The sequence below is a fragment of the Nicotiana tomentosiformis genome, chromosome 6 (assembly GCF_000390325.3).
Source record: "Nicotiana tomentosiformis chromosome 6, ASM39032v3, whole genome shotgun sequence".
Classification (NCBI taxonomy): domain Eukaryota; kingdom Viridiplantae; phylum Streptophyta; class Magnoliopsida; order Solanales; family Solanaceae; genus Nicotiana; species Nicotiana tomentosiformis.
Window position 1 is genome coordinate 6509310 of NC_090817.1, and position 72089 is coordinate 6581398.

The 72089-nt window shown below is 36.4% G+C and overlaps 6 protein-coding genes across 10 annotated transcripts; 2 read left to right on the forward strand and 4 right to left on the reverse strand.

The window, feature by feature from the left end:
• Positions 1–5440: 5440 nt before the first annotated feature.
• Positions 5441–6408, forward strand: LOC138893524 (uncharacterized). Its single transcript, XM_070178137.1, has 3 exons — positions 5441–5874; positions 6003–6188; positions 6240–6408. Exons 1-3 carry the CDS (start codon positions 5441–5443, stop codon positions 6406–6408), a joined length of 789 nt encoding a protein of 262 aa, XP_070034238.1.
• A 16071-nt stretch (positions 6409–22479) lies between these two features.
• LOC108942804 (pentatricopeptide repeat-containing protein At1g08070, chloroplastic) lies at positions 22480–25302 on the forward strand. The gene has a single exon (XM_070177075.1). It carries the CDS (start codon positions 22762–22764, stop codon positions 24973–24975), a length of 2214 nt encoding a protein of 737 aa, XP_070033176.1. The 5' UTR covers positions 22480–22761; the 3' UTR covers positions 24976–25302.
• A 19-nt stretch (positions 25303–25321) lies between these two features.
• LOC104120100 (early nodulin-93-like) lies at positions 25322–26784 on the reverse strand. The gene is made up of 3 exons (XM_009631797.4): positions 26631–26784; positions 26289–26350; positions 25322–25794 (listed from the first exon to the last, which is right to left on the reverse strand). Exons 1-3 carry the CDS (start codon positions 26695–26697, stop codon positions 25639–25641), a joined length of 285 nt encoding a protein of 94 aa, XP_009630092.1. The 5' UTR covers positions 26698–26784; the 3' UTR covers positions 25322–25638.
• Positions 26785–28887: 2103 nt separating this feature from the next.
• LOC104120099 (early nodulin-93-like) lies at positions 28888–30225 on the reverse strand. Its single transcript, XM_009631795.4, has 3 exons — positions 30066–30225; positions 29901–29962; positions 28888–29316 (listed from the first exon to the last, which is right to left on the reverse strand). The coding sequence occupies exons 1-3, from the start codon at positions 30130–30132 to the stop codon at positions 29155–29157; spliced, it is 291 nt and encodes a 96-aa protein (XP_009630090.1). The 5' UTR covers positions 30133–30225; the 3' UTR covers positions 28888–29154.
• Positions 30226–50296: 20071 nt separating this feature from the next.
• Positions 50297–52988, reverse strand: LOC104085903 (protein kinase PINOID 2). The gene is made up of 3 exons (XM_009590024.4): positions 52519–52988; positions 51920–52172; positions 50297–51328 (listed from the first exon to the last, which is right to left on the reverse strand). Exons 1-3 carry the CDS (start codon positions 52889–52891, stop codon positions 50485–50487), a joined length of 1470 nt encoding a protein of 489 aa, XP_009588319.1. The 5' UTR covers positions 52892–52988; the 3' UTR covers positions 50297–50484.
• Positions 52989–63672: 10684 nt separating this feature from the next.
• Positions 63673–68085, reverse strand: LOC104085904 (uncharacterized). Of its 5 annotated transcripts, XR_011408315.1 has the most exons (4): positions 67908–68085; positions 65771–66678; positions 64040–65135; positions 63673–63940 (listed from the first exon to the last, which is right to left on the reverse strand). XR_011408315.1 is itself a non-coding variant. In XM_070177076.1 (3 exons), exon 2 carries the CDS (start codon positions 65105–65107, stop codon positions 64094–64096), a length of 1014 nt encoding a protein of 337 aa, XP_070033177.1. In that variant the 5' UTR covers positions 65108–65135; positions 67908–68085; the 3' UTR covers positions 63673–63946; positions 64049–64093. The 5 variants fall into 5 exon arrangements, 1 of the variants encoding a protein (XP_070033177.1); XR_011408316.1 differs by lacking the exon at positions 65771–66678 and having other exon boundaries at positions 64044–65135; XR_011408313.1 differs by lacking the exon at positions 65771–66678.
• Positions 68086–72089: the final 4004 nt, after the last annotated feature.

The following is a 72089-nucleotide window of genomic DNA, read 5'->3' on the forward strand; positions in this document are numbered from 1 at the left end:
TTTATGGATTTGATGAATCGGGTGTTCAAGCCCTATTTGGATTCTTTTATGGTTGTATTCATTGATTATATCTTGATTTACTCCAGCAGTCTAGAGGAGCATGAGCAACATCTTCGGAGTGTGCTTGAGACTTTGAAGAATAATCAGTTATATGCCAAATTTTCAAAATGTGAATTTTCGTTAAACTTAGTTGCCTTTTTGGGGCATGTTGTATCGGCAGAAGGCATAAAAGTGGATCCTAAAAAGACTGAGGTTGTTCAGAATTGGCCTAGATCTACTTCAGTTACAGAGATCCGGAGTTTCTTGGGTTTGGCAGGTTATTATCGTCGGTTCGTGGAGGGGTTTTCATCTATAGCAAGCCCATTGACCAGACTGACCCAGAAAGGTGTTCCATTCGGATGGTCAGACGAGTGTGAGTTGAGCTTTCAGAAGCTCAAGACTGCTTTGACTATGGCGCTAGTGTTGGTATTACCCACATGTTCAGGATCTTATACGGTGTATTGTGATGCATCTCGCGTTGGGCTTGGTGCAGTATTGATGCAAGATGGCAGGGTGATTGCATATGTGTTGCAACAGTTGAAATTTCATGAGAAGAATTATCCTGTTCATGACTTAGAATTGGCAGCCATTGTTCATGCTTTGAAAATTTGGAGGCATTAACTTTACGGTGTCTCGTGTGAGGTATTTACTGATCATCATAGCCTACAGTATCTGTTCAGGCAAAAACATTTCAATTTGAGGCAGAGATGATGGTTGGATTTGTTGAAAGATTATGATATCACTATTTTGTATCACCCCGGAAAGGCCAATGTGGTGGCTGATGCTTTGAGTAGAAAGGTTGTGAGTATGGGTAGTCTTGCGTATATTCTGGTTGGTGAGAGACTGTTAGTTGCAGATGTTCAGACTTTGGCTAATCAATTCGTGAGGTTAGATGTTTCAGAACCCAGTCGGGTTCTAGCTTGCACAGTCGCTCGGTCTTTTTTATATGAGCGCATCAGAGAGCGGCAGTATATTGATCCTCATTTGCTTGTCCTTAAGGACACGGTGCGGCACGGTGATGCCAAATAGGTTGTTGTGGGGGAAGATGGAGTTATACTGATGCAGGGTCGTATTTGTGTGCCTAATGTGGATGGGCTTCGTGAATTAATTTTGGAAAAGGCCCACAGTTCTAGGTATTCTATTCATCCAGGTGCCACTAAAATGTATCAAGATTTGCGGCAACATTATTAGTAGAGGAGAATGAAGAGGGATATAGTTGCATATATAACTCGGTGTGTGAATTGTCAGCAAGTTAAGTACGAGCATCAGAGGCCTGGTGGTTTGCTTCAGAAGTTAGAAATTCCTGAGTGGAAGTGGGAGCATATCACTATGGATTTTGTTGTTGGGCTCCCACGAACTCAGAGAAATTTTGATGCAGTTTGGGTCATTGTGGATATGCTGACCAAGTCAGAACATTTCATTCCAGTGTCAGTTACCTATTCTTCAGAGCGGCTAGCTGAAATTTACATTCGTGAGATTGTAGGCCTTCACGCTGTGTCCGAGTCTATTATTTCAGATCGAGGTACTCAGTTTACCTTACACTTCTGGAGGGATGTACAACATGAGTTAGGCACGCGGGTTGAGTTGAGTACAATATTTCATCCACAGACAGAGGGACAGTCAGAGCGCACTATTCAGATATTGGAAGATATGCTTCGCGCTGGTGTTAGATACTTTGGAGGTTCTTGGGATCAGTTCTTTCCACTTGCGGAGTTTGCCTATAATAATAGCTACCAGTCGAGCATTCAGATGGCTCCATATGAAGCATTGTACGGGAGGCGATGTCGTTCGCCAGTTGGCTAGTTTGAACCAGGAGAGGCTCGGTTGTTGGGTACCGATTTGGTACAGAATGCCTTAGATAAGGTCAAAATTATTCACGATCGACTTCACCCAGCTTAATCTAGGCAAAAGAGTTATGCCGATCGCAAGGTTCATGATATTGCATTCATGGTTGGAGAAAGAGAATTGCTCCGGTGTGATGACCCAAAATATTATTTTTAAATTTAATAAGTAATTTTGTGTTCTAAAACCTCAAAAAGTACTATTTATCACTCCTCGACTTGCGTGCGCAGTCCGTACAATTTTCCAGAAAGTGTTTATGTGAAAAATGGATTAAAAGGTGAAATAGAGCTTTAAAACTCAACCAAGTTGACTTTGGTCAACATTTTGAGCAAACGGACTCGGATTAGTGTTTTGATAGTTCTGGTAGGTCCGAAACGTGATTTGGGACTTAGGCGTATGCCCGGAATCGAATTCCGAGGTCCCTAGCCCGAGATATGGAATTTTGATGAAAAACTAAAAGTTTGAAGCTTAATGATTTTTAAGAATTTACTAATGTTGGATCTATTGACACCAGGTTTGTATTTTGGTTTCGGAGCCCGGTATAGGTCCACTATAATATTTATGACTTTTTTACCGAATTTGGTGAGAATCATAGTTGATTTGACTTGATTCGGATGTCCGGTTGTAAAAATATAAGTTTTAAAGTTTTCTTGAAAACTTCCTTTGATTTGGTGTCCGATTCATAGTTCTAGGTGTTATTGTGGTGATTTGATCGCACGAGCAAGTTCGTATGATGTTTTAGGACTTGGGTACATGTTTGGTTTGGAACCCTGAGGGCTCGGGTTGGTTTCGGGTGGTTAACGGATCATTTTTGGACTTGAGGAAACTGCAAAAACCTACTTCTAGTTTCCTTCTTCGCGTTCGCGAGGGGAGTCTCGCGTTCGCGAAGAGCAAATTGGGGCTGGCACATTTTTTGCTTCGCGTTCACAACAGAGTGAATGCGTTCGCGAAAGCTTGAGGTATGAAGCTTCGCGTTCGCAATAGAAAACTCGCATTCGCAAAGAGAAAGGGGCTGGCCAGGAAAATTGCCTTCGCGTTCGGGAAGTAGCCCTCGTGTTCGCGAAGAGTAAAATTGGTCAGCAGGAATTTGTGCTTCACGAACGCGAGGCACTGACCGCGTTCGCGAAGGGTAAAAGTTCCAGAAACAGAACTTAAGTTCTAGAAAATGGGATTCGTCCCATTTTCAACCCTTTTCTATTATTGAGCTCGGGTAAGGCGATTTTTGGGCGATTTTCATGGGAAAACAGTAGGGTAAGTGTTACTTATCCTATATTGATTATATTTCATGATTCCATACTCATTTACATTATGAATCCGTGAATTTATGGAAGAAAAATCAGATTTTTATAAAACCTTCCAAAAACGAAAATTTAAGATTTGAAGGTCCATTTGACATCGGAATTGGATAAATTTTGTATGATTGAACTCGTATCGGAATGAGTGTTCAGATTTTATTAGTTGTTCCGAGATTTGAGGCGTGGGTCCCACTGTCGAATATTTAAATGAATTTTGGATTTTATCCGGAAAATTATTAAATTCATATGGAATTAATTCCTATGATTCGTATCGAATATACCAAATTGTTTGTGAATAGATTTGAAGCTTTTGGAGAAAAATTTAAAAGGAAAAGTTGTGGTCCAGTAATTGATTGGAATTTGCAAAGTGAGGTAAGTGTCGTGGTTAACCTTGACTTGAGGGAATAGAACCCTTAAATTATTTATTATGTGAACGACGTATAGGCGAGGTGACGAGTGTCTATACATCATCGAATTAATTGTTTGCATAATTATTTGAAAATCATAAATTATTTTAAATCATGAATAAATTATTATATTAATTGTTTCACTCATAATTCCTTGTCAAATATTAATTCTTGAATTCCTGTAATAATTGCTACATGCTTATTTGAATTATGTGCATTAATTGCTACTTGACATTTAGCATATTAAACATTAAACTGCCTATTTTCTCCCTGATGTCCATAATAAATTGTTATTTGTCATTGTTTGTTTCATAATTAAATCATAATTATTGTGTGCTTGTTGTCTTGTAATTTTATATTAATTGTTGCATTTATCGGGGTAATTTCTTCTAACATAATTGAATATGAATATATTGTGAGAGCGGGTTGCACGCTGCAACAGAATTGATGGAAATGATAATTAGTTATGACTGATGAGTTGGCTTCAATTATATTAAATGAGTTACCTGATTTATTTCTATTATTTGTTGTTGTTACTAATATTGCGTACAGGTTAATGTAAGTGACCCGCCTTAGCCTCGTCACTACTTCATCGAGGTTAGGCTCAGCACTTACCAGTACATGGGGTCGGTTGTACTGATACTACACTTTGCACTTCTTGTGCAGATTTCGGAGTTGGTCCCAGCAGCGCACCATAGACTTGCTCAGATTTCAGCTACCAGAGGAGACTTGAGGTATAACTGCACGCCGTCCGCAGTTCTGTAGTCCCCGTCTACTTTACTTTAGCTGTGTGTGTTTTTCCAGACAACTTTATTTTATTCAGACCTTTATTTGTATTATTTTAGAAGCTCATGCACTTGTGACACCAATTCTGGGATGGTATTTAGACACCGTTATTAGTATGGAATATTCACTACATTTGAGACCTTACTTCCACAATTGTTCTTTGTTATTTAAAAATTTAAAAATTATTTTAAAATGACTAATATTATTCTAACGTTGGTTTGCCTAAAAAGTGAAATGTTAGGCGCCATCACGGTCCGAAGGTGAGAATTTTGGGTCATGACAGCTGGCATCGGAGCACTAGGTTACATAGGTCCCAAGAGTCACGAGAAAGCTTAGTAGAGTCGGAAGGATTGGTACGGAGACGTCTGTACTTATCTCTCAGAGGCTATGAAGTTTAGGAACAATATCACTTCTTTCTTATTCTGTCGTGTGATTTTATTCTGTCATCGAAGATTGAAACATTCTACTCTTATTCTCTCGCAGATGGGGAGAACACGTAATACCTCTACCGATGGACAGGGACCAGAACCCCCGATAACAACTATGGCTAGGGGTAGAGGTCGAGGCTGAGGTCGTGCTAGAGGCCGAGGTAGACGTAGAGCTCAGTCCAGAGCTCGAGCAGCTACACCTGTTGTAGAACCTCAGGTGGATCTTCAGGAGGAATTTCCAGTTCATAATGTACCAGTTGGGCCAGTTCAGGTCCTGGAAGGATTCATAGCCACTCCAGTGCTTCAGGACGCTCTAGTCCAGTTGGTGAGTCTTATGAAGGGTGTCGCCCAGAATGGTACATTTCCAGTGGTGCCAGCCGCCTCACAAGCTGGGGGAGGAGCACAAACTCCCACTACTCCCGCTCCGGAGTAGATGGATCCCCAGAATCAGGATCCAGCAACCCCGCCAGTTGGGGTAGTTCAGCCAGTTGTTGCGGCACAAACCGGTGATAGGCCTGCCATGTCTTTTGAGGCCTTATTGAGACTAGATAAGTTTACCAAGCTCTTTCCAGTCCACTTTAGTGGTACACCTTCTGAGGACCCACATGAGTATCTAGAACGCTACCATGAGGTGCTGGGGAACATGGGTATAGTTGAGACCAATGGGGTTGATTTTGCTGTATTTCAGATGACAGGTTCCGCCAGGAGATGGTGGAGGGATTATATATTGGCTAGACCAGTTGGATCGCCTGCACTTACCTGGGAGCAGTTCTCTCAGCTATTTCTGGAGAAGTTCCTTCCTATCACACTGAGGGAGGATTACCGAAAGCAATTTGAGCGTCTACAGCAGGACAATATGACTGTTACTCAGTATGAGTCTTGTTTTGTGGATTTGGCCCGTCATGATCTCCTTTTACTATCTACCGGGGGAGAGAGAGTGAGGAGGTTTATTGAGGGACTCACTCACCCTACCAGGCTTCAGATGGCCAAGGAGACCGGAAGTGAAATTTCTTTTCAGGCGGCTGCTAATGTAACGAGGAAGGTCGAGATGGTTCTTACACAGGAGAGAGGGCAGAGGTCTGATAAGAGGCCTCGTCAGTTCGGTGGTTTTATTGGGGCCTCGCATGGAGGAAGGAGTAATTTTGGTAGGGGTCATCCTCCTATACCATTTCATTCAGCACTTCATGTATCTCTCGGTGCTTCAGGGAGTCACGGTCCTATATGCATTACTCTGAGCAGCCAGCATTTGGTGCATATTCAGCTCCTATCAGTGCACTGCCACTCCAGAGTTACTACAGCGGTTATCCGGCCTATTTGGGTCAGCTGCAGCATCAGCAGCCACGGCATCAGGATGGGTGTTGTGAGTGTGGGAACATTGGTCACATCAGGAGGTATAGCCCTAGATTGGGGAGTAACAGATCTCGGTAATATTCTCATGCCAGACCGGCACCGGTTGCTTCACTGCATGCTCAGCCAACTAGAGGTAGGGGTCAGGCAGCTAGATATGGAGGTCGGGCCATTAGAGGCGGAGGTCAGGCCATTAGAGGTGGAGGTCAGACCGTTAGAGGTGGAGGCCAGCCAGTTAGAAGTCGTCCCAGGGACACAGTTTAGAGTGGTGGGGCTCAGCCCCGATTTTATGCTTTTCCAGCTAGGCCTGAGGCCGAGTCATATGATGTTGTGATCACAGGTATTATTCCAGTTTCCATAGAGATGCTTCAGTTCTATTTTATCCAAGATCTACTTATTCCTATGTGTCCTCCTATTTTGCTTCATATTTGGTTGTGCCTTGTGATTCTCTGTGTGCTTTTGCGTTTGTATCTACACCGGTGGGAGACTCTTTTGTAGTAGATCATGTCTACGTTTGTGTGTGGTTACTATTGGTAGTCTTGAGACTAGTGTGGATCTTCTACTTCTTGATATGGTTGATTTTGATATCATCTTGGGTATGGATTGGATGTCCCCTTATCATGCTATATTGGATTGTCATGCCAAGACAGTGACCCTAGCCATGCCGGGGTTACCTTGGTTAGAATGGAAAGGAACTCCTGGTCATTCTGCCAGCAGGGTTATTTCTTATATGAAAGCTCGGTGTATGGTCGAGAAAGGGTGTCTAGCCTACTTGGCTTATATTCGCGATCCCAGTGCGGATGTTCCTTCTATGGACTCAGTACTAGTTGTTCGTGAATTTCTAGGAGTATTTCCTGCAAATTTTTCGGGGATGCCACCCGACAGAGATATTGACTTTTATATTTGGCTCCGCGCACTATGCCCATTTCTATTGCACCATACCGTATAGCCCCCCCGGAGTTGAAAGAATTGAAGGAACAGTTACAAGACTTGCTTGATCAAGGATTCATTAGACCTAGTGTCTCACCTTGGGGTGCACCAGTATTATTTGTAAGGAAGAAATATGGTTCTATGCATATGTGTATAGATTATTGGCAGTTGAACAAGGCCACTATCAAAAACAAATATCCGCTGCCAAGAATTGATGACTTATTTGATCAGCTTCAGGGTGCCAATGTATTTTCAAAGATTGATTTGAGGTTTGGTTACCATCAGTTGAATATTAGGGCATCTGATGTCCCTAAGACAGCTTTCCGGACTCGGTTTGGGCATTACGAATTCCTAGTGATGTCATTTGGGTTGACAAATGCCCCAGCAGCATTTATGGATTTGATGAATCAGGTGTTCAAGCCCTATTTGGATTCTTTTGTGGTTGTAGTCATTGATGATATCTTGATTTACTCCAGCTGTCAGGAGGAGCATGAGCAACATCTTCGGAGTGTGCTTCGTACTTTGAAAAATAATCAGTTATATGCCAAATTTTCAAAATTTGAGTTTTGGTTAGACTCAGTTGCCTTTTGGGGGCATGTTGTATCGGCAGAAGGCATAAAGGTGGATCCTAAGAAGATTGAGGCTGTTCAGAATTGGCCTAGACCTATTTCAGTTACAGAGATCCAGAGTTTCCTGGGTTTGGTAAGTTATTATCGCCGGTTCGTGGAAGGGTTTTCATCTATAGCAAGCCCATTGAACAGACTGACCCAGAAAGGTGTCCCATTCAGATGGTCAGACGAGTGTGGGTTGAGCTTTCAGAAGCTCAAGACTGCTTTGACTATGGCGCCAGTATTGGTATTACCCACAGGTTCAGGATCGTATACGGATTGTGATGCATCTTATATTGGGCTTGGTGCAGTATTAATGCAAGATGGTAGGGTGATTGCATATGCGTCGCGGCAGTTGAAAGTTCACAAGAAGAATTATCATGTTCATGACTTAGAATTGGCAGCCATTGTTCATGCGCTGAAGATTTGTAGGCATTACCTCTACGGTGTCTCGTGTGAGGTATTTACTGATCATCGTAGCCTACAGTATCTATTCAAACAAAAAGATCTTAATTTGAGGCAGAGAATATGGTTGGAGTTATTGAAAGACTATAATATTACCATTTTGTAGCACCCCAGAAAGGCCAATGTGGTGGTCGATGCTTTGAGTAGAAAGGATGTGAGTATGGGCAGTTTTGCGTATATTCCGATTGGTGAGAGGCCATTAGCTACAGATGTTCAGACTTTGGCTAATCAGTTCGTGAGGTTAGATGTTTCAGAACCCAGCCGGTCTCTAGCTTGCACAGTCGCTCGGTCTTCTTTATTTGAGCATATCAGAGAGAGGCAGTATGATGATCCTCATTTACTTGTCCTTAAGGACACAGTGCAGCACAGTGATGCCTAATAGGTTGTTGTGGGAGAAGATGGAGTTCTGCGAATGCAGGGTCGTATTTGTGTGCCTAATGTTGACGGGCTTCGTGAATTAATCCTGGAAGAGGCACATAGTTCCAGGTATTCTATTCATCCAGGTACCGCTAAAATGTTTCAAGATTTACGGCAACATTATTGGTGAAGGAGAATGAAGAAGGATATAGTTGCATATGTAGCTCAGTGTGTGAATTGTCAGCAAGTTAAATACGAGCATCAGAGACCTGGTGGTTTGCTTCAGAAGTTAGAAATTCCTGAGTGGAAGTGGGAGCATATCACTATGGATTTTGTTGTTGGGCTCCCACGGACTCATAGAAAATTTGACGCAGTTTGGGTCATTGTGGACAGGTTGACCAAGTCAGCACATTTCATTCCAGTGGCAGTTACCTATTCTTCAGAAAGGTTAGCTGAAATTTACATTCGTGAGATTATCCGCCTTCACGGTGTGCCCGTGTCTATTATTTCAGATCGAGGTATGCAGTTTACCTCACACTTCTGGAGGGTTGTACAGCGTGGATTAGGCACGCGGGTTGAGTTGATTTGAGTACAACATTTCATCCACAGATAGACGGATAGTTAGAGCGCACCATCCAGATATTGGAAGATATGCTTCGCACTTGTGTTATAGACTTTGGAGGTTCTTGGGATCAATTCTTGCCACTTGCGGAGTTTGCTTATAATAATAGCTACTAGTCAAGAATTCAGATGGTTCCATATAAGGCATTATACGGAAGGCGATGCCGATCACCAGTTGGTTGGTTTAAACAAGGAGAGACCCGGTTGTTGGGTACCAATTTGGTACAGGATGCCTTGGAAAAGGTCAAAGTTATTTAGGATCGACTTCGTACAGCTCAGTCTAGGCAAAAGAGTTATACCGACCGTAAAGTTCGTGATATTGCATTCATGGTTGGAGAAAGAATATTGCTCCGTGTTTCACCTATGAAAGGTGTAATGAGGTTCGAAAAGAAAGGCAAGTTGAGCCCTAGGTATATTGGACCTTTTGAAATTCTTGAAAGGGTGGGTGAAGTAGCCTACAGGCTTGCATTACCACCTAGTTTATTAGCGGTTCATCCTGTGTTCCATATGTCTATACTCCGAAAATATCATGGTGATCCGTCCCATGTGTTAGATTTCAGCTCAGTCCAATTGGATAAAGATTTGACTTACGAGGAGAAGCCGGTGGCTATTCTAGCCCGGCAGGTCCGGACGTTGAAGTCTAAGAGTTATCCTTCAGTTCGAGTGCAATGGAGAGGTCAGCCGGCAGAGGCATCTACGTGGGAGTCCGAGTCAGACATGCAGACTAAATATCCACACTTATTCACCAGCTCGGGTACTTTTTCTAACTTCGTTCGAGGACGAACGTTTGTTTTAGAGGTGAAGAATGTGATGACCCAAAATGTCATCTTTAAATTTAATAAGTAATTTAGTGTTCTAAGACCTCGAAAAGCACTATTTATCACTCCTCGACTTGCGTGCGCAGTCTGTACAATTTTTCGAAAATTTTTTATGTGAAAACTAGATTAAAAGGTTCCAAAATTGGACTTGAGGAAACTGCAGAAACCTACTTCTAGTTTCCTTCTTCGCGTTCGCGAGGGGAGCCTCGCGTTCGCGAAGAGCAAATTGGAGTTGGAACATTTTGTGCTTCGCGTTCCCAATAGAGTGAACGCTTTCGTGAAGGCTTGAGGTGCGAAGCTTCGCGTTCGCGAAAGAAGACACGCGTTCGCGAAGGGAAACGGGCTGGATAGGAAAAATGCCTTCGCATTCGCGAAGGGCATATCGTGTTCGCGAAGGCCAAGCCAGGCAAGATTCGCGTTCGCGAAGAGTAAAATTGGTCAGCGGGAATTTGTGCTTCGCGAGCGCGAGGCACTGACCGCGTTCGCGAAGGGTCAAAGATCCAGAAACAGAACTTAAGTTCTGGAAAATGGGATTCGTCCCATTTTCAACCCTTTTCCATTTTTGAGCTCAGGTTGGGCGATTTTTATGGGAAAATAGTGGGATAAGTGTTCCTTATCCTATATTGATTATATTTCATGATTCCATACTCATTTACATCATGAATCCGTGAATTTATGGAAGAAAAATCAGATTTTTATAAAATCTTCCAAAAAAGAAAATTTAAGATTTGAAGGTCCATTTGACATCGGAATTGGATAAATTTTGTATGGTTGAACTCGTATCAAAACGGGTGTTCGGATTTCATAAGTTGTTTTAAGATTTGAGACGTGGGTCCCACTGTCGAATATTTAAATAAATTTCGGATTTTATCCGAAAAATTATTAAATTCATATGGAATTAATTCCTATTATTCGTATTAAGTATATCGAATTGTTTGTGAATAAATTTGAAGCTTTTGGAGACAAATTTAAAAGAAAAATTTGTGGTCGAGTAATTGATTGGAATTTGTAAAGCGAGGTAAGTGTCATGGTTAACCTTGACTTGAGGGAATAGAACCCTTAAATTATTTGTTATGTGAATTGCATGTGAACGACGTATAGGCAAGGTGACGAGTGTCTATACGTCGTCGAATTAATTGTTTGCATAATTATTTGAAAATTATAAATCATTTTAAATCATGAATGAATTATTATATTAATTGTTTCACTCATAATTCCTTGTCAAATATTAATTCTTGAATTCCTGTAATAATTGATACATGCTTATTTGAATTGTGTGCATTAATTGCTACTTGACATTTAGCATATTAAACATTAAACTGCCTATTTTCTCCCTGATGTCCATAATAAATTGTTATTTGTCATTGTTTGTTTCATAATTAAATCATAATTATTGTGTGCTTGTTGTCTTGTAATTTTATATTAATTGTTGCATTTATCGGATAATTTCTTCTATGAGAATTGGTAAATGAATATATTGGAGGATCGGGTTGCACGTCGCAACAGACTTGATTAAAATGAATATATTGGAGGATCGGGTTGCACGCCGCAACAAACTTGATTAAAATGAATATATTGGAGGAGCGAGTTGTACGCCGCAACAGAATTGAATATGAATATATTGTGAGAGCGGGTTGCACGCTGCAACAGAATTGATGGAAATGATAATTGGTTATGGCTGCTGAGTTGGCTTCAATTATATTAAATGAGTTGCTTGATTTATTTCTATTATTTGTTGTTGTTACTAATATTGCGTACAGGTTAATGTAAGTGACCCGCCTTAGCCTCGTCACTACTTCGTCGAGGTTAGGCTCGGCACTTACTAGTACATGTGATCGGTTGTACTGATACTACACTCTGCACTTCTTGTGCAGATTTCGGAGTTGGTCCCAGCGGTGTACCATAGACTTGCTCGGATTTCAGCTACCAGAGGTGACTTGAGGTATAACTGCACGGCATCCGCAGTTTTGAAGTCCCTGTCTACTTTACTTTAGCTGTGTATTTATTTTCAGACAGCTTTATTTTATTCAGACTTTTATTTGTATTATTTTAGAAGCTCGTGCACTTGTGACACCAATTCTGGGATGGTATTTAGACACCGTTATTAGTATGGAATATTCACTATATTTCAGACCTTACTTCCGCAATTGTTCTTTGTTATTTATAAATTTAAAAATGACTAATATTATTCTAACATTGGCTTGCCTAGTAAGTGAAATGTTAGGCGCCATCACGGTCCGAAAGTACGAATTTTTGGTCGTGACATCCGGGTTTCATCTATGAAAGGTGTAATGAGGTTTGGGAAAAAGTGCAAGTTGAGCCCTAGGTATATAGGACCCTTCGTAATTCTTGAAAGGGTGGGCGAAGTAGCCTACAAGCTTGTATTACCACCTAGTTTATCAGCGATTCATCTAGTGTTCCATGTGTCTATGCTCCGAAAATATCATGGTGATACGTCCCATGTGTTAGATTTTATCTCAGTACATTTAGACAAGGATTTGACTTACGAAGATGAGTCGGTAGTTATTCTAGCCCGACAGGCCCGACAGTTAAGGTCTAAGAGTTATCCTTCAGTTAGGGTGCAATGGAGAGATCAGCCGGTAGAAGCATCTACCAGGGAGTCCAAGTCGTACATGCGAAGTAAATACCCACACCTTTTCACCAGTTCAGGTACTTTTCTAATTTCGTTCGAGGACGAAAGTTTGTTTTAGAGGTGGAGAATGGATGACCCAAAAGGTCATCTTTAAATTTAATAATTCATTCTGTGTTATAAGACCTCGAAAAGCACTATTTATCATTCCACGACTTGCATGCGCAGTCCGTAAAATTTTTCGAAAGGTATTTATGTGAAAAATGGATTAAAATGTGAAATAGAGCCTTAAAACTCAACTGAGTTGACTTTGGTCAACATTTTTAGCAAATGGACCTGGATCAGTATTTTGACAGTTCCGGTAGGTCCGTATTGTGATTTGGGACTTGGGCGTATACCCCAAAATTTAATTTGGAGGTCCCTGGCTCAAGTTATGATCATTTAACGAAAACTAGTAATTTAAAGGCTAAAAATTTTCATAGTTTGACCATGGATTTGACTTTATGATATCGGGGTCGGAATCCGATTCTAGAAATTGGAATAGCTCTGTTATGTCATTTATGACTTGTGTGCCAAATTTGAAGTCATTACGGATTCATTCAACATGTTTAGGCACAAGTTTTATAAATTGAAAAGTTTAAAACTCAAAATTCGAATCGAGGTGTAAATTATAATTTCAGCGCTGTTTGACATGATATGAGACCCCGAGTAAGTTCGTATTATATTATGGGACTTGTTAGTATATTCGAACGGGGTCCCAAGTACCCGAGTGTGATTCGAATCGAAATCGGAACAAAAATTAGACTTAAGCAAAATCTAGAAGTTGTTACTTCTGGTGCCTTTGCTTCTGCGAAGTCTTGGCCGCAGAAGTGAGCCATGCCTCGCAGAAGCGGACAGTCCGCAGAAGCAGATGGGCTGTCGCAGAAGCGCGACCGCAGATACGGCCCACGCGTCACAGAAGAGGGAAAGGGGGAAGGGGCAGTCTTGCGCAGAAGCGGACTCCACCTCGCAGAAGCGAGTCCGCATATGCGGAATTTGGTCCGCAGATACAAACAGCTGGGCAGAATACATAAAAACAGGTTTTAGCCAATTTTACTCATTTTTGAGTTTTGAGTCTCGAATTTTGGCGATTCCAAAGGGATTTTTTATGACTTTGAATTGGGTAAGTGTTCTATAATCAAAAGTGATTATATTTCATAAATCCAAGTCTATATTCATCATTTATTTCTGATTTAGATGGAAGAAATTGAAATTTTTGTAAAACTTTCCAAAAACAAAAAATTTAGATTTGAAGGTCCATTTGACATCGGAATTTAGTAATTTTTGTATGGTTGGACTCATCTCGGAATGGGTGTTCGGATTTCGTAAGTTTTTCCGAGATTCGAGACGTGGGCCCCAAAAATAAAAAGCACGAAGGGTGATGCCGTGCCATTTTTATTATTTATAATATCATTGGCATGGTAAGGAGTATATCACGAAGGGTGTTGCTGTGCCATTTGTGAGTGTAAAAGCACGAAGGGTGATGCCGTGTCATTTTCAGAAAGTTTAAAAGCAGAAAGGGTGATATCGTGCCAAAAGAGAGTTAAAGCACGAAGGGTGATGCCGTACCAATTATTATCACTTATTTATCAATTTATGGGAGGAATGAGAGTAAAGGCACGAAGGGTGGTGCCGTGCCATTTTTATATTATCAATTCCTCATTTTATTGTTGAGGAATTATTTGGCTGCTAAGTAATAATTCTCCTGCTGAAATTATTATATCAACCCCCTTCGCATGTTCCCTCTCAAATTTATAAAGTGTTATTTATTGTTTTATTGTCGCTTCATATTTGTATATACTTGTACAGGTTGTTTACGTACGTGTCTTGTCATAGCCTCGTCACTACTTCGTTGAGGTTAAGCTCGGTACTTACGTAGTACATGGGGTCGGTTGTACTCATACAACACTCTGCACTACTTGTGCAGATTTTGGAATTGGTCCCAGTAGCATACCATTGACGTGCTCGGATTCAACTACTCAGAGGAGACTTGAGATATAACTGCACATCGTTCGCAGTTCTGAAGCCCCCTTCTATCTTATCTCAGATGTGTATTATCTTTCAAACAACTTGAATTTTATTCAGACCTTTATTTGTATTATTCTAGTAGCTCATACACTTGTGACACCAGATTCGGGGATGTATTTTGATAATTCGGTATTTATGGTCTTCCGCATTTTATTTCAGTAATTGATTTCTATTTAATTAAATTTTCTTAAAAATAGTTATGATTATTTTAACGTTGGCTTGCCTAGCAAGTGAAATGTTAGGCTCCATCACGATCCTGAAGGTGGGAATTTCGGGTTGTGACAGTATATATATTGTCTTTTTAGTTATTTATTAGAATTTTAATATGTCAACTAGAAAATATGAATCCAGATATTCAAAACGTCAAAAAAGGAAAAGGATTGAAACTCTAATACAATCCCAAAAAGGAGCACTTGATAAATTTGTAGCAAATAGTAAACACTCTAAATCAGAAAATGTGGAAGATTTTATGATAGATGAACAAATCATTAATATAATTGAGATAGACAATAATAAAATTTAAGAAGAATAGGAAGGAGGAGAAGTTGGCGAGAAACCTAACATATATCCTCAAGAAAAACCAGAGGTTCTAAATAAATTGGATAATTATACTCCTAGGAACATATATGATTCAAGTCAATGGACTAGTATAGATACAAAGTTGAGAAATTTATTAATAGAAAAGGGGCCAATTAAAATTACTAACATAGATTTTCCAAAGGATTAATTCTTTAGATATTTTTTTACCACAAATTATATTCAAAATTTGGCTAATGGAGAAAGACATGAAAGAAGATGGTTAGTGTACTCTAAAGATTCGAATAAGGTATTTTATTTTTGTTGTAAGTTTTTTAATATGACTTCTAGCTTTTGTGGCAGTAAATTAGCTAGTGATGGTAGTAATGATTAGAGAAATATAAGTGATAAGATCAAAACTCATGAAACATCAAAAGAGCATATTATTAATATGGGTGCATGGATTGATTTAGAAATGAGATTGCACAAAAGTAAAACAATTGATAAAGATGTACAAAAACAAATCAATAGAGATAGAGAGCGCTGAAAAAATGTATTATCAAGAATTATTGTTGTGATAAAAACTCTTGGAAAAAATAATTTGGCATGGGGGAAAAATGAAAAGATCTATCAAGAAAGTAATGAAAAGTTTTTGAGTCTAATTGAAATGATTGCAGAATTTGATTCAATCATGCATGAACATGTTTGCCGAATTAAGCATGATAAGATCCATAATCATTACCTTGGACATAATATATAAAATGAATTGATAAATTTATTAGCTAGTGAAATTAAGAATAAAATTATTGACAAAATGATACACAAATTTCAGACCTATAATTTGGTATCACAAAACTATAGAAACAAAGTACTTCTCAATCATACTTGATTGCACTCCAGATGCAAGTCATCAAGAATAAATATCTTTTATATTACAGAGTGTCGACATCACTGTAACTCCAGTAAGAATTACTGAATATGTTTTTATAGAGTTTTTAAAAGTTGATGAAACAAGTGGAAAAGGTCTTTTTGAAGTTATTGTAGATGAGATAAAAAAAAATATTGGACTTGATATTGATAATTTAAGGGGGTAAGAGCACAATTAGCCACTAATTAGAGATGTCTTTACTCTTTAGCCATTGTTTAAAATATATTTACTCTTTAGCCGGTGCTAAATAAATTTTTATCCGCTCGGACAAAAATACCCTTGTGCTAGACATGGGTATTGTGTAAATATTAAGGGCATGGTATCCTTAACTTCATGAATACTATGTAAATATTAAGGACAAAGTGTCATATTTTTGCACTTTTCGTTGTTAAATTGTAATGATTCAACCGGTCATTTTGACTTTTAGAACCCTGTTCCCTAAAATAAAATTTTTTATATGTATTTTTAATGATTTATGACTTGCGGGGATGGTTGGTTCCGGATTTGGAAGTGTTTGGGTTGAAATCGAAACACTTGGTTCCTTAAGTTGGCTTTAAAAGGTCAAGTTTGACTTCGATCAATATTTTGAGAAAACGACCCCGAAATAAAATTTTGACGATTCCAACAGTTCTGTATGGTAATTTTGGATTTAGGAGCGTGTTCGGAATTTTATTTGGAAGTCCATAGTTAAATTAGACTTGAAATGGCTAAAATAGGAATTTAAGTTTGAAAATTTGACCGGGGAGTTGACTTTTTGATATCGGAGTCGGAATCCAGTTCCGAAAATTATTAAGCTCCGTTATGTCATTTATTACTTGTGTGCAAAAATTTGAGGTCAATCGGACTTGATTTGATAGGTTTCGATATCGAATGTAGAAGTTGGAAATTTTGAGTTTTATTAAGCTTGAATTGGAGTATGATTCGTGGTTTTATCGTTGTTGGATATGATTTGAAGGCTCGACTAAGTCCGTATGATGTTTTAGGACTTGTTGGTATATTTGATTGAGGTCCCGAGGGGCTCGGGCATGTTTCGGATGGTATTCGAATTGTTTTTCCTTCACTTTGGCACTGCTGGTAGTTGCTGTTTCCTGGTGTTTAAGACTTTATTCGCGATCACGAAGATGGGTACGCGATCGCGTAAGGTAATTTGGGCAGCTGGAAATTTGCTCTATGCGATCGCGTGGGCAAGTCCACGATCGCGTAGGTGGGGCCAGTCTGTGCATCGCAATCGCGTGGCATTGTTTGTGATCGCGTAAGGGATACTGGAGAGGAAGTGGACCATGCGTTTGCTCTATGCGATCGCGTGAGGAGGGATGCGATCGCATAGAATTGGAACCTGGTGCATCGCGATCGCGTGGCATTGTTTGCGATCGCTTAAGGTTATTTTCTAAGCAGAAAAATTTGTGCTACGCGATGGCGTGAAGAAGTTCGCGATCGCGTAGAAGAAATCACTGGCAGAGAGTTTAAGTTCTGAAAATGGGACTTCGTCCCATTTTCCATTTTTAACGATTTGGAGCTAGGATTTGGATGGTTTTTGGGAGATTTTCAGAGAAAACAACGGGATAAGTGTTCTTAACTCAATATTGGTTAAATTACCCAAATCCATCACTGTTTTTATCATTTAATTGGTGAATTAAGTTGGAAAAGTTTGAAAACCCTCTTGGATAAATTTGAGGATTTGAGGGCCGAATTATTATCGAAATTTAGTAATTTTGCTATGGGTAGACTCATGGTTGAGTGGGCGTTCATATTTCATAACTTTCGTCGGATTCCAAGACGTAGGCCCCACGGGCTATATTTTGAGTAAATTTCAGATTTTTATTGAAAAATATAGTATTTTCTTATGGAATTAATTTCTATAATTTTTAGTGATTGTATCGAATTATTTTTTGTTAGATTCGAGCCAATCAAAGTTAGATAATCGAGGAAAAGGCCTACTAGGGGATTAAATTGGAGCAAGACGAGATAAGTCTCTTGTCTAATCTTGTGAGGGAAAAATTACCCAATAGGTAATTAAAGTAATAATTGTTGCTAATTGTGGGGGCTACGTACGCACGAGGTGACGAGAGTCCGTGCGTAGCTACTATTAATGCTAAAGTCCCGGTAGTTTAGGACACAAAGCATGAATTACTTGTGTAAATTATATTTTTTATTTATATATATATATATATTGTTAGATAAAAATATTAAAGGATGAAAATCTCATATGCTTGATTTTCTGTTTAAATTAATTAATTGTTAAGAGAAATTGTTCTTCCTCCCGAATTTATCTTATAATAAATATACTCTCCTTCCGGAGGTACATAAGAAAATGTCCTCCTTTCTTGTGGAGCGGGCCGAACGCCTCGGCAGGATAGATGCATCTATGGATCGCGCCGCACGTCCCTCGGCAGTGTACACGACACTCTGGATCGGGTCGTACGACCTCGGCAGAAATCGTGCCTAATAATAATAATTACACGATACTTGGATAGTTTATTGAAGCTTGTAAAGCTAATTGATAAATTGAAAATTTATTGGAATTGAAGGAATTTAATTAATATATTGAGAATTATTACATTTGAGGGAATTTAATTATTTCTGCTGATTAAATTAAATTATTGTTGACTTTGTGAATCATGCTGAGTTAAATAAATTCTGTTTTATTCTATTTAATATTGTTGACCCTTAGTGAGTGCCAAAGTCGACCATCTCGTCTCTACCACTTCGAGATTAGGCTTGATACTTACTGGGTACACGTTGTTTACGTACTCATACTACACTTGCTGTATTTTTTATGCAGGATCTGAGATAAGTACTAGTGGAGGACCTATCATCGCACATCCACGTTATCCAGAGGCGTAGTGATGAGCTGCCTTTCTGAGTCGTTCGGCAGCTACCAGTGTCTCTTCTTGCATTTTATTCTGTCTATTTTTATTTCAGACAGTATTTGGAGTTTGTATAATCTACTAGATACTCATACACTTGTGACACAAGGTCTTGGCACACACATTGATAGAATTTGAAATTGTATTATTTTCTTAGATTTAAGTTAATCAGTATCTTTTCAAATTTCTTTAATATTTCTAGAAAAATAATAAAATTACTTAGAAAATTATTCTGAAAATAATTGATATATGTTTAATTCATTTGTTGGCTTGCCTAGCTGTAGTGTTGGACGCCATCACAACCAATAGGTGAAATTGGGTCGTGACATAAACTTTAGGACTTCATGTCATTAACTTCATATGTGCAGTGTAAATTTTAAGGACATGGCGTCCTTAACTTCATGTGCGCAGTGCAAATGTTAAGGACATAATTTTCTTAACTTGTATATGCACCTTCTATTGTTAAACTTTAGGACCTCATGTCCTTAACTTCATATGTGCAGTGTAAATGTTAAGGACATGATGTCCTTAACTTCATATGTGCAGTATAAATGTTAAGGACATAGTGTCCTTAAATTTATGAGTGTTGTGTAAATATTAAGGACATGGTATCCTTAATTTCATGAATGCCATGTAAATATTAAGGACAAAGTGTCCTGTATTTGCACTTCCGTTGTTAAACTTTAGGACATCATGTCCTTAACTTCATATGTGCAGTGTAAATGTTAAGGACATGGTGTCCTTAACTTTATGTGTGCGGTGTAAATGTTAAGGATATAATGTCCTTAACTTTATGAGTGTTGTGTAAATATTAAGGACATGGTGTCCTTAACTTCATGAATACAGTGTAAATATTAAGTACAAAGTGCCCTGTATTTGCACTTTCCGTTTTTAAACTTTAGGACATCATGTCCTTAACTTCGTATGTGCAGTGTAAATATTAAGGACATGGCGTCCTTAACTTCATGTGTACAGTGTAAATGTTAAGGACACCATATCATTAATATTTACGCATCACTCATGAAAAAAGGGTAACAACGCCTTTTCGTATTAATTTTAATAGAGTAATGCCTATTTTTGCTCAGCATTAAAAATATTGGATAAAAACTAAATGTCATGTTAAAAAGTAGCTATCCCACGCCATTTTTATTAATTTAAGAGGATAAGGATATGATAATGGATCCAATATGAAGGGAAAACACCAAGGAGTATAAAAAAGACTACTCAACATAAATCCTAGATCATTTTATACACCATGTGGTTGTCATAATCTAAATTTGGTACTTTATGATATGGCTAATTCTTGTACCAAAGCTATATTTATTTTTTAGAGTAGTACAACGCATATATTCACTATTTTCTTCTTCTACTAAGCGATGGAAAGTTTTAAAAGATAATGTACCTAGCCTAACTCTTAAATCATTATCACAAACGCGTTGGGAAAGTCGTATTGAAAGTATTAAAGCAATACGATTTCAAACTCTACAAATAAGAAATGCTTTATTGAAATTAGTAGAAGTTAGTGAGGATCCAAAAACTAAAAGCGAAGCTAGTTGTTTAACAACTTATGAGCTTGAAAATTTTTGAGTTTTTTAACTCGGTATGACTATTTGGTATGATAAACTATTTGCAGTTAATTCAGTTAGCAAACATTTACAATCAAAAGATATGAATATTGATGTTGCCATAGATCAACTTAAGGGTTTGATTTCTTTTTTCAAAAAAAATATAGGGAAGAAGGATTTGCAACTAACATGATTTCTGCTAAGAAAATTGTATATGAGTTGAATATAGAACCTGAATTTCGTAATAAACGTGTAATATATAGAAAGAAATAATTTGATGAGAATGTTGATAATGAAATTACAAAGTCTCTTGAAGAATTTTTTTAGAGTTGATTACTTCTTATACATAGTAGACCAAGCTATTTTTTCACTTCAAAATAGATTTGAACAATTTGAAGCGTATAAAAATATTTTTTGTTTCCTATTTAGTGGCAAAAAAATTGAGATCTCTAGATGATGAGAATTTAAAGAAAAGTTGTCTTAACCTTGAATGTTCTTTGAAACATAATAGTCACTCTAATATTGATAGTTTAGACTTATTTTCTGAATTAAAAATTTTAAGAGAAATAATACATGTAGGAGATGATACTCTAATCGATATAATTAATCGTATAAAAAAGACTAGTGACGTGAATACTTTTAGTATAACCGCAGATTTAATTTTAAAAACCTGTGAGTACTTATGTAAGTAGTTTATTGACAGTTTCTTGTTGGGTCGGTTCGTTAGATTGGTTTGTCGGTACATGAACCAAATTAAAATTAAATCTGCGGTTTTAAATATTAAGTATTGGACATAGGAGTACGTGTTGGACTCTGTAATTATGGTGGCTTTATTGGTGAGGAAACTCGATATTCTTGGATATAATGGACTGGCAGTAAAAGGAAAAGAGAAAATTATTTATGATCATGATAGAAAATATTATCGTAAAGTATTTTTTTCCGGCTAGAATATACATCAAAGATGCATTTAAAGTTGGTGAAATTCATGGAAGATTGAGGTTTGAACTCCGGCAGAAATCAAACATACTAGGTGATTTTTTCTATTTGCCTAAAATTTGGTGAACAAAGTTATCTGATTCTATGTTTATATTATATGCGGTAACAGATATCCAATAAAATAATTAAATTACGTGCAAGCTGGTTTTATATATATATATATATATATATACACTTTTGAGTAGGATAAGATATATAGTTGTTAGAAAACTATTTATGCACAAGTTAGCAAAGTCATTTTTTCTTTTTCAAGGAAAATATTTTACGTTGTAACCAAACATAAAATAACTTCTTAACAAAAGAAAATAAAAAATATAACTTGCGTCCTATCAAATACAAACATTAATCGTGGTAACTTCTATGATCTAAGGATATCCATTGGATGGTAATTCCATTGGTTCCATTGTTTGGAGAGTGCAAGAAGAGATGCCAGTGGTTTTGAGAATTTAATGTTTGTTGAAATTTTAGTGTATTTAAAATATGTATTTATGTTTTTTGTCGAAAATATTGGAAGGTTGAGCACATTGACTATATACTCCGTCCGCCTCTCTTCTGACTTCTCACAAGTAACTCCACAATCTTGGTTATTAGGTGGCAAGCAACTCCAGCTAATTATTCTTTTTAAAATTCTCATTAAAAAAATACATGATTTGAACCAACGTTACTGAGTTCGGCCGAACCCATATGTTCTACACTCCCTCCGTCCCTGATTGAACACAAGTTGTTAGACATCTACCAACCCTTCAGTTGTTTTAAAGCACAAAATAAAAAAACTTGTCAACAACCATTAAACCACATTTGAGAACTTATCTCATCCACATTATCAATGTTTTTTTCTTCCAATTTGTCTGTTACACCCTCATTTTTTGTAGTTTTTTCGTTGTGCGTCCCCATAATTGAACTTTACGATCCAACTTTAAATTTTCCCTCACTCACAAAAAAAATTCTATATATCTCCTCATCTGCTTGCCTAAGCATTCACCCAGAGTGTTCCATGCTCTTGTCCACCTCCCCTAAGTGGGGCAAGGCGGCGAAGGGGTAAACATTTAGTAACACACGATATTTGCACCAAATTAATGAATGAATGATATATTTTTATACTTAGGTGCAATAAATTTTTCTTTGGGCCAAAATTCATTTCGAGTTTAATAATATACACAGATAGTTCACGTGATAAAAAAAATTACATACTATAATAGATAAAGGTAACCGGATAGCGTAAAATTTCTTAACGGTTCTTTTTCGTATGATATCAAAGATTGATTGTATCAAACGACAACACAAAAACAATGACACTCACTTTCTCCATTCCCTCAACTGCACCTTTAACTATCCTCCACTTTCTCCCAGGCACAGATCCCCCTTACAAATTACTCCAAACCCACCCATCTTTTGCTCTTTTATCAAAATGCAAAAACATGGAAGACCTGAAAAAAGTGCATTCTCAGTTCATTAAATTTGGTTTACACAATTCCCAATTTGCAATAAGCAAACTAGTTGAATTTTGTGCAGTTAATCCCAATGATGACTTATCATATGCTTTATCAATCTTTAACACTACTGAAAACCCTAATCACGTTATGTTTAACATGATAATTAGGGGATACTCATTGAGTGAATATCCAAATTTAGCAATTGAATTTTATGAAAAATTGCTTTTTTCCGGTAATTTACCGAATTCTTATACATTTCCATTTGTTTTTAAATCTTGTGCTAAAATTATGGATACCCAGATGGGGAAAATGATTCATGGGCATGTTTTTAAACTTGGGTTGATGAATGATGTTTATGTACATGCTTCACTTATTAATATGTATGCTCAGAATGGTGAATTGGATGATGCTAGATTGGTGTTTGATAAAAGTTCTAAAAGAGATGCTGTGTCTTTCACGGCATTGATTAATGGGTATGCATTGAAGGGCCGTGTGGATGATGCTCGTAAACTGTTTGATGAAATGCCTGTAAGAGATGTTGTTTCGTGGAATGCTATGATTTCAGGGTATACTCAGATGGGTCGGTTTGAGGAGGCGTTAATGTTATTTGAGGTGATGAGAAATGTGAATGTGACACCTTCAGTGAGCACGTTATTGAGTGTTCTCTCTGCTTGTGCTCGTGCAGGTGAACTTAAATTAGGGAGTCGTGTGCGGTCGTGGATTGAAGATCATGGTCTTGGTCCGAATATTCGTCTTGTGAATGCCCTTATTGATATGTTTGCAAAATGTGGCAATCTTGATAGTGCAAGGGACTTATTCGAGGGTCTAGAGGAGAAAGATCTTGTGTCGTGGAATGTTATGATTGGGGGTTATACACATACGGGCAATTATAGAGAAGCGTTGGCTGTTTTTCATCGAATGCAGCAGGCAAATATGGCGCCTAATGATGTTACTTTGTTGAGCATCCTTCCGGCTTGTGCACATTTAGGTGCTCTAGATCTTGGCAAGTGGATACATGCCTATATTAACAAGCATTATCAACACTTACAAAACACTTCTCTTTGGACTACTCTGATAAATATGTATGCAAAATGTGGAGCCATCACAGCAGCAAAACAAGTCTTTCAGGGAATGAAAACTAAAACGCTAGCTTCATATAATGTGATGATCTCAGGGCTAGCAATGCATGGCGATGCATATGAAGCTCTAGAGCTTTTCCGGAAAATGACAGAGGAAGGAATGAAGCCAGACGATATAACGTTCGTTAGTGTTTTAACTGCGTGTAGTCACGCTGGTTTAGTGGATCTTGGTCAAGAATATTTTAATACCATGATCCAAAGCTACAACTACACGCCAAAGTTGCAACATTATGGATGTATGATTGACCTTCTAGGACGAGCAGGGAAATTCGATGAAGCAATGGCCATGATCGAAAGCATGGACATGAAACCCGATGGTGCAATATGGGGTTCCTTGCTAGGGGCTTGTAGAATCCACAAGAATCTTGAGTTGGGTGAATATGCTGCCAAGAACCTATTTGAACTGGAACGTGAAAATCCTGGTGCTTATGTGCTCTTATCCAACATTTATGCAGGTGCTGGAGAATGGGACAAAGTAGCATTGATAAGAACCTTTTTAAATGATAAAGGAATGAAGAAAGTTCCCGGCTGTACCTCCATTGAGATTGATAGAGTAGTCCATGAGTTTCTTGTTAGTGATAGAACACATCCGCAAAGCAACTATATTTATAATATGCTTGATGAAGTTGATAGGCTATTGGAAACGGCTGGCCATGTTCCAGATACATCTGAGGTACATTATGAAATGGATGAGGAGTGGAAGGAGGGGAAACTAAGTGAACATAGCGAGAAGTTGGCGATTGCCTTTGGATTGATCAGTACCAAACCGGGGACAACTCTCAGGATTGTTAAGAACCTTAGAGTGTGTGGCAATTGTCACGAAGCCACGAAGTTAATATCTAAGATATTTAATAGGGAGATCATTGCAAGAGATAGGAACCGATTTCACCATTTCAAGGACGGTGCTTGCTCATGCATGGACTACTGGTGAACTGATAAAGATCAAGCAAGTGATGGCTCAGTATATGCTCTCATGTATTTGAGAGAAGCAAATGATAATAGCCGGTAAAGATGCTACTTCTCTAGCTGAGAAAATAACTTGGTATATTGCAGATTATCCAAAATGTAGATCATTAAGATGGACATAAATTTTGTACATTTCTCTGTAAACTCCATCGACGATTTCAAATACTGCAACAGTGGTAGCTAAGCTTTACAAAATATACTGTAATCTTGAAATTGTTATGACGAAGATAATGTTGCCAGTGGCTTTAAATGATTCGCTAATTGCAAAAGGCATCAAAAACAGGTTATTTCATCTGATCAAGGTTATCGAGTTTAAGAAAAGCCAACTTTATTATATTCACAACAATAGATGTTGGTAACACATAGACGGAATGACATTTTTTTTGTGTGCACTATGCACTATTGCCGGGGATCAATAGAGGTTTCTACTTATCCCACGTGACTCAAACCTCTGACCTATTGATTGTACAGGGAGGCGTCTCATCAACTGAGTTCCGACCTCTCTCATCAATCGCGTAATTGTGTACTTAAACAGTGATTGCAGTAATGTTGATATCAGAATAAAACTTAGTTCTAAAATACTAGAAAAGTTTAGTGATTCAATTGATTGTCAGGGATTGAGCCTTAATTAGCCCTGTTTGAAGGAGTTTTGCCTTGCTGTTGCAAGAATAGTCTTGTCTGCTACAATAAAATATGCCATTCCAGCAGCTGTGGATACAATGAGTGCTTTAGCAGTTGGATTGAGATTGGCCCTTGCCCAAGGTGACTTCTTCCCACAAGCAAGCTGCACATTTTCATCAATATTTGAAATATTAGAACAAAAAGAATATTAATATGTGTTTGGTACGACGAAAATTATTTTCCAGAAAATGTTCTCTAAGAAATAACTCATTTTATTTTCTGGTGGTTGGTTAACATGTTCCCAAATGCGTGAAGACAGGGGCGGAGCTAGAAGTCCGGCAACGGATTCGGCCGAACCCCGGTTGCTTTTGCTCAAATAGTGTATTTGTGTTTAAAAAATCACTAAATATGTATAAATATTAAATTTAGAACCCAGTTATTAACACTTGAAATCGTCATTCTAAAATCTTAACTCCGCCTCTGCGTGAAGATGATTCAATGTTGGACGGAAATTATTTTCCTTCACAATTATCTCAACTTCTACCTTCATCTCACAACTTTAACGAACTCTTAGACATTATTATCAATCCTTAATACTCTATGGCACAAAACACAGACTAAATATTGAAAAATATAGAAATAGATAGTGTAGCTTACAGTTGGAATGGCAGTTGCAACTGTTGCAATGACTGCTGCTTTTGCTCCTGCAACTACTCCTTCTGCATATACAATAAATATATCATTCATTACTTGGTTAATAAAAAATCAAGGTGGGTTCTTTCTTCTTTTTTTTTGGGAGGGGTGTAACACCCAAGATTTTATACAGTATCCCACGTCAGAAAATCACGAAAGGGACGATGGATATATAAGTTAACAAATCTTAAACCCTAGTGACACGTTTTAAACTCTTGAGGGCCTATGCCCAGAACTGAAAATATCACTAGCGGGATGAGCTGTTACAGGGGTGTTCGAGGTACAAGCAAAGAAAGACAAAAGTACCATGAGAGCAACGCTTAGCCATGGCTAGTTTTTGGTCCACTGAAGCCAAACTCACATTCTTTGCCATTTTTGTTTGTATTTGAAAAGCTTTCAACTGAAGTAGAAGATAGGAAAGTAATATTTCTGCTTTGCAAGAATGATTTAATTTGTCAGTGCAATAAGAATGGATATTTATAGGGATTTCAGGGCTTAAGTTTGGACAAACAGTTTGATGGTTTTGGTTTATTTCCAACGTCCGAGTAACTAGTTTTGTTTTTATTTATGGAGTACTATTGCATACTGGGATTTTTCAGTTTTGCTACTATTATAATAGTGTATTTGCAGGTTACCATGTTCTAATAAGAGTAATTAGAGTTATGAGAATGAAAAATATATTCTAATAAGATTTGTTTCCCCTTTAATAGACCTTATGCGTACGAATACGAATTAGTCCGACTCTAAAGCGGATACTAGATCTCGAGTGAGAAAAAAATTGTTGTAGTCCCCTGGTTGTAGAATAGATAAGATTTCTAAATCCTTAATCAAAGGTCCCGAGTTCGAACTTTAAGAATGAAAAAATATTATGATAAAAATAGACCTTACGTGATACAAATTAGTCGGACCTCAAAACGGATAATAGATTCGCGTAAAAAAAGGTTCCTGTTGTGGTCGGTTCTTTAGATTTGTTTGTCCGTACACGAACTAGACCGAATTGTCTGAAACTATGGATTTTAATAATTAAGTACTCAGACAGGAGCAACTGAGCAAGTGTTGGTGAGTGAAGAATACTCACAGGCAAGAATATATAGTCAAAAAGATTAATAAAAATATTATTAAACTGGAAAGTGTTTTGATGATATTTTTGAGTTATAATGAATAACAATATTATTAAACTGGAAGGTATTTTGATGACGTTTTTGAGTAATAAAGATTAATAATAATATCTTAAATGTTAGTTAAAGTGAAAAATATAAAGTTAAAAACTATTCAGCTATTTATATAAAATAATCATTATTTCGAGAGTCAAAAGGAGTATTTTTCTTACCACAATTTTTCAAATGCTTTTTAAATATTTCAATTGCTAAATGTAGCGAATTATTGTATTATTTATGTAGCTTCTACATATATAAATTTTTTAAAAGTATAACTGATTTTATGTTTGAATTCACATCGAAAATTATCCCGTACCCAAAAATCAGAATCATGTCGGAAATAAGATAATTAGTATGAAAAATGACTTTCGACCATAAAAAATGGATCGCTTTCGCTCTTTAGATTAAATAATAAAAAATAACTTTCTAATAAATATAATTTTTATTAATATTTTCTTGAAAAATAACTTTCGTCCCAAAAACAACAGGGGAGACTGGCTAGTAGTTTTGGGAATTAAGAACAAAAAGGCATTCCCAAAAGCCAAAACCCATGGATAAAAAAAGCTACTCATCTAAATGCGTGAATTTTAGGATCTAGTCCCTTATCTACTCTATCAACTATTAACACCTGCCCAAAAGCTAGGACTCTCGTTTCCTCAATTTTAATGAATTAACCATGTATTTAAGTTATGATGTAAACTTTTTATTATGAATGAATTTTAAAATGTAATATAGTATAGTATTAGCTACTTATTGTTTTTACAGATTATCGTATTCCACCTGTCCGATTTGATCTATATATATTGAGAGCATAAAAGGTTTACATTATCAACATAATTTAATCTATTAGAACTGATTGTATGTCCTATTTTGTAGGTTACTAGTTCCACTTATTAAGAATAGTTACTTGTTATATCTTAGTTGACCTTAGCGAGGTTGACTGTTTGCACTTTTAAAATATGCAGACTCTCTAAAAATGCTATAGGATGCGTGTTGGATCCTTCAAAAGTAATGTAATTCTGGAGAATCCGATGAGTATGGCAGCATTTTAAGGAGTCCAAGCAATGTAACTTTTTCTAAATATACTCTGCAGGTGTCCCAATTTACCACTATTGCATTAAGTAATGTAGCATTAATTCATCCTTCATATTTTAAGATGAATTTATCTTGTTGCTGATAGTAAATTCTGGAGAATTTTCCACAAATGTAACTGTTCTGCTTTGATCTGATTAGGTAAAAATACCTTGATATAAATTATCTCTTTTGTTTTTTGCTGAATATATGAATTATCACTGCAGCCTTAAAATCTCATTAGTTGATTCTCAAATTGGAAAGTCATCAAAAACAGGTGATCACTTTATTTGATTTAACTTATAGAATTGACAAAAAAATAGCTAATGCAATGCTTAAGAAAAACCAATTTTATTATATTCATAGCAAAAGATGTAGATGGTGCTATTACATACATAAAATCACATTTTGATTCACTCTATTATTTCACGTGACTCGAACTTCTTACCTAATGATTGGACATAGAGACGTCTCGTCAACTAATAAAGCCGACCTCTCTCATCAATCGCGCGCATAATTATACTTAAACAGGAATTACAGTAATATTGATATGAAATAAGACACAGTGCTAAAATTAATACTTAAAAAGTTAAATTAGTGATTCAATTGTTGCCCTGTTTGAAGGAGTTTTGCCTAGCAGTAGCAAGAATAGTCTTGTCTGCTACAATAAAATATGCCATTCCAGCCGCTGTAGAGATAATGAGTGCTTTAGCAGTTGGATTTAGATTAGCTCTTGCCCAAGGTAGCATTTTCCCACAGGCCAACTGCATAATTCATCAAATTTTGAAACATTAGAACAAAAAGAATATTGTCTAAGGATATATTTGGTACGACGAAAAATATTTTCAATTAAGTTATTTTCTGGTGTTTACAACAACAACAACAACGGTATATGTAGTGTGATTTAGCAAGTATAGTTTGGAAAAGATAATATGTATGCAGACCTTATACATATCTTGTAAAGATAGAGCGGTCTATTGTCTAGTGTGAAGTTATTTTCTAGTGTTTGATTATCAAATAATATTTTCTAGAGAGGGCAACGACCTCCTAACTTTTGGACGAAACTTATCATTTCTTTTAAATATCTCAACTCTTAATTTTTTTTCGCAGCTAAATAATATTTTGATATTATTATCAATATTTAATACTAAAAAATCCAATCAAATACTATCTAGTTTGAAAATATTATTATCAATATTTTAATAAATACAATATCTTTTATCCTAAACATATTTTTTTACACTCCAACTAAACACTAAAAAAATTAAGTTATATTCGGAAAATGACTTCCACGGTATAAAACACAGCCTAAATATTGAAAAATATAGAAATAGATAGCGTAGCTTACAGTTGGAATGGCAGTTGCAACTGTTGCAACTACTGCTGCTTTTGCTCCTGCAACTACTCCTTCTACATTTACAAACATGATATATAAAACATTCATTAGATGATCAAATTATAGCAAAAATCAAGGGTGGGGGGGTTGAGGTACAATCCAAGAAAGGCAAAGTACCATGAGAACAACGCTTAGCCATGGCTAGTTTTTGGTCAACTGAAGCCAAACTCACATTCTTTGCCATTTTCAGTTTGTATGAAATTAAAACTTTCGAATGATAAAGAAGATATATAAGACAGTAAATGATGCTTTGCAAGATCAATTGATGAGTTTGTGAGTATAGTAAGAATGGATATTTATAGATGAAAGTTTGGACAAGAGTTTGATGGTTTTGGATAATTTCCAACGTCCAAGTCACTTGTTTTGTTTCGCACTTTTTCTTTACTATCGGGTGCGTACTGGGATTTTTCAGTTTTATGAGTACTTATTATAAAGTAGTTTAATTTATTCACAGATTACTGGGTTCCTGTTTGTCGGTACATGAACCAGATTAAAGTTAAATCTGCAGTTTTAAAGTAGCATTAACTGGGGTACATATGTCGGGTTGGTTCAAATTTTTTAATTACCAAATCAAACTAATTATATCGAGTTATTAAATCTAAAGACCAAATCAATCAAAGTCGGGTTTTTAAACCTCGATTTTCTTGGGGTTTTCGGGTCTTCGGGTTGTTTCGTTTTTTTTTTTTCTTCATAAAGTATTCATAGGACAAAACATAGAATTTGTACTCCAAATATTTCTTTAATCTTAGTAAGACTAAACTATATAAGGTATTTTTTTAATAAAATAACATAAATATGAGATGATTCATGATATTGTACTAAAATATTCAATAATAAAGATGAGAAAATCGCATAAAATAAATATATTATTAATAAGCCATAATGAAAACAAACATAATTAAAATTACTAATAAATTGCTAAAATAAGTATGACTAATAAGTACTATTATTTACATGACTAAACACTAAAAGAAAAATAAGTTATGTATTTTATCTAAATCATGAAAATACTAAAAAATAGATATCCAACACTATTTTCATTCATATTACAATTGAATTGAATGTATTTTATTATCATTAGTATTAATTTGATTTTGGTTTAGGATTTATTTGAGTTACTAACATTTATGGACTATAAAACTTATTGGAGCATCCAAAAATTATAAGTCCAAGCTTGAAATAATACGTTAAAAGATAAAATTATGAAAAAGTTTAAGAAATATTTATAAATTACACTACAATAAATATTTTTATGTATTAAATATATTTAAAACTTCTATACATATAATATCGGGTTAGTTTGATTTCGGTTTGAATTTTTTTAGTTAAAACCAAACCAAACCAAATATCGTCGGGTTTTATTTTCCAACACCAAATCAATCAAATCAAGTCATAGTCGGGTTTTTTTCTCGATTTGACTCGAATTATCGGGTTGATTCGGTTTGTCGGTTTTATTTATACAACCATAATATTAAGTATTGTACTTAGGAGCACGTGTTGGACTCTGTACTTATGGTGGCTTTATTGGTGAGGAAACTCTATGTTCTTGGATATAATGAACTGGCAATACCAGGAAATGAGAAAATAATAGTAGTGAATTTGAAACGAATTGTACCTATCAAAATATATTTTTATACGCAGTTCAGAAGATATGTGGTACAACTTAACACAGAATGCTAGGATAAATAAAAGGGATAAATATAGGTTGGAGAAAACGTAATCCATGCGAATCAATTATGAACAGTGAATTTAAGATTTTACGAAATAGAATCAATCTCAAAAAATAGAAAGATCACTCTTTTTCTTATAGAGGAAATAATACAGTTTGTGATAGTCTATGGCCCCTGAAAAGGATGCCCTACAAGAATGATAAACAAGCCATTTTATAGTGAAGGGGTTTGGCTACAAGTATAATAAAATAAATATTCAGTGGGAGACCCATGATAAATCAGCTTTTCCATAATTTCTGCCAAGATTCCCTCTAGTGGGATTACAACGGCTTTTGTCTGCGAGCTCGATCTTGATTAGAATCCTCGATTTTGGTTCGAGCTTGATTTCGGCTCGAACTCGTGATCTTGGTTCGATCCCGATCCTGGTTCGAGCCTCGGATGGATTCCAGGTCGATGTAGGTTGGTTTTTGGATTATCAGCACGATAGATCTACCCGCGCCATGGTTCGATTCTTGTTCGAGTTTGATTATGATATCGATCTCAACACGGACCGGCCTCCCCGGACTCTAGGTTAGTTCGTGCCCCCCCTTCGGGATCTTACTTCGATATACTACCCTTCGAACCGTACCGGACATGCCAAGGCTGAAATCTATTTCGGCCGTATACAGATAGTCCCCTCGTTTCTCAGAAAGAAATATGACGAGAAACGATATGATTTTCAACGGCTCGATCGGATTATATCTTGTCGATTCCATCAAGTTCGACCATGACGCATATGATAGTTGTCCTGTCGGTTTAGTCTTTCAAGGCATTTAATGCATGTCAGGCGGTGGTCGGCCACTGCTGATAATGAACCGCCGTCGCTTTGAACCTATAAATAATTCTCACCTTTATCTTTTACCATTTTGCATCTTCTATCTTTTAAAATTTCTCAATTTCTTCTTTATACTCTCCAGCCTACCAAAAAAGCTGTGATTTTTTTCCGAAAAGACCCCTCAATTCTATCAAATCTCTATCACTTTCTTCTACTCCTTATTTTTGAATTCAAAAATGGCGAAAACATCGCAAACCATTCCTCAGAATGAGAAAGCTTCATCTTCACATTGTATCGCCGATGAGACACCGGCGGAGCCACGGCCAGAGGAGTGTGTCCCCGAGGCGTGCGTCCTTACTTCAGATTTTAAAGTTGATAAAGGTTCGTCGGTCCCTGGCCGGTGTGAGCCGGTATCGAGGTACATGTGTTCGATTACTGAGAAGCACCTCGATCTGTTAAAGAAGGACTGCAATTGGGGGAAAAAAGAAGTGATAATACCTACCCCTGACGAAGACATCACTTTTTACGTGAAAGGGTTTTTGAACGTATATACTTACCCTTTCACTTTGGGTCCCCTCAATCCCGTCGTTATCGACTTCTGTCGACAGTATCAGGTAACCTTAGGCCAGGTCCATCCTTCTTTATGGCGGATTGTTATTCTGATCCGATATTTTGCGAGCAAAATCGAGGGGATGTCGTTCACCCTCGATCATCTTATCCGGCTGTACCGTCCCTGACTTTTTCGGGGAGGGTTAATAAAACTCCAGTGTCGGGCTACCCAGGCTTTGTTCTCGAGTATTGACGAGGACAGGGACCGGGGTTGGATGAGCAAGTTCGTTCGAGTAAGGACTTCGGACCTGATCCCGACTAAAAAGATGCCATTTCTCGAGGAGTGAAATTTGAAACGTAAGTGTGATTTTGCTGTTGCTTCTATTTTGTTTTTTTATTTGTTCTTTTATTGACACTCATCTTTTCATGATGTAGCGATTCCCTGGATGCCCGGATCGGTTCCCGACCTCAAGAATTGGGTACGGGATCTCGTTTCGACTTCCACATACGCAGAACGCTCATGGCGTGATTTGTCTAAGGGTCGGTGGGAGGCCAAAAATCACGGTAAGCTCATTTCTCGGACTCTGACGAGGCATTTCTCGATATTTTTTTATAAGGTTTCCCATATGCAGGTTTGGGTAAGGACGCGGTCTTGAGACCTCTGTCTAATGAGGAGGATGTCTCGACCTTCGTTCCAAAGCCGGTGAAGGAAAATAAAAGGAAGAGAGCCTCGTTGCCCGACTATCCAAAACCGAAGAAGAGGACGGCTCGTAAGCCGAACAAGAATATTATTCCTTTAACCGTAGAATCCGTTTTGCGCCTAAGGGATGAAGAAGAAGAAGAGGAAGAGGATAATGAGTCTACGCTGGCGGTCCGGACGAAGAGAGCTATCGATTCTTCAACACTGGCTGGATCGATGATGCCCTATGGGGCTCCATCTCGAACTGAAAATATACCGGAGAGAGGTTCTGGTAGAGTCCCCGAACTATCGGATGTCGAAGACGCCTCTTATCAGAATCAATCGGCAGGAGTTACACTCGAAGAGCCCTTCGAACCCCTCCAAGCAGAGGGGAATGCTCCGAGCGAGTCACTTGGGGCAGCAGCGATCGAGGACTCGCCTACGTTTCCCGCTTTTTCTACAAGGGTGATTCGGGAAGCTCAAGCTTTGGGGGCCCTTGATCTAGGTAGGCCTCACGATGAAGAGGACCCGTTTCGTGACCTGTTTACTGGTATCGAGGATGTTGCCGGCGCTGGTGATGAATCAGATCTTTTTCACGGTTTGCGGCAGGCTTTGAACCAGGTGAGTCTTTTAAAAATCTTTTTGTTGGTATTATCTTTATGTTAGTCTTTCGTTAACTTCGCTTTTTGTTCCTTCGTAGGATGTGGCGGTCCATCGAAAACAATGTTCTCGTTCCCAGAATGAGCTGCATCGATACGCGGCCGACCTAAAACGTGCTACCGATGAGAGGAACTCTCTCAAACTTTCCTTAGGGCAGAGAGAGGAGGAAATAAAAGATCTCCGGGCCGAGCTGGCCAAGGCTTATCGAGACTAGGATAATTTGTCTGAGCAGGTAACGATGCTTTTGAAAACCTATGGGTTCGATACCAGAACGGTAGCTAACATTTCGGTCTCACAGCTGCAGCAAAAAATCAAGATGATAGGGAAGCTGTGTGAGGAGGTCGATGTGATAAGGATGGAATCCTTGCGGTGGAAAGAAGGTATGGACCGCTTTGCTACAGAAAAAGAGACTGCTCGAGCCCAGTTATCATCGTCTGAAACCCAACTTCAAAAAATGAAGGAAAAAGGCCTAGTTCAAGCAAGAAAAATTGAGGAGCTCGAGGCTCGGTTGGCCTCAGTACTCGCCAAGGCCGAATCCGATGCTGAAACGGCAAAGACTAATGCGGATGCGCTCGTGGCCGTCTAGAGGGCTGATGTTGAAGCTGCCTAAGTTCAGGAAAGAGAGGCAGCTGAATCTGCCAATGGTCGGGCGCATTGGGTCACCGAACTTGCTAAGTACCGATCCAAGAGAGAAACTCTCGAGGAGATTCATGCTCGTGGCTTCGATCTCACGGAAGAGATAAAAAGGACAAAAGAACTCGAAGCTGATGCTGAAGCTCTGGTTTTCGATGATGATGACGACGACGATGGGAGCAAAAGCGGATTCGAGAATGGGGGGAACCTGATAAAGAAGAGACCGCTCCCGTTTGAAATTTTTTTTTTTTGCTGTAGCCACCTATGTAGATAAATTTTGTGTATAGGCATATCTCTATGTATTAAACCACTTAATCAAACTTGAAACTCGTGGTCTCTGCAACCAAGCGAGCGTGTATTCAAACTTGGGGCAATGTAGCCCTTTAGACCTATTAATTGTCAACGATTCGATTTTTAAGAGAATATAGCCCGTGGGCGTGACGGTTGAGCGAGTGTTTTCTTGTGCTCGAATTGATGTAGCCCGTAGGCTACTTGGTCGAAATGAGAGTTTGCTCGAACTCGAAATAAAAAATAGACCGTAGGCTTGATCGAGTGAATGATTCGAACTCGAATTAATGCAGCCCGTAGGCTATTTGGTCGAGTGAGTGTTTGCTCGAACTCGAAATAAAAATAGCCCGTAGGTCTAGTCGAGTGAATGATTTGAACTCGAATTGATGCAGCCCGTAGGCTATTTGGTCGAGTGAGTGTTTGCTCGAAATCGAAATGAGAAATAGCCCGTAGGCTTGGTCGAGTGAATGATTCGAACTTGAATTGATGCAGCCCGTAGGCTATTTAGTCGAGTGAGTGTTTGCCCGAACTCGAAATGAGAAATAGACCGTAGGCCTGGTCAAGTGAATGATTCGAACTCGAATTGATGCAACCCGTAGGCTATTTGGTCGAGTGAGTGTTTGCTCGAAATCGAAATGAAAAATAGCCTGTAGGCCTGGTCGAGTGAATGATTCGAACTCGAATTGATGCAGCCCGTAGGCTATTTGGTCGAGTGAGTGTTTGCTCGAACTCGAAATGAGAAATAGCCCGTAGGCCTGGTCAAGTGAATGATTCGAACTCGAATTGATGCAACCCGTAGGCTATTTGGTCGAGTGATTGTTTGCTCGAACTCGAAATGAGAAATAGCCCGTAGGCCTGGTCGAGTGAATGATTCGAACTCGAATTGATGCAGCCCATAGGCTATTTGATCGAGTGATTGTTTGCTCGAACTCGAAATGAGAAATAGCCCGTAGGCCTGGTCGAGTGAATGATTCGAACTCGAATTGATGCAGCCCGTAGGCTATTTGGTCGAGTAAGAGTTTGCTCGAACTCGAGATGAGAAATAGCCCATAGGCATGGTCGAGTGAATGATTCGAAGTCGAATTGATGCAGCCCGTAGGCTTAATTGGTCGAGTGAGTGTTTGCTCGAACTCAAAATGAGAAAATAGCCCGTAGGCTTAATGGTCACATTATATCTTAATTCTTCGCATGTTATTACACGCCCGGGTTCGGGCTAATTTATACGAGCATGGCTTGCTTCGACCATTTGGCTCTTTACAGTTTTCCTATCGGGACCCTGTTGCTGTGAAGTAACTCTCTTACGGGGCCTCGAATATCATTATAAATGTTGCACGACCAGTGGTTGCCTCATTAAAAACCTTGCCAAAAAACTCATTTGGGATAAAACCGGTATAAGAAAAAAAGAGTGCAATGCGTGCTTTTTGATGAGAGATCTGTCCCTTGTTCGGACTTCTGCGGGGGTCAGTTTTGAGATATAAACGAATATGGAAAGGTTGTACCTTAACAGTAGTACCGTTTTAGATGTGATACATTCCAGTTGCTTGATAACTGTTTGCCGTTTATAACGTCGATCATGTACGACCCCTTTTCGATGTCGTCGAGTACCTGATATGGTCCTTCCCAATTCGGTCCTAGCTTCCCTTCATTCGGATTCCGGGTATTGATGGTAATTTTTCTCAACACTAAGTCCCCAGGCTTGAAATGGCGGAGCTTGGTTCTTCGATTATAATACCTTTCGATTCGCTACTTTTGGGCGGCCATTCGGACGAGGGCAGTTTCTCGCCTTTCGTACGATAGTTCGAGGCTTGTGTTCATAGCCTCGTTATTTGATTCTTCCGTCGAGAATTGAAATCTGGCACTGGGTTCACCAACCTCGACTTGTATCAATGCTTCGGATCCATATACTAAGGAGAACGGGGTCGCCCCCGTACTGGATTTTGATGTTGTCTGATATGCCCAAAGAACTTCGAGTAGGATTTCTCTCCATCTCCCTTTAGCATCGTTCAATCTCTTCTTTAAGTTTTGAATGACGGTTTTATTCGTTGATTCGGCCTGCCCGTTCCCACTAGGGTGGTACGGCATCGACAGTATCCTTCTTATCTTGTGGTCTTTGAGGAATCTTGTTACTTTGCCATCAATGAATTGCTTTCCATTGTCACATACTATTTCGGCAGGTATCCCGAACCGGCATATGATATGATCCCAAATAAAGTTTATAACTTCTTTCTCTCTTATTTTCTCGAACGCCTGTGCTTCAACCCATTTAGAAAAATAGTCAGTCATAAACAAAATGAATTTGGCTTTACCTGGGGTCGATGGCAGAGGGCCGACGATATCCATTCCTCATTTCATGAAAGACCACGGGGATAGGACCGAGTGGAGTTGTTCTCCGGGCTGGTGGATCATTGGTGCAAACCTTTGACATTTATCACATTTACGAACGAATTCCTTCGTATCTCTGCCCATATCGATCCAATAATACCTTGCTCTGATTATTTTTTGGGCTAATGTGTCAGCTCCAGAGTGATTCCCGCAAGTACCCTCATGCACTTCCCGTAGGACATAATCAACATCCCCCGGACCCAAGCATACCACCAATGGTCCGTCGAACATTCTTCGGTACAGTGTTCCATCTGAAGCTAGAGTGAATCGAGCAGCCTTGGTCCGTAGGGTTCTGGAGTCTTTAGGGTCCAATGGGAGTTTTCCATTTTTCAAATATTCGATATACTTGTTTCTCCAATCCCAGGTTAAGCTTGTAGAATTTATTTCGGAGTGTCCTTCTTCGATTACCGATCTCGAAAGTTGAACCACATTCCCCGAGCCCGTATCATCTACCTCGACCGATGACCCCAAATTCGCCAGTGCATCGGCCTCATTATTCTGTTCCCGTGGCATATGTCGTAAAGTCCATTGTTTGAAATGGCGCAAAGTGATAAGCAGTTTATCTAAATACCTCTACATTCTACCTTCTAGAACTTCGAAAGTTTTGTTTACCTCACTTACCACCAGCAAGGAGTCGCAGTTGGCTTCAATGATTTCTGCTCCCAAATTTCTAGCTAGCTCGAGACCTGCAATCATGGCTTCGTACTCGGCCTCGTTGTTAGTCAACCTGATAGTTTTAATAGATTGTCTAATAATGCCACCCGTGGGTGGTTTCAAAACTATGCCCAGCCCGGACCCCTTTACGTTTGAAGCCCCATCCGTAAAAAGGATCCATACCCCCGATGATGTACCTGATTTCAACAGTTCTTTTTCGATTTCGAGTACGAGGTCTGGTGTGAAATTGGCCACGAAGTCTACTAGGACTTGAGACTTGATGGTCGTGCGGGGTCGATATTCTATATCGTACCCACTAAGTTCGACGGCCCATTTGGCCAGTCGGCCTGATAACTCGGGTTTGTGCAAAATATTACGAAGCAGGTAAGTAGACAATACGCATATGGGGTGACATTGGAAGTATGGCCTTAACTGGGATATCTAGTTTCTGCATCTCCTAAGGTTCGACTTGTATAATAAACTGGGAATTACGTACCTTGCTCTTCTCGAACTAGGACACCGCTTACGGCGACTTCTGATACTGCCAAGTACAAACAAAGTTTCTCATTGGTTTTTGGAGTGTGAAGCAGTGGTGCGCTTGATAGATATCGTTTTAGTTCTTCCAATACTTGTTGGCACTCTGGGGTCCAAGAAAAATCGTTCTTCTTTTTTAGTAGAGAAAAAAAATTATGACTTCGATCGGACGATCTCAATATGAATCGGCTTAGGGCGGCGATCCGACCCGTTAGTCTTTGCACGGCCTTCACGCTGTCTACGACGGTGATGTCTTCGACAACCCTGATTTTATCGGGGTTAATCTCTATTCCCCGATGTGATACCATGAAGCCGAGGAACTTGCCCGAACCGACCTCGAAGGCACATTTTTCGGGGTTGAGCTTTATTTTGTATTTACTCAGAATCTCGAACGTTACCTGCAAATGAATTAAATGGTCTTCTGCGCGCAGGGATTTGATTAACATGTCATCAATATAAACCTCCATTGATTTTCCTATTTGTTCTTCGAACATTTTATTCACTAGGCGTTGGTAAGTGGCCCTTGCATTTTTTAGCCCGAAGGGCATCACATTATAACAATACGTTCCATACTTGGTGACAAATGAGGTTTTTTCCTAGTCATCCGGGTTCATCTGTATTTGATTATACCCGGAATAGGCATCGAGAAAAGTGAGGATCTCATGGCCGGCCGTGGCATCGATCATGCGATCGATGTTGGGCAACGGAAAAGAATCTTTGGGGCATGCTTTGTTCAAATCCTTATAGTCCACGCACATTCTAAGTTTGTCTCCTTTTTTAGGGACTACCACTACGTTGGCTAACCATTCGGGATATTTTACCTCCCGAATGGACCCTATTTTGAGAAGTTTGGTTACCTCGTCCTTTATGAAGGCATTCTTTCTATCAGACTGGGTCTTCTTTTTTGCTTCATCGGTCTGAACCTATGGTCCAAACTTAGCTGATGCGTCATTATGTCCAGAAGGATCCCTGTTATATCTAAATGGGACCAGGCGAAACAATCGATGTTATTGATAAGAAATTGAACGAGTTTCTTCCTGTGTTCAGGGCTCAACCCCGTTCCCAAGTATACATTTTGCTCGGGCCGATGTTCGATTAATATGACTTGCTCTAGCTCCTCGATCGTCGATTTTATGGCATCGTAGTCATCGGGAATTACGAAAGATCAAGGGACCCTTTGGTCCCCCTCCTCTTCGACTTTCTGATTGCCTGGCTGGGTTAAAGTCACAGTCTGTGATTGCTATTTGGTGTCCCGTTCTCCTTCCGGGCCCGATCCTTTTATCGGCAAAAGTGAGGACATTGGTTTGGCTTCGTCGACGGCGAACATTTCTTTTACGGCTGGTTGCTCTCCGTATACCGTTTTGACATCTCCCGATGCCGAAAATTTGAGGACCTGGTGTAGGGTCGAAGGCACGGCTCTCATGTTGTGGATCCATGGCCTTCCGAAAAGGGCGTTATACCTCATATCGCCTTCGATCACGTGAAACTTTATTTCTTGGAAAGTTCCGGCCACGTTTATTGGTAAGGCTATCTCCCCTTTGGTGGTTTCGCATGCCATATTGAACCCGTTCAGGACCAGAGTTGCAGGTACGATCCGATCCTGCAGGCCGAGCTGCTCTACTACCTTCAATCGAATGATATTGGCCGAGCTACCTGGATCGATCAACACACGCTTAATTTTAGTTTTATTTATGAGTACAGATATTACCAGTGCGTCGTTATGAGGTTGGATGACCCCCTTTGCATCTTCATCACCAAAGGACAAAGTCCCCATGGGTGCGTAATCTTGAGTCCGAGATCACTTTTCCCTCACCATAGATGTTTTTGTGCGCTTAAGCATCGGTCCTCGGGGAGTATCGATACCGCCGATGATCATGTGGATAATGTGATGTGGTTCTTCTTGCTCGTTCTGCTTGCTGAAATCCCTACTTCTAAAATGGATTTTTGCTCTATCACTCAGAAACTCCTGAAGATGCCCTTTGTTAAATAGGCGAGCTATTTCCTCTCTTAGTTGCTTGCAATCTTCTGTTCTGTGGCCATGGGTACTATGATATTCGCACGTTTGATTGGGATTTCTCCGGGCAGGATTAGTTTGCATTGGTCGAGGCCATTTAGTGTCTTCGATGCGTCCGATGGCCGACACGAGAGCGGATGCTCCAACGCTGAAGTTATATTCTGATAATCGAGGTGCTTCTATAGGCTCGACATATTTGTCGAAGCCGCTCTTACTCATAAGCCCCCGAGAATTTTATCCCCGATCAATTCTTTGACTGTTCCGAACTGCGCTGCGTGTTGAACCATTACTTACTCGATCGGTGACGTACGATCGATATCGGTCTCTGTTTGACCTTTGCTCTCTGCCGATCTGCTTTTGATTAATAACTGCCCTGTTCTGATGAACAGGTCCGTACGGGGTCCCCGACTCATCATCCTCGGCCCTAATTTTCGATTGATATCGGTTGTGCACATCTGCCCAAGTTACCACCGGATAATCGATCAAATTTTGCTTCAGCCGATGTGATGCTGTCGAACTTAGCTTGTTCAACCCTTGGATGAAAGCTTGTATGGCCCAGTCGTCGGTGACCGGGGGTAATTCCATGTGTTCCATTTGAAATCGGGATACGAATTCCCTCAGCATCTCTCCCTGCCTTTGCTTTACTTTGAAGAGGTCTGATTTTCTCGTTGCAACCTTTATGGCTCCAGCATGCACTTTTACGAACGAATCTGCTAACATGGCAAAAGAATCGATGCAATTTGGTGGTAAATTGTGGTACCAAATCATAGCTCCTTTCGAGAGGGTCCCCCCGAACTTTTTCAATAGCACGGATTCGATCTCATCATCTTCCAGATCGTTGCCTTTTATGGCACACGTGTAAGAGGTGACATGTTCGTCAGGATCGGTCGTACCATTATATTTGGGAATTTCGGGCATACGGAACTTTTTAGGGATTAGCTTCGGTGCCGCACTCGACGGAAAAGGCTTTTGTATGAATTTTTTTGAATCAAGCCCTTTTACCATTGGTGGAGCCTCCGGGATTTGATCGACCCTGGCATTATACGTTTCCACCCTCTTATCGTTTGCTTCGACTCGTTTTGTGAGTTCCTCGAGCAATTTAGTAATTTCGGGAGTAGTCCCAGATTTTTGCTCGTTAGATTTTACTATGGCAGGCTCTGTTCTGGGGGTGACCTCTCGAAGTAACCCCTGTCGGACCTCTCGAAGTGGATTGAAAACCGGCCTGCTTTGTGCTTGAGTTTGGATCTGTAGCTGAGCTATCGCTAATTGCTGGGCTTGCACCATCTCGAAGATCATGCGTAAGCTGGCCCCGATCTCCTCTGGGTTTTGGGTGTCTTGGGCTACGGATCGAGCACCGTCTTGAATGCTTCTTTCCGATTCGGAATGCCGGTTTGCTTCCAAAGAAATTTGTGAATTGACATCTAGCGGTATTTCGGCTCGAATCTCGGGTAGTGCCAAGTTGTTGGTTTCATCTTGAAGGCCAGCTTCGTAATCGGTCGGTGAAGCCATTCGATCGGTGGCTATTCGTAGCCGAACCTGAATTGAAGTTGTTTTCGAAAATAAGTGACCACTGTTATCCTCGGCCCCACGGTGGGCGCCAAACTGTTTTTCCAAAAAATGGATAGAGTTGAATTTATACGCAGTTCCGAAGATATGTGGTACAACTTAACACAGAATGCTAGGATAAATAACAGGGATGAATATAGGTTGGAGAAAACGTAATCCAGGCGAATCAATTATGAACAGTGAATTTAGGATTTTACGAAATAGAATCAATCTCAGAAACTAGAAAGATCACTCTTTTTCTTATAGAGGAAATAATACCGTTTGTGATAGTTTATGGCCCCTGAAAAGGATGCCCTACAAGAATGATAAACAAGCCCTTTTATAGTGAAGGGGTTTGGCTACAAGTATAATAAAATAAACATTCAATGGGAGACCCATGATAAATCAGCTTTTCCATAATTTCTGCCAAGATTCCCTCTAGTGGGATTACAACGGCTTTTGTCTGCGAGCTCGATCTTGCTTAGAATCCTCGATTTTGGTTCGAGCTTGATTTCGGCTCGAACTCGTGATCTTGGTTCGAGCCCGATCCTGGTTCAAGCCCTCAGATGGATTCCAGGTCGATGTAGGTTGGTTTTTGGATTATCAGCACGATAGATCTACCCGCGCTATGGTTCGATTCTTGTTCGAGTTTGATTATGATATCGATCTCAACACGGACCGGCCTCCCCGGACTCTAGGTTAGTTCGTTCCCCCCCCCCCTTCCCCTCGGGATCTTACTTTGATATACCACCCTTCGAACCGTACCGGACATGCCAAGGCTGAAATCCATTTCGGCCGTATACAATATTATTAAATATATATAAAAACATGTGCATGTCTTTCTGAAGTTACTGGATGCCGGTGACCCCTTACCAAAGGGTAGATCCGCCTTTGCCTGTTAAAGATTCATTCAAGATATATGACTTAGTGATTAATAATGTGAAATTCATGAAAGACCGGTGATTCTTCTAATGAGCATATTTTCTTTTTTTTTGATGAAAAATATTTTACGACGTAATCAAACACCAAAAACTAAATTTCTCACAAAAAAAAAAGAAGTATTTTAAAATATTCACTTATGTGGTACCAAACACAAATTTAACTGCAGTGGCTTTTGATATCAAGGATATCCATTGGATGGTAATTTCATTTGTTCATAGTTTGCAAAGAGATTGAGAGACCAGTGGTTTTGTTAACATTAGGAGTTAGGACAAAAGGCACTACAAATTTACCAAACAGCCAAAAGAAAAAAAAACAGCCAAAACAATGGGTAAAGGACATTTATCTAAGTGCGCGCCTTTTGGACATTTAACACCTGCCCAAAAGTTAAGGACTGCCATTTCCTCAATTTTGACAAGCACATCACCAAATATTATGATTAAGTGGTAAATATTTTTTTATCTTAACCAGATATTTTGAATTCGAACCTTAAAAATTAATGCACATTTGATGGGGATTGTTTCAACTCCAAAGTGAGATTTTTCGACATGAAGTTAAATTAGTCGAGTCCTAACACAAATACACCACACACCCAGGGACGGATGAAGTATTGTGCCATCGGGTTCATATTACTCTACTACTTTTAATGCAGAGCATATTTTTATATATGTATAAAAATATATTAAAATTACAACAATTAATACTAGATACATAGGTATGCACCAATAATTTTAAATATGCAATGAGTTCAATGCTAATAATTTTAAAGGTTAAATTTTGTAAAGATTATATCCTGGATTAGAGGTGGCAAAATGGTTAAAAGAAAATAATCATCCACTCATATTATCCATTAGAAAATAGGTTGGATAATGAACTTTTTAAAAATGGTCGAATATGGATACAAACCATATTATCCCACTTAGAAAATGGTTAATCAAATGGATAACCAATAGATAACTAATGTGTTTAACTTTTATATTTGTAAAGCCTCAAATTGGTGGTTCCTCAAGTTTGGAAGATTAGGAATTCTCCCATAAGTGATCATATTTAATAAGACATGACATGGATAATATGGATATCCATATTATCCACCGATAACCTGTTTTTAATCCGTCTAAAATACGGGTCGGATCGAATAATTTATCCAATTTTTTTAATTACCCGTTTTCGAGCCGCTCATATCCGACCCGCCCGTTTGCCACCGTATCAGGGAGAAATTTCCATGTTACATATTTTCTTGTTAAACTAACAAAAAACCTAAGATAGCTAAAGTGACGATGAATTGAAGGTAGTGATGGAACAAATGCGACTTCCTTCGGTTGATTTGAGTTTTCTCGGCACGAATTCAGATTTAATTAAATGCGGATATCGAACACCGAATAAAAAATAAAAAAATACTTACCTAAATTAAGTGGCCAGTGAGTCCTATGGGCTATTACAACTGCGCAGTGAAGTTAATTTTCAACTGGTACCCACTCCTGTCATAATGTAGTGGTAGGTAAACCTAATTGCTATGAATTATGAATTTGTATCTTTCATTTTATGTTCAGAAATTATATGCCTTTAATCCAATGATTAGGGTTGTGCATTATTTGGGTCAACCCGAAAATTCGAACCGATCCGTGTTATTCGGATTAGTTTGGATTGGATTTTAGCTCTTTGGATCGGATTTCAGATCTTTAATTTAATTATTTTGGATATCGGATCGGATACGATTTGGCTCAATTACATCCAAACCGATTCGAAATCCGAAATTTATATTTTACATATAAAAGTGAGGGGTGCTCTTTTAAAAATTCTAAGATTTCTTTGTTATTTCTCTCACTGTTTTTCCATATCTTTTACTTTCAATATTAAAAGTAAAAGATATGGAAATGAATGAGTTTTGCTACTGAAAATGGTAGGAGATAACATATTAAAATTATTTATTTTAGAATCTTAATAAGGCGTACAATTCGAATAGAAATCCGAAATATCTATCTGATCCAAATATCAAAATCCGATCCGATCCGAATTTAATTTGGTTCGAATTCTAATTGCAATGTACAAAATCCGAAATCCGAAATTATAATATGAAAAGTGAAAAATCCAATCCGATCCAATCCATGAACTGGGCTACTTTAAATGGTTCTAGTTCAGAAGGATTGCTGTCTACTGGGCTTTTTGTTGAAAAGGCCCAAAACAAATTATATGGTAAAATTAGGGAGGCTAAGGATGATTTGCACAAATAAGATAATTCAGGTGCCACTCTTAATGTATTGGCCCCACTTGTCCCATGGATATAATTTTAAGTTTAATAAGTATCATCCCTTCTCCCCCTTGTCCCATGAGCAATACTTTTAACTTATGACCTTAAAGGTTTGCCCAGTAGGAGGTCAAAAAATCAAGATCAATTATTTTTAATGTCATTGGGAGTAATTTCTTGTTAGGCTAAAGAAGATTAATTCAGATATTCGTTCACTCATATATATATATATATATATATATATATATATATATATATATATATATATATATATATATATATATATAATCTATGTATACTTGCTAATTGTGAATTCGGCCGGTTATTGGTGCAAAACTTCTCCAGCCCAACAATTAAGAGGGTCTTTAAGTCTGAATTGTCACATACTCACTTTAGTTCATTATTATTTTAGATTAATTTTTTTTCTTTCATTATGATCATGTTTCTTTCTTCCTGTTTTCTCAGGGTCCAGAAAATTAATGAGTAAAACAATTTAGAAAATTAAAGAAAAATTAGCGACCAACACTGAAAAACAAAGGTTGAATTAAATTAGATGAACAAAAAAAATCAAGTAAAAAAAAAGAATAAGAAAAGAAGGAATCAGAGAATAAGGTTCAGCGAAGATTCAAATGACATATTGTCCTTTGCCACCCGGAGATGCACTGAGATCGTTGAGATTCATATACCTGGAATTATGGTTCTTGGGTTTGATTTCTAAGAATGTAGAATTTCTTGATAGAAAATATTTTACCCTTAATATGAAGATCGTTGTGTGTATGCTCGACTGCAGTTGTCTGCGATATAATAGGTGAAAGTATAGATTAGTCAATCAGGCAAACAACCCTTCAAGAAGAATTCTGCTATGCCCTACGATCCTTATAGAACGAAAGAGTTGTTTCGTGATCCCTAGGTCACGGGGCATATCTAGGAAGGGTTTATGGGGCACGTGAACCCATGCTCACTTTCCTAGATCATATATAATAATGTTATATTTTTTCAAAATGCTTAAATATATGTGTGTGCATGCACAAGCTCAAAATATCATATCACACAATTGTTATTGGATGCACCTCTCAAAGTGGATTGTGAGTTCAAATCTCATGTCAATCTTATTGTTTTTTTTGTTAGGCGCCCACGGGAGATGGACATGGTAGGTGTCACTTTTTGCGTATTAATTAAGTACTTCTTTTTCTTTCTTACTTCGTTTGATTTATTCTTTCAAAATATCACACATTGAAATTCCTATTATTCTTTTGGCACCGTAAAATTTTATATGATTAAATAAAATGTGTATATTAAAACTAGTAGTAGTGAATGATGTAGCATATAGTCAATGCATTCAACTGATCCCAACATTTTCGACATGGAGTATAGAATATAGATACAATTGTAAGAAAATAACTATATAAATATTAGTATTGAACTTATAATTCCAAACGTATAATGGGTGTAATAATAGAACTAAAAGTTGAACGTCTAAAATTTATATATTGAATCCACCGCTTCCTAATAGTATACCAATTTTTTCAAAAATCTGGATCCGCTTCTGCCTCTTTGCAACCAGTGACGTAGCCAGAATTTTTATTAAGGAATATCAAAATATATAAAAGTAAATATACTAAAAAATTAAAGGGAGTCAATACCAAAAACATAGTATATATACATATACAATTTTCTTTTTACCAACCTAATACACAATATATTTTTCCCGCGACCTTCCTATAAGATGGCTCCACCACTGGTTGCAGCATGTCCGATCGTTAACTCCTGGCATACTGTTGCTGACTAACCTACCCAATATGAATTTGAATTAATAGAATAAATAAATTTCGAATGTGGAATGTCCAAAAAAATGAAAAATAAAAAGAAGAGAGAGAGAGAGAAAGAAATGTCTTTTGGTCCTTAGCACTTTATGCTTTTTTGCTACTTATTAGCTAAGTTGAGAAGAATTTTTCATACGCATGCAAAATGGAGCTGACACTTTCAGAGGAAATTTATCAATGGAACTTTACTATGGTCATCCTCATCCTATCTGGAATTCATTATTACTTACTTCTTCTTTCTGAAATTATGCATTCATTTTTTTCTCCTTAGCTTTTTAACAATTTCAAACGTGGAATTACTTATTTCTCAAAAATAGAAAAATATAAAGTGCCATCTACTTTTAAATTATAAAAGCAATGATTTTCCTCTTTGAATGTACAATGTACAATACACCACTTTTTATGCATGATTGCTACCACCGCTGAAAATATCTCTTTTTAGGCAAAATATTTTGAAGGGCGAGTGTTTGAGGTACGAGCCTATAGAATAAATAATGCTAGTATGGAGTGTTTTCCTTTTTTCTGGCCAGTAAGTTCCGAATATTAAGGAGTCGTTTGATTTGAAAATAAGTTATAATGGAATTAGTAGACGAGTAGTTCTCTAATTCGTTGAATTTTACTTCATCTTGACAAGAGATATAGCAGTTGCTCGTTCAAAACAGAGGTTTACGAGTAAGTACGGTTAGAGAAGTGTTTGAGTTTTTTCCTTTTTTTTGGGGGGGGAGGGGGTAGGGGAGGGGATTTGGCGGAGATGCGGGTTGAAAAAAAAGAGGAAAAAATTAGCGCCACTTTTTCATTAATAATTATTTAACGACGGGCTTTGTTATATTTTAACGGTCGAATACTATCCCCTAGTTAATATTGAGCTAAAAATTAGTTTCAACAAATGAAAAAAAATTTGGTTGCTATGAGTACATTTATAACGACCGGATTTATGTCCCTTCGTTAAAAAATGTTCGTTAAAAATTAAATTTCTTGTAGTGCTGATATTAGTTATAATGGTATTATTTCTTATTGAATGTTTGATATGTTGTATTAATCATGAGATTATCAGTTCTACTGTTTTATCTTGCTATTTCACCCTCTGACAGATATAAGTTATTCCGATACTATTTGTAATCCTGAAATAACTTATCCCAAAATTAGTTATAATCAAACAAAAAAATAAAACGATACTAAATTTTTATGTCAAGATTATTTTTACCTACCTGTCGTACCATACGACCCCTTATAGTTATACCAAAAAATACTACAACTCCTAGTAATGCTTTTACATAACCAAATCTTCTCATCTTCAATGCAATCTAATGATCTATAAAGCTACAGGTTACGTAGAACTCAATAAAGGCCAAAGTTTAGACTATGATTACTCTGGTCAAAATAAGTATACTGGTTTCTTCATTCTTTAATTCAGTTTATTATTTTGAACGAATCATTACAAATCATGTATTATGCACTACAAGTTCCCAAAGATTGTGAAACATCAGTAATTAAGCCCATACCCTCAAAAGAATAGAAAGAATGATTCCGAACAAACATATACTATACCTTCGATTATATTCTTTTTATTCCCTTTAGAAAGTATATTTAATATTTTTAATTATAAGAATTTTTTTATATCATTTATCTCTCTTTTAGACGTCTTATTTAATAAGAATCTACTAATTAAATAGTAAAGTGAATTTAGAAAAAAGTAATAAACGTTTCATGTTTTTGTAAAATATAAAATATTTTTGGAACACATATAATTTGGAAAAATGACAAATAATATGTACCAAAAATAGCATTAAATAATCAAGTGGGAAAAAGGAAGGAATTAATATGATGGGGCTACTTTCGCAGTTTCTCTGCGGTGATGTTTTAATAATTAGTAAAAGGATTAAATAAAGAGATGAATCATAGGCCTTAGATATTGAAGTACCTTGAGGAGAAAAGGTAAAAAAGATGTTAACAAAAAGAGAACAATGAATTCATAGTAACCTTTTTAATTGTTTAATATTTTCATGATTTAGAGATAGTAATAATGGTTATCACATGAAAAAACATGGTGACAATTATGGTCTGCCCCCACTCTTTACACGCATACCCTCGTAAAATTTCGGTGCATAGATTAAAGAAAGTTCTTAATCTTTAATTTCAGCTTCTTTTTTTTAAATAGAGGAGTTACTCCATGTAATCTATAAGTTACGGGTTCGAGCCGTGAGAGCAATCATTAATACTTATATTAGAGTAGACTGTCTACATCACACCTCTTGAGATGCGGTCCTTCTCCTGACTCTGCATGAACGCGGAATATTTTGTGCATCTGATTGCAAAGAAGTTGCTCAGCAGTTGTGTTCTATGTAGGACAATGTTGGTGAAAATAAGAAAGGGAAACCACATGAAACATCTCGTGTTTGATATAGCGTTCGAGGAGTCGCACTTTAAGGAGGTGTAATGTAGACAGCGATTTATTCTACGATTCGAACTCGTAATATAAAAGTCATAGGAAAACTGACTTTACTATTGATCCAAATTATAAATTTAAGATGGTAGAAATATCAAATAATGTTTGTGTAGCACTCCCTAGTCCCTGCGATTTATATATATCGTTCATCAAAGTTTACACACTCCTTGAGAAAAAAAATTACAACTTAGGTCATAATTAAGAGTATTGTCCAAACTATACCTTATCTATCACTTAAATGTTTCACTTCATACACAACTAATTGGAGCAAGAAATAGATTTGAAGAAAAATAATGACTTATTTTCTTTGTAACGCGTCAAATATTTTGAAACAAAATTAATTTATCACTACAACTAATATTTGATATTGGAGGTACTACTTGACATAAATCATTAAGCAAGTTGGTATGAATTTTTGTGTGTATATGATCACCAAGTCATCTATTCTATAATTGTTAAATTAAAACATAGCATAATGCTTATGTCAGGTTGAGTATACAATTTGAAATTTCTCTTTGCATAGTATTTTAAAACAAAAGACAAAAGATAAAAATAAGAAAAAAAGAGAAACAGCTATAATAAAACAACTAGCTCTCCTTTCATAAACATACATGATTACAACTCTATCCTGCTAATTAATTACCCTTATTATTTACATTCTTTAAAAGTAATCAAAATACTGAGGAATCTGATAAGGTTCTTCTCTTTGTTTCTTGCTCAACTTTGGAATAACAGCAGCAGCATTTCTAGCACTCTTCAATTTCACCAAATGATCACTTGGAATTTCTGGTGGCTTAATTGACCTAATTAAAGCCCAATTTACACCTTTAAAAAAATCATGCCTCTTAATCTCAACTGACCCCTTTAAACTTCCAATTCTCTTCTTTGGATTTTTCACTAATAATCTACTAATCAAATCTTGAACTTTCACCATTTCTTCATACTCTTTACTAGTACTACTTATCCCAATTCTTGGAAAAGTCAATGATTTTTTCAAAATATTGACCAAAGTTTTCTCATTGTTTTCTCCTTTAAAAGGTGTAGTACCAAAAATAAGTTCATATAAAAAAACTCCTAATGTCCACCAATCTACTGCACTTCCATGTCCTTGTCCAGAAATTACCTCAGGAGCTAAATATTCATGTGTACCAACGAACGATCGCGATCGCGCATTTATAGGTTCAGCAACAATTTCTGAATTATGATCTTGAATTTCAACTTTTTTTTGTTCTATTTTTGGTGATAAGAAACAAGATAAAACTGGTTGAATAGGGAGAGAACAATAAGAATGTTTTGAGATGCAACTTGTGTTTTTTTGGTCATTTGGTTTAGGTTTGGATTTTATAAGTGTTGGAATGACTTCACATTTGAAAGAAAGATCAAAATCTGAAAGCATAATGTGACCATCTGCTCTTACTAAAACATTTTCTGGCTTTAGATCTCTGTATACTATTCCCATCATGTGGAGATATTCTAGTGCTAAAAGTATTTCTGCAGCATAAAACCTGAAAATAAAATAAATAAATAAATAAATAAAGGATCAGATAATATACTTGCATATATATATATATATATATATATATATATATATATATATATATATCCTGTCACAAGATAAAATTAAAAGCTTGGCATTAAAGCTTAGAGGTGAAAAGACTGAAATACTAAAAGAAAAGAACTTGTCAAATGCATGAACGCTAACATATGTACATAGACATAAATTATAATCAAATTAAATGTATTTACTCAAATATAACAAGAACTAAAAAATAAAATCGTTCCATAATGAACGGACCAAAAATGTAATTATGTCTAATGGATTTAAGCTTTATGCATCGATAGCATAATATATCAGTATAGTTTAACCTGTTATAACAGTTAACTCATCAATTTTTTTCAGGTTACCTATCAATATAATTATAAGAGCTTAACTAGAAGTAACCATCTATAGTAACCAAAATTAGCAGATAACCTGCCATGATAATTTAAAGTACACAATTACAAAGGATAATACATATCTACCTTTTAGTGACCTAATTACATACTAAATATTTTTGTAAAACTTAAACTCATGCTTAATTAATAATTTCACTTACTTAGCAGAGGAAATACTGAATCTTTTTCCCGGTTGCCGTTGCCGGGCGGCATGCAAATCACCACCTGGACAATACTCCATAACCAAACAAGAATAATGCGAAGCTTCAAACTGAGCATATAAAGTTGGCAAAAATGGATGATCAATTATTCCCAATATTTCCTTCTCCATTTCTGCTCTCTGCAATTTTTTCCTTATTATTAGCGCTTCTTTATCCACAACTTTCATTGCATAAAAACACTGCGGCAGCAACCCTACAATCAGTGACATAGCCAGGAATTTTAGTGAGTAATATCAAAATATAAAAATATGAATATATAAAAAGTCTAAGGAAATTTAACATATATTTTATATAGCACAGGACAACTCCATGCACAAGACATACCTCTTAGGGCAAAGTCATCCTTTGTCAAAATATTACGAAAAATTACACTGTGTATATAAGTAAAATATTGATATAACATATATTGAATACTCTTTGTTGAGATTTTTTTTTTTTTTTTTTTTACTTTTTTCAATCATCCGTGGAAAAATTTCTGGATTTGCCATGAATCGCGTTGATACAGGATCCGATGAAAGACATAAAGAAAAAAAAATTACCTCGCGACATAGTGTAATTTTCTGGCCAATTACTGATTACAATAGGGTTTCTAATTTCACATACGTAAACATTTCCGATGTCTCCGCCACCTACACGGCGGAGAAGTCGGAAATGTTCGAGTTTGATTTGACCTGTTTTGACTCGGAGTTTTTTAATGAGTTCCCAAGGGATTTGATTTGACTTGTGGGGTTTGTGAGAGTTGGAGAAATTATATGGAGTTTCTGTAGAAATGGAGGTCCGACGACTGCTGCTGAAGCTGAGATTTGTAGTACTACTCATCCAACTCCGAGGAGTAGAATTTTCCGCCATTGTTAGTGAAGAAGAAGTGGTGCTTTCTTTGTCGGATTCGTCTTGGATTTTGGTGGTGGCCATTATTATGATAAGAAGAGCACGTTTTGAGTTTTTTGCTACAGCTTTCTCAGGCTTTATAAATATACGAGTATATACTCGGACGATGTAAAGAACAAGAAGAAAGGATATTAAAAAGGGAGAAAAGGTCCAAATATACTCCTATTTCCCTTTGTAATTTATCTTCCTTTGCTTATACATGTTCTTTTTTTTTTTTTTTTGTCCTGTGTATTGTGCTCAATTAAATTCAGATACGCACCGGAAAATCTTATATTACAGTAAAGCACTCCCTAATTAAGATAATTTCATACTTAAGGCTCAAACCCGAGGTTAAGGATGAAAAAAGTATTTACTACTTTACCATAACCCTTGTTTTATATATGTTTTTATTTTATTTCAAGTAATACGAAGTAAAATAAAACTTGGCCTCTCTTTCCGTCGTTTATCTTTTATCTTAAATATGTCTTTCTTATTGACGATATTTTACCGTGATATATCGATTTAATAGGATCTTTTCAAAAGTTTAGGAGTACATTTGTGTATTTTCAACTGTTCAAGAGCATAATTCAAATTATTACAGATGATTTATAAATCAGTTTTATAGCTTATAGGTAAATTTTGATATTTTCTTTGTTTACGTGGCTCCTTCGTCGCAAATGTCATGAAAATTAACCTAAACAGTCATTATAGGGAGGGGTAAATATGGGCGAAATTAATTGTGTGGTGCTTTCTAGAACTGAAAAACAAATAAAGAGCATATATAAGACAAATCGAATATTTCAAAAGTAAATTTAAAACTTATTCCAAAAGAGAAAATTACACATATACATTGATGTAATTTAAGTAATGGTAAGCAGTCATAGTACCTTACTCTTTTCTTAATTCTTAGGGCACTAGTCAAACGTCTAAGAGTTATGTGCATGGTTTATTATTTATAAATCAGTTCACGTAACAAGGTGACTATAATAAGAGAATTTTATGATAAATATTATTATAAATTCTATTTAAAAGTAATTACCTACTGTCCGTATAATAACCTCATAATGTGAACTCTCTTAATTACATCATTAATTCAACTTTATGAGTAATAACATAACTATGATTTCTTTATGAGTAAGTTACAATGGTCTATTCTTAGTAATGGAGGAAAATAATATAAAGACATTGAAGAAAAAATGAGGGAGTTTTTCAAATGGCTAGAACATGACTGCTTTTAACACATGCTATCACATTTCTGACATTCCTATTAATATTATACATCGTTATTAATTTTACTTGGTTAAGGTTTAGCCACGTAAAGTTATTTCTTTAGTAATTTAGTTTCTAAATGAAAAAGTCTAGTTTTTAAACGAAAAAAAAAAAAGATGACTCTAGTTTTTGTACTTTTAAAAATTGCGTACTACTTACAGAATATAGTATTTAAAACTTTATAGAAAACGTTTGGGAATAATATTTGAAATTGTAAAATGTGGCCTTATTTTTAGGCTTTTTATTTGTGAGTCTTGTTGTCACTTTTGAAATCTTTTATTTAAGGCTTTGTTGGCCAAATAAATGACCTTGTATTTTGAGAGGATATGGACAATTGTTGGTCAAACATTTCTTTCTTGTTTTTCTATATAGATAACGAGGAGTCTCTACTCATTTGAAGACACACCAACAAAACTTAAGTGTTCATTTCTTATTTCTTCCTTTCCTCCTTTATTAAAAGTGTTTTGTATGAGAGTTAGTGTTGGGAATCACTTGTACATGTGAACCCTTTCTTTGGAGTGATCTTGTGAGGTTATTCTCTTAGGGTATTTGAGATTAATTAGAGTGTTTACTCTAATTTTGACTGAACTTGTATCTCTGCAATTCCAGTACCATAGAAAGCTTTAATGTAATAAGCAAAGGTGAATTATGGGTACATTATTTTTATATGAATGTTTATTTCATGTCATCATTGATATTATTACAAAGCATGTGATTTTGTCAAAGCATGCATATTTCTCGGGCAAAAGCTACCTATTAATCTCTTAGATTATGAAATTTATGCCATGAATCATGGGAAATGAGAAAAGATTTTTGATATAATTGGGTGTCAAATTATATGGTAATGACCATTTTAAAGTCGAATTCACTCCATTTATCTTACAACATCAACATCAATATCAACATAATCCTAAGTAGTATTATTGTTGTTATTATCATCATGTGTAAAGTAATTATATTCTGCTAAAGCTACTAATAATTTCAACTCCAACTACAATAATCATAATGATGACAAACAAGGGTCATATTGAAATGATAAGTATTTATTTATCCTTTATTAAAGGTCTCGAATTCAAACTCAGAGTATGAAATCGATTTTAGTAAGGGTTGTTTTATTCTCAATTGTGGATTTATCCATATTGATTTCGAATTGAGTCGAATTTTAATACGGATATCGAATACCATGTAATATTATTTTTATTTAAATCATGATGAGTATGTGCCTTTATCTACCTTTGACGGTCAAAAGTTCTTAAATAGGCCGTAGAAAAGTGGGGAAATTTACGATGAAATACTTTGACAGAGAAAATAATAATTACAATGCATATCATAAAAGCAACAAGAAAGCAGAGAGAGAGAGTACACAAAATACCCGTGCTCTATTCATTGCCCACTATGTTATAGTATACACTACACGTATTCAAAATGGAATCACAATGTAGATTGATGATGTTGAACTTTTATGGTTTACTTGTCAATACATATACATGTGAGTATGTATACATATTTTTTTCTTTCTTTCTTTAGTTTTGACTTCGAAGCTGAAATCGCTAGTAATATTCGGTCAGCCATATGCATCGAATTCGTTCTCGAGCCTTGTACATATTGTCCATCGCACTATCGGAGTTGTCATAGAGATTCGCTTGAAAAGAAAGTAATACTACAAGAAAATTATAAGACAGAAATAAGTCGATTGCTGCCATTCTAGAAATCAAGATTTAAAAGTTTTTCGTTCGAAAAATATAACTTCTCAACGTATACATACAAAGATTCTGTGATTTGATCTGTAATAGAAACGGGAAGAACCGCCGGTCCAATTATATACTAGAATTAATTCATGAGAAGTTTGAGACTTGCCGATTATTTTTAAGTCTTGAGAGAGTGCAGGGGTCATGACAGGATGTTTGATTTTTAAATAAAGGAAAATACATGGAGTTGTAATGACCCTTTCTCGGATCTTGTATGAATGCGTGATGTCTTGTGCACCGAACTGTCTTTTTTTTTTTTTTTTTTTACAAAGAGTTGTAATGGTTCATAAGCTAGTGAAAGTAAAAAGTAAAACCCTATATATTTTTATTTAGTAAACAGACGATGATAACACCAACATTATGCTCTAGTTTCAAATAAGTTGGAGTTGGCAAGTAGATATCACTTATATAAATTTTTTTTCTTTTATTATGTCTTATCTTTTGCTTAATATGCATTAATTCTAAGAAATTGTAGGTCTTTCGAGACAAGTTCTTTATGTGTGGTTTTAGGTTTACCTCGTCCTTTTTTAATCCCTTCACTCACCATATTTCACACCTATGAATCAGTGCATTAATAAGTCGACCATCTCAAGCGACCTTCTCTTATTTTATCCTAATGTATGAGCGCTGCCTGCACTTTTTTGGCGAGGTCATGTACTTGAATTGGAGTCCCGATTAATTCGATTCGCGCCGCGTAAGGCTCAACTCAATAAAGGAGGAAGCATTCTTTACTAAGATTTTTTTTTATTTTCGGAGCTCGAATCCAAGACTTCACATTAAGGACGAAAATCAAGATTATATCCATCCCATCACTACTGATAGTGGTCATTGTAATACTGAATGCAGCATTAGTCTTTTTTATGTTTATGGTTACTTTAGTTATTGATCAAAAAACATTCCTTTTTTAGTAAAAGAAAGAACTACCTACTGCCAATCAACTGGATCGCACTATTAAGCAATTGCTGAACTGAACTAAACTAGTAAAAGTTAACCTCTGACCATAGGATAAAACTCGTGCTATTAAAAAACATTCTGTTTGATACAGAATTTTATCAGAAACTGCTTAGTTTCAAGAGTATTTAATTTGGAAGTTCAAATTTGGAAAGGAATCTGAAACCTTGACTTATAAAGTTTACCATTTTTTTACCTGCACTGAATTTTAGGAAAAAAGTAAAAGAAATCTATAGCTACTTATCAAAGATCCAAAGGAAAATCTAGTGGCTACAAGTACCTAGATTTTTCACCTACTCTTTTAGGTTTGCAGTTTTGGTTGTTAAATGCTTATCCTTGTAGAAGGTTAATCAAGATATGGTTTTGCCAAATGGGCGGTGTAGGATTCGAGACTCACTTGCATATCTTCTCCGTTGAGCCCGTTTCACGGGACTTGCCTAGTGCGATTCACTCTCCTATGTGATTTACGGACTATTACTCAAGAGAAAGATTTATATCTTATGCGCACCTCAAGGATAGCGGGTGAAATCTTGTTAGCAAAAAAAAAAAGATATGCTTTTGCCAGAAAGAAGAAGAAAATGATATGGTTTTGCCAAAAGATTTGTGATATGAAGGCTCATAGCTGTGAGTTTAAGCTCTATAAATTAACAATATAAAGAATATTTGCACAATTAAGTCACTTAATAAATTATTATAAGAAAATGGAGCATTGACGTATCTTGTAAAGTTGCTGCCATGGGACTAGGAGGTCACGCGGTTCGAGCCGTAGAAACAGTCTCTTGCAGAAATGCAAGGTAGGACTGCGTGTAGCTGGTAAAATTGCTGCCATGTGACCAGGAGGTCACGGGTTTGAACCGTGGAAACAGCCTCTTGCAGAAATGTAAGATAAGACTGCATACAGTAGACCCCTGTGGTTTGACCCTTCCCCGGACCCCGCACATAGTGGAAGCTTAGTGCACCGAGCTGCCCTTATTAAATTATTATAAGCAAATTTCTTCATATATATTAATTGAAAATGTGATAAAAATAATACTAACCTGCTATCACAACTATTAAAATTTACGGACAGTAAAAGATAATTTTTATACTACCAAGATATATAACATCAATTCTATTACTACCATTTTAGCTCATTGTCCTCTTCTTGCACTTTCTTTTTGGGAGGTAAGGAGGTCGGATGACACAAGGTGTGGATTTGAGGTTGGATCTTTTACTTGCACAAATAGTCTAACTTGTTGATAAAAGCACTGTTTGAAAATTGAAAATTTTAGACTTAAAGTTATAGTAATATATGGGGTCCATGGAGTATAGTTTAACTTATCACTCTTATCAGACTACAAATTAGAATTTTATTTATATACTTCGATAATATAAATTTCTTTCTTTTATACTATTAGGTCACTTTAAAAATATTTACGGTAGCCCTTCATAAGAAAATATAACTAGTAATCTTGAAAATAATATATATATATATATATATATTAGTGGTTTATGTAACTTACACATTAGTTGTTTTTGAAGGAAATGACTCATAATAGATCCGATTGTTTGATCACTCTAAACTCATTGATCCGTATATTTCATAAGATTCGAAAGGATGAACTACACATTTTTTATTGCACCACCTAAGATATAATCCGCTATAACAATAACTTAATTTGAAGGAACAATGTTAGTTAATTAACACTAACGTAGTAAATATCACACCGAAACATAATTGTATTCATAGACAAGATCATATATCATATATTATTATGTACAAAGAAAGATTGTAGAATATTTGTTTACTCATTATTTGATCGAACTTTTTCAAAAGCCAAAAAGTTTTTCTTTTGTACTTATTATTCAAAAATAAACAGCATAACCAAGTTTTATTTAATTCTTTTGTTTCATTCTCCCCTTTGTGCCTGCATGATCTTATCATTTTCCCTTTTTGGTTGCAAATTTAGGCAGCATTTTAGCAGACAAAGATATATGTTATATCCTACAAAGGTAGCAAATATATTGAGAAACTAAAACCTCCATAACTTGCCCCATACATTCTTCTCCCCTGATTACCATAAATCCCACAACACCTACCAAATCTTTTAATTTGACCCAAATATAATATTAGAATAGAATCTGTAAATATTCAAGATGATATGATGTTAAGAAGCTGAGAACAAACTTAGTACATGTCCAAAACGATCTGATCTCAAGAATTTGAGGATATATTAGTAAATGTCCTAGATGATCTGATGTCAAGAAGCTAAGAACGGTCTTTTCGCAGTCTTGTAATTTGTTGAATAATGCATGCAGCCGATTGAGATAGTTGATTTTCTAATTTACTGAAATTCTATTCAAAATCCAATTCTTTTATAGTGTTCACTTTTTTCAATTATTTCTTTGTTTGTTTGTCATATGAGAAGTTCTTGGTATGAAAAGTTAATTTGAAATATTTGATAGTCAATTTTCTCCATTGAGTGGTATGAAATTGCCTATTTTATTAATGTCGAATGGCAAATTCACAATTTAAATTTGATGGATTTGACCTTTAAGAATTTATCAATAAACCTATTTCACTATCTCTGAAATTATGAATTCAAATATAATATTTATATTTCAAGTCTCTCTACATATATATGTGTAATGTACTTTGACCCAAATGTTATTAGTTTTGAATATTGAGGATTAAATTTTAAAAACCAAAAACAAAATACCTAAAGAAGGAAAAAAACCTCATCAAGAATCTTGTTTAAAAATCAGAAAGATAAAGCTAGGAATGGAAAGAGGATAAGAAATCAGAAAAAAGGCTGTATTGATACAGAGTTCCACCAATGCAATAAAATGGAAAAAATGCAGACTGAAAGATGGCATAGCTGACATCCCAAAAAGAAAATTATAGTAAAAGAAAGAAATAGTAATATAACAAATAAAATTCTCTAAGTTTTTTGGGTATGCAAAAATTGGACAAAAGAAAAGCATACATTAATTTATGTGGAAGTGGAAGACACTTAAATTAAGAGGACCTTCGCCCTTAATCAAAGGACTCGTATTGGAGTCTTCGGGAATGGAGAAATTGCCCATTTCGGATCAGAGGTAGATTCATGATTTAAATCTAATGAGTTCAGTTTTTAAGATTTTAGTATTGAACTCATTGTACTGTTAAAATTATAGTTTCAAATATAATACTTGTTGAGATTTTAGTAGATTTTTATATCTAAATCCATATTCCGTATCGAAAGTTATGGATTCAGTTGAACCCGTAGACGAAAGGTTACATCCACTCCTGTTTGGGATGGTTAGACAAAAAGAGTTTAAATTTTATTCACTAACGACGTAAAAAGTTGACTTATTAGATAATTACAAGTAAATTACTTGATAAATATTAATCGATAATATGATAAAAATAGCAAGTAACATGCTATTACATGTTAAAATTCACTTATTGTATAAAACGCTTTACAATGTCGATATATATAAGGAATTAATTGTACACAAAATAGTCGTTAAGATTTACTATTTACTTTTTCTAGCCGGTATATATAGATTATACATGATTATATATAATTATATATATATTATATATAAATTATGCATATATTATATATTCGCCTAATCCATTACGAATAACAACTAATCCATTTAAAATAAAAAGAAAAGAAAAAGGGATATGGATGTATTATACTTAGGAACTGTGTGTCTTTCTTCTGCAAACATTTTAGCCTTTGTCTGGGGACAGATTATTATGGGCAGCTTCAAACTAATGGGATCTGAGACATTTATTTGTCCTATTTTGTCACTTAGTTACATTATTTTCTAAAATATAGTTCCAACTCCAATGGTCTGCACGTGGTTTATTGGAGAAAAATCATAAAGTTTGATCTTTGTAAATTTTCAATCTTCTATTTATGCTGAAAATGTGGAACTTTAGTTTTGTGGACGACACAAAATGCTTTAAGGAGAAAAATAATCTTAAATTATCTTCTAGCATTAAGTTGACCATAAAGTCAGTATCTTATGATAATTTTTAAAGATATTGCATAGGATATTGGATGTCGTCTGGATATAGTAGATGCAAGATTCAAGACTTTAAGTTAAAGAATATTACACTATAAAAAATACAAAAATTAGCGACCGATAAATTCTATAATTAAATAATAAAATTTGTCACTAATCTTACTTAGTGACGAATTAGTGACAAATTATCAAAGATTCTGTTAGCTACCAGTGATTTAACGGCAGCTTAACGACGAAGTTCGTAGTTAATTTCAGTTTTTTTTTGGTAGTATTATTTTACGCACCTGTGCAACAACAAATAAAAACGACAATAATATACTAAGTGTATTCCCACAAGTGGGTATGAGGAGAGTAGTATGTTTGCAGATCTTACTCATACCTTGTGTAGAGAGGTCATTTCTGGTAGACCCTCGGCTCAATAAAAGCAAAATCACAACAGTTATGACAAAGAACTACGGAAAGAGAAACAATAACAGCAGCCAAAAAAGAACAAAGGAAACATCATATAATAATAGAGATCTAAAAATAGGGAACACGAGGATAACACTAGTACTATGAAAAAGAAGTGCATGTTTGGAAAAGAAATATGCTCAACTATTTATTAAGCTACTACTCCAATCCCCGATCTTCACACCCTCCTATCAAGGGTCACGTCGTGCACATTAGTGATAATTAATTTGGATTTAATATAAACATGTTTTTAAAATGATTCAACCGTAATGGCTTATCCTATATGATATTCTCATTCACTTGGATTAACCTCACATCCCAATTTTTAATTTGAGAAATTGTGTTCCTATTGGAGTGATTTTGGATGCAGTATGGGCCTATTCACATGGACTTTTGGGTCAAGTGGTGCAAAAATGATTGTAAAATTTGTATGGGATAGCAATTTTTCAGATCGGTTTTTTGGAAAAATAGATAGTGTTTTTTAAAAATCGCCACTTTTTAATGTGAAAATACCATGATAGCATCATAGATTTCAAACTTTAAAAAAAGTAAAACTCCATGTATCCACCTTTGTACCGGATATTACCATGGAGTTTCACTTTTTAAAATTCAAAATCCATAACACTATCATAAATTTTCAAAAATTTGCAATTTTTCAATGACTTTTGAATATATGGCGAATTTTCAATTAAAAGTCCATAAAATAGTTATTTTTGAACTTCACCCAAAATAATTTGCATTAACTACTGTCTTGAATTGGGTTCGATTTATGTCAAAGAAAGATAGGTTAAGAAAACATGCATTTGGAGATGTTGATATTCCCCTCTAAATTTGTTTCCCTATTTTCTTTATGTCTTGAAGAAATTTTTACAATATCTCGATTGACAATCAAAAACAAAGAAAGGGATCATAAAAATGGGGCCCGGCAGATAATAGTTTCATACAGTGGTGTAGCCACGAATCTCGTCAAGAGTATTCAAATTTTTAGAAGTAGGTAATTTTTTTTTTGATGAATAGGTGTTTAAATCAAACTACACAACATTTACCTAAATAATTAAAATACTTGTAATAGAACTATAATTTTATAAATCAAAACTAACATAAAACAAGACAAAAGAACTTTTACTAATAAAAGTAAGCATAAAACCAAAATAAATTGAGAGTCGAGCGATGGCGGAGCTACTCATTGGCAAGGGAGTCAATTGACACCCATTCGTCGGGAAATTATACAATATAGATAGGTTAAATATTTTATTTTTATGTATATATACTATATGTTGACTCCCCTTTATTTTTTCATATGCTTATTTATTTATATTTTGACCTCCCTTAAAGAATAATTCTGGCTCCTTTACTAGTCGAGAGGTCCCTAGTATGTAACGAGATTGACAAGCAACATTTAAGACTACTTGTTTATTTTTATACAAATTTTAATTTTTAAGAGTTATTTATTAGATTTTTTTAAATTGAAAAAGAGTCAAATAAACCACATATGATGGTCTCCGTTTTATTTTGGTGAACAAAATTGAAAAAATAACACTGTATAGCCACTGTAAAAATAATAGCCGAAAAATATATAAAATTTATATATATATATATATATATATATACATACAAATTTTATACACTTTTTCGACTACCAGATGTAAATATTTATATTATACAAATTTTATATACTTTTTCGACTACCGGATGTAAATAATTTTTGACGCGGGCCAAAAGTGACCCCAACAAAATTATCAAATAAAAATGTTTAGATAGGGATTTAAACACATGAATAACACCTCACTTTAAACACCCTAAATCGCTAGATTACTTCACTCAACTGTGTTAAGGGTATTCAAAATATAATATATAGCCATATGTAACCTATATACACAGTATAATTAACCGACAAAGGGTATTCGCTTGAACACTCTTAGCATAGTGTGGCTTCGCCACTGGTTGCATATTACCAACCATATTACCCTACACAAAGAACTGGGAATGAATGGAAGGACGCCTTGGAACAACGGTAAAATTGTCACCATCTGACCTATATAGGTCACGAGTTCGAGCCATAAACTCAACTAAGGTAGGCGGCCTATATCACACCCTTTGAGATGCATTTCTTCCCCAGACCCTGCGTGAACGCAGGATGTTTCGTACACCGAACTACCCTTTTATTTTTTAAAGAACTGGGAATGAATGGAAGTATATTTATCCTCTCTAACTCTTTCTACAGGACCTAGATACCCTACATTAGCTCTAGTTTTAGTGTTGATATACACCTAAATTTACAGCTAATAAAAGAGTTTTTCACCTATTGTTCATGCTGTTATTGTTAAAGAGCTAAAATCAGAGTGTGTTCATTCATACTGTTGTGGTTGAAGCTATAGCACAAAGTTGAAAAATGCAAGCACAACCATATAATTGCAGCATGAGATTTATTGATAAGATTTAGAAGCATAAATAGCAATTGCTTTCCAACTTTATCAATTCAGTTAAAAATAAAGATTTAAAGCATTTGCAGCACACACAAGCTGAGATGACATTCATCAAGAAAGAGATGTATACTATTAACCAAACAGAATTCTTCCATTTCGACTCTCTCCCGAATCCTTCTAATCCAAGAAACAACTGTTCCTTCAGCGCGACAAAGTTCGGAAGACGAGGTTTCCTCCTTCATTTTCTACGCCTGAAAGTGATCACCAAAAACCACTTTCAAATTGTTGAAACTTCCAAAATAAAAAGGTATACAAGCAGAGAAATGAATTATAACCATAGTAGCATATACCTACAGCAGTAGCAACAAAGAGGAACAGCAAGCAAACACATGTTTGCGGCCCAACTAATTCTCTGGTGTTGGTCGTCGACGTAATCTCCCAAGGCGCCTCCAGGGACCTGATCCTCCATCAGACTGTTCATTGTCGTCGTCTCTAGATTCAGTTTCCCCATCATAGGTCTCACCCCAAAGTCTTCTCGAAGGTCGTCTCCTACCAGTTGCTTGAGCCCGAGTTCTTGAGGAGCCTGACCAGCTACTACTACCAGAATTACTCCTAGGTTGGAGAATCCGAACAAAAAGGAAAACAGTCAGCAAACCACCCTCATCGAAGGTTAAACTGGTGCTCTCACTTCCCTCTTCTCCAACAGAAGACTGCAATGTACTGAGTAAATCTCCTAAATCTCTCTGCCGCTCCAATCTCCTCCAATTACGCTGCCTCTCTGGGTCAGTTTCTGTAGGCCGTACAAGTGGATGCTCCTGCCTAGCGTGCTTACGCAAATCTGTATATGTGCCACTGAATTCGCATGTCTCGCTAGAGCAGCTTCTTAGTTTTGCATTCATGTAACGACGGGCAGAGTCCACGACAATCCAATCATTTATCTGGCCACGGCAGAGAGGGCATTGCATCTTTTTCATTTCATGGTTCTCGCAAGACAAGGCACCTAGGGATATAGAACCACCTTCAGTTCTTTCACCTGGCAGATCAGACAGAGCTTCTGTTATCACTGTGGTAGATTCCGCGATAGAAGCTGAAGCTGGGATCTCCACTTGCTGTGTTGTTGATGCTGAAGCTTCTTCAAATGACTTTTTGAACTGGTCAAAACAATTTGAATGCCTATAGCTTGTATCACACATAAAAGGACGGCAGCCCTTCTCATGAGAAGTGCACAAAAGGAGAATAGCATTATGAGGATGTTCCATACACACTGGGCATCGGGCATCTTCCCAGTCTTTCACATTTTCGTCGTTTTCCAAAGGGTTTTTGGATGACGGTTGTTTTGAGTGACTCGAGCTACAAGGGTAAGGAGAAGCTCTACTCCTATCAAAAGAAACAGATCTATCTCTTCTCTCTTTAGGCATGTTTAGTTTCTATATGAATATAGAACAACTGTCAAAGGACAAAAGATAATGTAAGAGGTGCTGAAAGTAAAAATCCAAGAAAAATCTTCCTACCGATATAGAAAAAATAACAAGTGTATGCAAGCTACAAGTTCATGGAGTGTGATAAAGGATAATAGAATTTGTGGGTGTATTTGAAGGTCATTATATAAACCAAGAATTAAAAAAGAGTCCAACACATCAGGAATTAACGACACATATGACAGTTGGTGACTGAAAATTAAAGTATGACAAAAGCATAAACTAAGCCAGAACTAAAACATACCCCTAAAAAAGTACAACCAACTTTAAAAAATGACATCATATAACAGTCAACAATCAGCATAGCTTCAAATCCCAAATTAGATGGGAACTCATGAATTCTATGTATCAACTCCTCTCTATTAGGGTCTGCCCCATTCCAATACTAGTAAACAATTTTTCTTTTAAAACAATTAGAGTGTTCTAGACCTAAGATATCTGTTTCTCACGGTTACCCCGATACTGAGATACAATTTCTAACCAGGCAAATAGATACCTGGTAAGCACCATATCTAATGTAAGTACAACAAAAAAACCTAAAGAAAAATTTGAACTGTTAGGTATTGCCATCATTTACTTGTATTGTGCCAAATGTGCATTTACCGGAGTGAATGTTAGTGTAACCATCCTTCATGGGATTTTAGGTATATAAAATCCCTTTTTAGTACATCAACCACCATAGTGTCGCACCAATGAAGCAATGCTTGGAGGTCTTTGTGGGGACATGAACAACCATTTCAAGCTATCTACTCTCATTTTATCCTCTATGTATGCTACTTGCATCCACCATCTGATACGATCATCTCTAGACCATATACCCAAAAAAGTATTTACGAAAAGTTCCATAAAATTGAAGAAGAGCGGATTGCAGCATAAAACCGCTGGACCACACAGCTTTAGTATTCAACACTCCTTGAATATCTCAGGACATTAATGTTCCACATTGCCATTAAGTTTGCAAAACATGAACCATGAAAAGAACATAAGGGAAGCCAGTACTGTCAAGGTGAAACCATGAAAAGAACATAAGGGAAGCCAGTACTGTCAAGGTGAAAAGGCTCTTTAAGCAAAATGAATTCATCTCCTTCTGAATTTATCCAGAGCCATGAAAAACCATGCTGCATCTAATCAAAGTAAAATTGTGCTCGTTGGAAAAAACCATCTGCAGTATGCGTCAACATTGTAACACCCAATAGATATATCTTCACTCTCCTGACCAAATATTTTACATTGTATGGTTCAGGGTGCACATAAAATAAAAATAAATGGTAACGTCTTTCACAGCAATCTATCTTGCAAGAGCCATCAGGAGATATTAATTCCCCTCAGCAATCTATCTTGCAACAACACAGAAGTTTGATTTTCCACCAAACTCCTCGGCATAATGCATTTGGGTGAGATAATCTGTTGAAACAGAATAGAACACTATCCCATGTTTTCACTAGCATCAGACCAAACCGAAGGGAGCATCCATCCTCACATGTGACTCACCATAAGCAAAAGCCGAAAGTCTACAACAACATACTGAGGCATCAAAACTCAACAAAAATTTCTAAATCAATCTTTATCTGTCATATTGATACTGTTCCATTTGGGTATATCATTTACTTGCACGCCAGAGGTTTATCTTTTCCCTCAAAACAACAACTACTACACCTCAGTCGCAAACAAGTTGGATCGGCTATATGAATCCTCATTGACCACATTACTCTACTTAAACTCTTCTTCCTCAATACACCGAATATAAAGTACAAAACTTGTTATGTTACTCGTGTCAAATACATTTAGTATACAAATTTACTTTATCTAAAGTTTCCAAGTTCCTGTTGTCAAACCAATCTCCTATACCAATTCACTAATCTACCAACAGTTCTGCAGATGATAAAGTAAATATAATCAAAACCAACAAGATTCATCCACCAGGAAACAACCCATACCAACCAACATTCACAGAAAAGAATAAATCACTAACAATCATATCATGTGTAATTACAGTCATCAACATAAAACCCAGTGGCTATAAGTAATGATCGGATCAGAAGAAATACAATCAACAATCTATTAGCATTTCTCACTTTCCTTCTCCAACAAGCTCACAACTTCGCAACATATTTCAGCTTGAAACATTAGCTGAAGCACTTCTTCTATTTAAAACCGCTACTTTGAATTCAAACATATCCAATTTCACTTTAATAATTAATACTTAAACGACCATAATCCTCAAACAAACTTCAGCTCAGAACATTGATCTCAAGCAATCCATCAATTAAAAGAAAAACCCAAGTTAGAAACAAAACCAAAACCCAATTCCAATTAAGTGAACAAAGCTAAAATCTTTGACAAGATTCAGCTCAAAACAGTGAATTCAAGCACATATCCTATTGGAAAAGGTCCTAGTTTGACCTCAAACACCATTCCAATTTAAAAGCCCTAATTTCGACTTCAACATACAAAAAACAAATCCAATTTACTGAATAAATCCTAAAAACAATCAAAACCCACATCTAAAACCAAGCACTTATCCGATTAAAAAGGCCTAATTTTTACTCCAGACACAAAACTCAATTCAAATTTATTGAACAAACACTAAATTAACAGAAACCCAGATCTAAAAACGAGCTTTAAACAACGAAATACAATCAGAAGGCAGTTTAACGCCAAAAATAGCTAAAATAAACAGATCAAATAAATAAATAAAACTTCGCCGCAAATTTATGTTTATCTTCCGTTAACGCTTTACCAGAAGTTTACAGAAACCGATCTGAAACACAGCTAACCAAAACTTCTTTGGGATTTGATAGTCTGAAGAAGATGAAGAAATCTTTTTGAAACCCTAATGTTGAAATTTTGAAAAGGCTGCAGCTGAGTGGCGAAGCTGCTCCTTTGACTCTTCGATGAGAATGAAAAGACTACAAATTTAAAGGGGTAAGGCGGTATTTATATGAAAAAGTAGGGACTTGCTGAGGTGGATTATGACGTGTCGGAGTAATGTTCGCTCAAATTTTGAACAGTTTTTCGAATTTTGAAAATTTTAATAATTTCGTTTCAGGAAATAAATTTAATAGCGTTGATTGAGTCGGCGCCGTTTTATTTCTTGTTCTGGAGTTATGGCGAGTACCAACACGCGCCAGGTGCCTGATTGAGTGAATTATTTTTTGTAGGTATGAATAAATAATGCATGAAAAATATGAATAATAATGTGGTAGTATTATATGGTGAATTATAGTACATGATTTTTAATAATATAATTATTATTAAGTAAAATTGTTTTCTTTAAAAATAAATTTGTTTTTAAATTTGAGTTTTAATGATAACATGATTGGTGAGATTTTATATAATCGATCTCATAAGGCAATTAACGTTGAATGTTAACATCCATATTTTTATTAAGTTATTCTTTCTGATGTAAAATAAACTAAAATTATATATGGTTTATTTTATATTAAAATTGCATAAAGTTTCAAAACTATATATAGAGAGAAAGAGTTTAATATTGGAAACGAAATGTTCAATTAATTATGCTAAGATTATATTATTGAACGATAGTATAAATATTTTATTAGAAGTTAAATATTATAAAACAATAATGGGAAAAATAACAACAACAACAACAACAACACATCCAATATATTTTTACAATATGTAGACTTTACCCTACCTTATGCAGATAGGAAAACTGTTTCGAATAAACCCTTGGTAATAATTAAAAAAAATGAAATTTAATTTTCTTTATCCTTCATACTAAAGGACCTCCTAACTGTGGCGTTTGGATTACCCCAAAAGTTTTTTCTTCTTTTATCTCTTCTTCCGTTAATATTTGCCAATAACTTCCACCAATAGGATTTTTTGTTTGTGTGGTCACAGAATGACCTAAAAGTCACTCCGTGATTAAATAATATGTTATTTTATCCCCAACAACAAATACAAGTAACCCGCTTTGCATATGGGATGTGTCATGGCACTTTATTTTCGGAGAAGTTCGTTCAAAGTGCCTATCATATATTCTTCCTCTTCTCTTCTTTGGTAGAATATTTACGAAGTGAGGATTTAAAGTTTATCGGTTGAAAATTTGATATTTTTAAATTACTTAGATTTTAAAGTAATAATTTATATATATTCGGTAATTTTTTTAAGACAGATATAAAATTTGGACCAAACATATAACATGTATTCTAGCTCTACCCTTGCAGTACAAGGTATCTCTTATCTCTTTTGGTGGAATCCGGGCTGTTAGCATGCATCTCAATTATATCACTGAGTATCTGTTATTTTTTACCAGCATAGATATTAGGTTACTGTATCCACTAAAAGTCAGACAAATGAAAAGAAATTATCTAATATTTTTTTAATTTTTGCTTAGAGTTGAATCCTGATTTCAAAGTTTACACCTATATCTTTGTCCATTAGTCCACACTCTTGGTGCAACCTTACTTTTCTTCATCCCTTTACTTTTTTTCTCGTAAGTGACCTGCCTTAGCCTCGTTACTACTTCGTCGAGGTTAGGCTCGGCACTTACTAGGTACATGGAGTCGGTTGTACTCATACTACACTCTGCACTTCTTGTGCAGATACCAGAGTTGGTTCTAGCGGCATACAGTAGATTTGCTCGGATTCAGCTATCGCAGGAGACTTGAGGTATAGCTGCATGGTGTTCGTAGTTCTGAAGTCCCCTTCCACTTTATCGTAGTTGTGTATTTCTTTCAGACAACTTTATTTTCATTCAGACCTTTATTTGTATTTTTCTAGTAGTTCGTGCACTTGTGACACCAGTTCTGAGATGATATTTAGACATCGCTATTATTATGGATTATTCACTTTATTTCAGAATTTATTTCCGCATTTGTTTCTTTGTTATGAATTAATTTAAAAATTATTTAAAAATGGCTAATATTATTCTAACGTTGGCTTGCCTAGCAAGTGAAATGTTAGGCGTCATCACGGTCCCGAAGGTGGGAATTTCGGGTCGTGACAATACATCAGAGTCTAAAGAGAATAAGAAAAAAATAACATAATAGGGATAGAAGGGGGACTCCGAGGTCTGCAGGCGATGGCAGATATACCTTGAAGTCTCCGCGTACAATCTAGCTCACTGATACCTAATCTGGTAGGAAGTACCTGGATCTGCACAAAAAGATGTGCAGAAGCATAGTATGAGTATACCACAGCGGTACCTAGTAAGTGCCAAGCCTAACCTCGGTAGAGTAGTGACGAGATCAGGTCAGGCCCTACTGGAATAATAACACACAGGGTGAAAAGTTTAATAATAATAATAATAATAATAATAATAATAATAATAATAATAATAATAATAATAATGGGAATGAACCATGTAAGGAGTATGTCACAATTTAACTACACAGAATAAGGGCAAATAATACCTCGCGGAAGGAAAACAGAAATTTACAACTTTAAGGAAACATACAAAAATAACCAAAGGCAAATGCAACCATAAAGAAATATCAACAAGGGCACTCCCGAGGTACCGCCTCGTAGTCCCAAATCATAAATAAATTCATAATATCTCATTTCCTTATATCACCGCGGGAGCCTTCACATTTAATTTTAAAGAATATTTTTTTCCGAAATAGCATCCCGCGTTTTAGCCACCCTTATCAGACCGCATGACTTCTAGCAGTTCCCCTACTAGCCACGCGTATCAAGCCACCCTTATCTCACCGCATGCGTTTCAACACCAGACCTTATACCACCGCATGCATATCAATATCACAATTTGCACCTCAAGTGCCCAAATATTTTAACTTGCCAAAATAAATCAACAACAACATTATTTCAGCAATAAGGAGCTCATGGCTCAATCACAATGAATACAAAATCTCACAAAATATTCGAAAGTGAATAACTCAACAAAAATAATATTTGACAAATTTAACACACCTTGCCTCAATACCAAATTTTTAATGTCAAATACTTCATATTAATAATAATTCAATTAAGAAATTCAACTTTCAAATAATGAGCACAGAATAAAAGAAACAAAATTTCAACTAAACAGGTAAAGCAACTAGCAGAAAAAAGGTAAGGTAAATTTAAAATATAAAAATAAACCAATAATGATGAATATAACAGGATAAGATAATTTAATTACTAGGTAACAGAGATCTACACAATTTAAAGATATAATCTTCCATATTTAGCCCGTGTATACAATCGTCACCACGCGCACACGACTTTCAACACATCACAATGTTCATATCAATACCAATCCTAAGGGTAATTTCCCCCATACAAAGTTAGACAAGTCACTTACCTCGAATCGGGTAATTCTTTACTCCGCTATACCTTTGCCTCATAAATTGGCCTCCGAAAGCCTCGTATCTAGTCACAGTTAATTCGATTTAGTCAATACAAATTATTGAATTAGTTCCATAAAAAAAATACTAATTTTCCAACAAAAATCTAAAATTAACTCAAAAATTGCCAGCGGGGTCTACGTCTCAAAACCCGACAAAAGTTATAAAATATGAATGCTCGTTCAACCACGAGTCCAACCATACCAAATTTACTAAATTCTGATATCAACTCGACCCTCAAATCTTTAATTTAAACCAAGAGGAGTTTCTAAATCTTCCAACTTAAATCACCAATTATATGTTAAAAACAACCATGGATTCGGGTGATTTGACCAAAATTGAGATAAGAACACTTAACCCAATATTTTCCTTGAAAAATCTCCCGAAAATCGCCTCAACCGAGCTCTTAAAATCCAAAAATGGGTAAAAAATGGCCAACCCCTGAATTATATATTTGTCCACGGCTTTTCGCACCTGCGACTAACTTAGCCGTTTCTGCGGTCGAACAATCGCTTCTGCGACCTCGGCCTCAACCCATGTCTGGTCGCTTCTGCGACCTCAGCCTCAATCCACGCCTTGTCGTTTCTTCGGACCATCTGCTCGCTTCTGCG

Bases quoted from the DNA above. Each gene is read 5' to 3' on its own strand.
- LOC138893524 (XM_070178137.1), top strand. From the start codon at position 5,441: ATGGGTATAGTTGAGACCAATGGGGTTGATTTTGCTGTATTTCAGATG. The intron at 5,875-6,002 runs GTCTGATAAGAG...TCGGTGCTTCAG, and splicing joins ACACAGGAGAGAGGGCAGAG to GGAGTCACGGTCCTATATGC. The intron at 6,189-6,239 runs GTATAGCCCTAG...TTCTCATGCCAG, and splicing joins AACATTGGTCACATCAGGAG to ACCGGCACCGGTTGCTTCAC.
- LOC108942804 (XM_070177075.1), top strand. From the start codon at position 22,762: ATGACACTCACTTTCTCCATTCCCTCAACTGCACCTTTAACTATCCTC.
- LOC104120100 (XM_009631797.4), bottom strand. From the start codon at position 26,697: ATGGCAAAGAATGTGAGTTTGGCTTCAGTGGACCAAAAACTAGCCATG. The intron at 26,351-26,630 runs GTACTTTTGTCT...TTGTATATGCAG, and splicing joins GGCTAAGCGTTGCTCTCATG to AAGGAGTAGTTGCAGGAGCA. The intron at 25,795-26,288 runs GTAAGCTACACT...GAAAATGTGCAG, and splicing joins TTGCAACTGCCATTCCAACT to CTTGCTTGTGGGAAGAAGTC.
- LOC104120099 (XM_009631795.4), bottom strand. From the start codon at position 30,132: ATGGCAAAGAATGTGAGTTTGGCTTCAGTTGACCAAAAACTAGCCATG. The intron at 29,963-30,065 runs GTACTTTGCCTT...TTGTAAATGTAG, and splicing joins GGCTAAGCGTTGTTCTCATG to AAGGAGTAGTTGCAGGAGCA. The intron at 29,317-29,900 runs GTAAGCTACGCT...TGAATTATGCAG, and splicing joins TTGCAACTGCCATTCCAACT to TTGGCCTGTGGGAAAATGCT.
- LOC104085903 (XM_009590024.4), bottom strand. From the start codon at position 52,891: ATGGCCACCACCAAAATCCAAGACGAATCCGACAAAGAAAGCACCACT. The intron at 52,173-52,518 runs GTAATTTTTTTT...CACTGATTGTAG, and splicing joins AAATTACACTATGTCGCGAG to GGTTGCTGCCGCAGTGTTTT. The intron at 51,329-51,919 runs GTAAGTGAAATT...TTTTATTTTCAG, and splicing joins TTCAGTATTTCCTCTGCTAA to GTTTTATGCTGCAGAAATAC.
- LOC104085904 (XM_070177076.1), bottom strand. From the start codon at position 65,107: ATGCCTAAAGAGAGAAGAGATAGATCTGTTTCTTTTGATAGGAGTAGA.